General features: G+C 43.9%; 2 protein-coding genes across 6 annotated transcripts in view; both read right to left on the bottom strand.

Annotated features, from left to right (window-relative positions):
• The window catches only part of LOC124016307 (E3 ubiquitin-protein ligase TRIM21-like), a 5,207-nt gene extending 3,575 nt beyond the window's left edge, over nt 1-1,632 (bottom strand). The window contains exon 1 of the mRNA XM_046331854.1: nt 1,505-1,632. The gene's annotated coding sequence lies outside the window, so the exon portion shown is untranslated. The remainder of the gene's footprint in view (nt 1-1,504) is intronic.
• Nucleotides 1,633-42,331: 40,699 nt separating this feature from the next.
• On the bottom strand, nt 42,332-69,795 carry LOC124016303. 5 transcript variants are annotated; one of them, XM_046331851.1, is made up of 6 exons: nt 48,129-48,388; nt 45,718-45,885; nt 44,835-44,876; nt 44,613-44,705; nt 43,889-44,224; nt 42,332-43,476 (listed from the first exon to the last, which is right to left on the bottom strand). In XM_046331851.1, the coding sequence occupies exons 4-6, from the start codon at nt 44,692-44,694 to the stop codon at nt 43,097-43,099; spliced, it is 798 nt and encodes a 265-aa protein (XP_046187807.1). In that variant the 5' UTR covers nt 44,695-44,705; nt 44,835-44,876; nt 45,718-45,885; nt 48,129-48,388; the 3' UTR covers nt 42,332-43,096. The 5 variants fall into 5 exon arrangements, with proteins under 5 accessions (XP_046187807.1, XP_046187806.1, XP_046187805.1 ...); XM_046331850.1 differs by lacking the exons at nt 44,835-44,876; nt 48,129-48,388 and adding an exon at nt 69,775-69,795; XM_046331849.1 differs by lacking the exon at nt 44,835-44,876 and having other exon boundaries at nt 48,129-48,386.
• Nucleotides 69,796-72,089: the final 2,294 nt, after the last annotated feature.

Here is a 72,089-nt window from a genome sequence, read left to right as displayed (position 1 = left end):
ACACTGGGGCCCCACAAGGATGCGTTCTGTGCCCTCTCGTGTACTCCCTGTGTACGCACAACTGCGTGGCCACGCACGCCTCCAACTCAATCATCAAGTTTGCGGACGACACAACAGTGGTAGGCTTGATTACAAACAACGACTAGACGGCCTACAGGGAGGAGGTGAGGGCCCTCGGAGTGTGGTGTCAGGAAAATAATCTCACACTCAACGTCAACAAAACTAAGGAGATGATTATGGACTTCAGGAAACCGCAGAGGGAACACCCCCCTATCCACATCGACGGGACATTAGTGGAGAGGGTAGTAAGTTTTAAGTTCCTTGGCGTACACATCACAGACAAACTGAATTGGTACACCCACACAGACAGCATCGTGAAGAAGGCGCAGCAGCGCCTCTTCAACCTCAGGAGGCTGAAGGAATTCGGCTTGTCACCAAAAGCACTCACAAACTTCTACAGATGCACAATCGAGAGCATCCTGTTGGGCTGTATCACCACCTGGTACGGCAACTGCTCTGCCCAAATCTGTAAGGCTCTCCAGAGGGTAGTGAGGTCTGCACAACGCATCACCGGGGGCAAACTACCTGCCCTCCAGGACAACTACACCACGCGATGTCACAGGAAGGCCATAAAGATCCTCAAGGACAACAACCACCCGAGCCACTGCCTGTTCACCCCGCTGTCATCCAGAAGGCAAGGTCAGTACAGGTGCATCAAAGCTGGGACCGAGAGACTGAAAAACATCTTCTATCTCAAGGCCATCAGACTGTTTAACAGCCACCACTAACATTGAGTGGCTGCTGCCAACACATTGACTCAACTCCAGCCACTTTAATAATGGGAATTGAAGTAAAATATATCACCAGCCACTTTAAACAATGCTACTTAATATAATGTTTACATACCCTACATTATTCATCTCATATGTATACATATATACTGTACTCTATATCATCTACTGCATCTTTATGTAATACATGTATCACTAGCCACTTTAAACTATGCCACTTTGTTTACATACCCTACATTACTCATCTCATATGTAAATACTGTACTCGATACCATCTACTGCATCTTGCCTATGCCGCTCTGTACCATCACTCATTCATATATCTTTATGTACATATTCTTTATCCCTTTACACTTGTGTGTATAAGGTAGTAGTTTTGGAATTGTTAGTTAGATTATTCGTTGGTTATTACTGCATTGTCGGAACTAGAAGCACAAGCATTTCGCTACACTCACATTAACATCTGCTAACCATGTGTATGTGACAAATAAATTTGATTTGATTTAACTAGCGACGCAAACAGCTGTGGAGTAGTAATAACTGTACATTCATTCCCATTTAGAGTAGTTAGTCACATTGAGCTGATGTGGAACATATTGAAACGGTAGGGTATGTTTTAGGATTTTATATAGAAATTAGTTTTTTTGCTAAAGACAAACAAGTAAACACAGGTTTGGAAACAGAAAGGGATGTGAGATTATCTCTTTACTCACCTTCGCTTGTGTGTATGAATGTGTCTGTGTGGACACTGCTCTCTCCGCCACTCTGGTCCTAGAAGTGCAGCTGTGTAAAAAAGCCTCTGAAGATAAGACAAGATGTGTTACATTCCACTTCTATCAACTCTCTGTCCTTACCATCAGTCGAGTGACAGAATACCTGTATTGCAATGCTTTACTGTAAGTCTGTATTTCCTGCTAGTGAAGGTAACCATTCATAGATCACACCCTTATGTAATTTCAATCAATTCAAACTTTATTAGTCACATGCGCCGAATACAACAGGTGTAGACCTCACAGTGAAATGCTTACTTACAATGCAGTTTCAAAAAATATGGACAAGAATAAGAGATAAACGTAACAAGTAAATAAAGAGCAGCAGTAAAATAACAATAGTGAGACTATATACAGAGGGGTACCAGTACAGAGTCAATGTGCGCGGGCACCGGCTAGCTGAGGTAGTATGTACATGTAGGTAGAGTTATTGAAGTGACTGTGCATAGATGACAATACTATGCAAATAGTATTGGTAGCCATTTGATTAGATGTTAAGGAGTCTTATGTAGAAGCTGTTTAGAAGTATCTTGGTTTTGTTGTGCCCTCTTCACGACTGTCTTGGTGTGCTTTATGGGTAAGACAACAGGAAATAATATTTTTGACACGTAATCGATGTGACAACGCTGTTTGAGGAGATGAGGTGGGGGAGGCTCATTGTTATGGCAAGGTGTGTCATCAACAGCTCTCTGGATTAACGAGACATTGGCATCACTCCAGACTTGAACATGTAACCCATGTGGTTGGGGGTGAATTTGGAGGTGAAGCATGGTTGAAGGTGAAGGAGTGAAGATCCTGATCAATAAGGGGAAAGAAAGTTGAGTGCTGAGGGAGGAAGTATTCCGTTTTTTTGTGTTTTTTTTCTCGCAGCTTAGTGGAAAACACTTCCTCTTTGCATTTGTAGCTGTAATGCAAAAATGTGTTTTCAGTCAGTTGAGTTTTGCAACACTGTACAGGATCCACATAGCTATAATTGTCAGTTCGAATTTTCTGGCTAAGCCTGTTTTGATTACCTCATGAAAGGTGCAAGAACAATGTTTTTTTTCTGCAGTAGGCCTCCCCCGTTGTGGGAATGCTTGAACACTGTCCTCCTAACCTGATTGTAAGGAAGAATTACAATCCTCCGGCCGGTCTCGGAAGACTCAGAAATTTCTCCTTTGTTTGCTGCTCATGCACAGTTTGACATCACCTCAGATAATAAAACCTCCAGTCTCCTTCCCCTTTATACTCTACCATCACCATACAGTCTGATGTATTTCAGCACGGCGTTGTCAGGTGCTTGACCCACAAACGCTTGATGCATTTTGGTGAGGCTGTCAGGAGTCCTTTATGCAGTCAGAACCACCAAGTTAAAGTGGATTTCCATACAATAGATGGCCGTTTACTGATAACGAATTTAAGTAATTGAATAGTCGGTCAAAGGAGACATTTGAATAGAGTTACTCTTGCAGTCCATTGTCATTGTAGTGTATTAATATATGTTTTTCTCAGTGAACAGATGTCATGATTATATGTTGTCCTTCACACTGTAATGTATTAATCATACCAGTCAGATTGTTGTACTTATGGGGGAAAGTGATCACAATTGGCATGCACATAAAAATTAATTAAAGAAGTTTTGTCAAAAAATGCGAATGTGTGTGTTTGCGTGCGTGCGTGTATGGTTGTTGGCCCCACTTCTGAAATTCTCTGTAAAAATCCACTAAAAGCAGACATGACAACTAATCCTAATAAATAAAATAAAATAAATCAATAACTGCTCCAACTTGTTCTCTGTATCTCTGATTCCTGACTTCCAAACCTCAATACTGGTCTGAAAAAGCCACAACAATAAGAACGTGATGTACAAGGGCAGAGAACGTTGAACCCACTCTCAATACCGCCACAACACAGGCCCTCCAACCCTCCCCACCTCATTTAACCAGGAATTAACACTACGGCTGCACTGAATAGAAGGCAGCCCCCTGTGTTAATGCTGTGAAAAGAGCAGTGGTCAGTGGATCAGCAGAACAGAGGGTCAATACAACACTGTGCTGTTGTGAACCAGGCTCCCTAATGGCTGGTGTGCCCAGGTGAGAAAGGGGTAAATATTATTTACCCAAAGACACCCTGTATCAGTCGAAATGGTGACCATGTCTCACTCACCTACCCATCTGGAGACATTGCTGATCTGAAAAAAAATCTAGAAAAATTGACTTACTACGACTGGTAATGTGGTTGTCTCCCTTAGCTATCGAATGCACTAATTGTCAGTCGCTCTACTAAATGTCTAAAACCTAAATGTATGTGTGGGGTACAGAGATGAGGTAGTCGTTCAAAAATCATGTTACCCACTATTATTGCACACGGAGTGAGTCCATGTAACTTATTATGTGACTTGTTAAGCACATTTCTACTCGTGAACTTATTCAGGCTTGCCATAACAAAGGGGCTGAATGCTTATTGACTCAAGACATTTCAGCTTTTCAGTTTTTATTCATTTGTAAAACATTCTATAAACATTATTCCACTTTGACATCCATTTAAAATTCTGTCTAACACAACAACATTTGGAAAAAGTCAAGGGGTGTGAATTATTTCTGAAGTCACTGTATAGAAGTCACATTGAGCTGATATGGAACATATTGAAACTGTAGGGTATGTTTCCGCATTTTGTATACAAATTTGTTTTTTTTCTACACCGAAACTGTAATATGGAGGGAAAATCTGGTTAAACAACAGCATTTTAAATGTAAAAAGAGAACCTGGAAAACAGCAAAGGACCTAAAGAACAAGGTTTAATGACATAGTCCTGTTGGACAGAGACAACACGATGAAGAGTTCAGGTAGAGGAGGTAGAAGAGGCAAATAATTAGCTGACAAGGATGGAGCAGTCTAGGCAATGACTGGAACATGCCTGTGAACTGGTGTTCTTGACCAAGAACCCCATGCAGGTCTATGGAAACATCTACCTTCTACATGCACATGCCCAGTGTAAATGTTATGCTCAGTGCTTGACTTGGGCAGGAGCTCACCGGAGCTGAGTACTGGCACCTCAAATGTTCTACTGTTTGAGCTCCTGTTCCTCATAGAATATTACCTTGAGCGGTTTGTGGAGCTCCTGCACCTAAATATAAACAGTACCGGCACCCAAAATGAGTACCGGAACCTAATCATAGGATAGTAATCCATTTTTTCAAATGTACTGGTATGGAACATGCAGACTGTAGTTCATATTTTATTACATGAGTGGTGCCTAATGGCCAAGGTATCTCACACACACAACCCTCTGTTGCTTCGGAACTAACGTCAGTTCTTGTGACTCAGGCACAGCAAATGGAAAATATGGGTTATGTGTGTATGCTAATCTATGCTGCTGTGTCTCTTTCGCTCTGGTCGTACTGTGCTGGTCTTAGTCTGGACTTAGTCTGGTCCACTGGACCACGAGTAGAACCACTGTTAGGTCAGCAGGTCACCGACGAAGTTGGATTTGTGACTCATCCAATAGCTGTTAAGACGTCTACAGTTGCGTTTCTCTGAACACTGCGCTATTCTATTACCTTCTTCCTCCTTCATTGTTCTTCTCCAATAGCCCAGAGCTTTATCCAATCCCACTGAAAGTTTTGGAGTTGAACGAAAAGACACAGCCAGATGCCTTGTCTCACCATCATTACTGTCAACTGGCCACATGCCATAGTAAAATCCACATGGTCAAAATGACTGCTTTTTATTTTAGGCCAATAATCTGTAAATATCCTATTGTTGATATGTTAGGATGAGAAATGGGACCTGCCAGGTTGAAAAGTTATTAGTGACTCCCACCTCCTTCTTCAGGGCCACTTTATTAACCCTGTGGTATCAGAAAATGGCAAAAAGAAAGTCAGGTGAATGGTCTCAATCACATAAAGGACATGGTGTCCAACCACAGTTTGTGCACCTTGAACATAGAGGTGTGCCAAGGTTGTGTGTGTGTGTGTGTGTGTGTGTGTGTGTGTGTGTGTGTGTGTGTGTGTGTGTGTGTGTGTGTGTGTGTGTGTGTGTGTGTGTGTGTGTGTGTGTGTGTGTGTGTGTGTGTGTGTGTGTGTGTGTGTGTGTGTGTGTGTGTGTGTGTGTGTGTGCACACGCACGCGCGTGTGTGTAGGTGGCACACTGACTGAAGAGACTTGGTAAGAGGATGCCAAGTGGAGCAGAGGTGTCCTCTTACCCAGAAAGCAGCTTGACTAGTCAACCCATTCCCAGAGTAATGCATGCTAATGAAAGCCTGCTGCTGACTAAATGCGCCCCCACACTCAGTACTCAACACTCAGCTGGCTTTCACATGGGGCAGACTTTGTGCCATTGAATAATTTGTCAGGAAGGAATATAAAATCAGAATGATTTGTATGAAGTACAATTTAATTCCTTCTTGACCCATTTTTAATGTTCCCATAGTTTACACTACAGCTGTATGGAATTGCACTGTAAATATGTGCATTGGCTTCACAAATTAGATGAAAGAAAATACATAGGTAAATGCATTCTAAATGATGCAACTGGCAACCAATGATCTAACCCAAAAGAGGTGAGATAGATTGCAAAATACTGACGAATTTGGACCACCATTGAGAATAACACTCAAGTTACACAGCATTTTCTCTTATGAAACATATCGTCTTTGACAACAAGGTTCACCAACAGCACGCCTTAAACCAAGCTTAAAAAGAGATTAAACATCTAGAACGATTTTCTGCACTCCCCACAGCGTTGGCCGACCAGCGGCTGTGTTTCCTCACAGCGGGGGAAGAGGGTTAACAGGCACCATGCTGGGTACAAGATCAAACAGAGACGCATGTATAGAGGACACAGGGCGGGGTGCCTCGTAAGGATCCGTCGACCGGCGAGTGGGAAGTCTGCAAGTCTGCCCTTGCCATCAATCTTACTTGCCAATGTACAATCATTGGACAATAAATTAGACGAGGTACGATCACAAATATCCTACCAACAGGACATCAAAAACTGTAATATTTTATGTTTTACTGAATCGTGGCTGAATGACGACATGAATAACACTCAGCTGGCGGGATATACACTTCACCGGCTAGATAGAACAGCACACTCTGGTAAGATAAGGGGGGGTTGGGGGTCTGTGTATAAACAACAGCTGGTGCACAAAATCTAAGGAAGTCTCTAGATTTTGTTCTCCTGAAGTAGAGTATCTCATGATAAGCTGTAGACCACACTATTTGTCAAGAGGGTTCTCAGCTATACTTTTCATGGCTGTTTATTTACCGCCACAGACGGATTCTGGTACTAAGACGGCACTCAGTCAGCTGTATAAGGAAATAAGCAAACAGGAAACCGCTCACCCGGAGGCGATACTCCTAGCGGCCAGGGACTTTAATGTAGGGAAACTTAAATAATTTCTACCAGCATCTTAAATACGCAACCAGAGGGGGAAAAAATTCTAGATCACTTTTACTCCACACACATAAATGCGTACAAAGCTCTCCCTCGCCCTCCATTTGGCAAATCTGACCATAATTCTCTCCTCCTGATTCCTACTTACAAGCAAAAATTTAAGCACAAAGCACCAGTGACTCGGTCTATAAAAAAAAAGTGGTCAGGTGAAGCAGATGCTAAACTACAGTACTGTTTTGCTAGCACAGACAGGAATATGTTCTGGGATTCTTCCAATGGCATTGAGGAGTACACCACATCAGTCTCTGGCTTCATCAATAAGTGCTTTGAGTCCCCACAGTGACTGTACGTATGTACCCCAACCAGAAGCCATGGATTACAGGCAGCATTCGCACTGAGCTAAAGGGTAGAGCTGCTGCTTTCAAAGTCTCTAACCCGGAAGCTTATAAGACATCCTGCTATGCCCTCCGATGAACCATCAAACAAAGCGCCAATACAGGACTAAGATTGAATCATACTACACCGGCTCTGACGCTCAGCGAATGTGTCAGGGCCTGCAAACTATTACAGACTACAAAGGGAAGCACAGCCGTGAGCTGCCCAGTGACACAAGCCTACCAGACAAGCTAAATCACTTCTATGCTCGCTTCGAGGCAAGCAACACTGAGGCATGCATGAGAGCATCAGCTGTTCCGGTTGACTGTGTGATCACTCTCTCCGTAGCCGACGTGAGTAAGACCTTTGAACAGATCAACATTCATAAGGCTGCTGGGCCAGACGGATTACCAGGACTTGTGCTCCGGGCATGTGCTGACCAACTGGCAGGTGTCTTCACTGACATTTTCAACATGTCCCTGATTGATTCTGCAATACCAATGTTTCAAGCAGATCAACATAGTCCCTGTGCCCAAAAACACGAAGGCAACCTGCCTAAATGATTACAGATCCACTCATATCCGTAGCCATAAAGTTCTTTGAAAGGCTGGTAATGGCTCACATTAACACCATTATCTCAGAAACCCTAGACCCACTCCAATTTGAATATGCCTCAACAGATCCACAGATGACGCAATCTTTATTGCACTCCACAGTGCCCTTTCCCACCTGTACAAAAGGAACACCTACGTGAGAATGTTATTCATTGACTACAGCTCAGCGTTTAACACCATAGTGCCCTCAAAGCTCATCAATAAGCTAAGGATCGTGGGACTAAACACCTCGCTCTGCAACTGGATCCTGGACTTCCTGACGGGCTACCCCCAGGTGGTGAGGGTAGGTAGCAACACATCTGCCACACTGATCCTCAACCCTGGAGCCCCTCAGGGGCATTTGTTCAGTCCCCTCCTATCCTCCCTGTTCACCCACGACTGCATAGCCAGGCATGACTCCAACACCACCATTAAGTTTGCAGACGATCAACGACAACGACGAGACGGTATATGGAAGAGGTCAGAGATCTGGCCGGGTGGTGCCAGAACAACAACCTGTCCCTCAATGGTATCAAGACAAAGGAGATGATTGTGGTGGAGCAGGTTGAGAGCTTCAAGTTCCTTGATGTCCACATCACCAACAAACTAGAGTGTTCCAAACACACCAAGACAGTCGTGAAGAGGGCACGACAAAACCTATTCCCTCTCAGGAGACGGAAAAGATTTGGCATGGGTCTTCAGATCCTCAAAAGGTTCTACAGCTGCAACATCGAGAGCATCCTGACTGGCACTACAGAGGGTGGTGGGTAGTGAGTACGGCCCAGAACATCACTGGGGCTAAGCTGCTTGCCATCCAGGACCTCTACACCAGTCGGTGTCAGAGGAAGGCCATAAAATTGTCAAAGACCCCAGCCACCCCAATTATAGACTGTTCTCTCTGCTACCGCATGGCAAGTGGTACCAGAGCGCCAAGTCTAGGACCAAAAGGCTTCTCAACAGCTTTTACCCCCAAGCCCCCGGCCTATCTGCATTGTGTACCTGACTTAAAAATTGCACTGTTGGTTAAGGCTTGTAAGTAAACATTTCACTGTAAGGTCTACATCTGTCGTGTTCAGCACACATGACAAATAATATTTGATTTGAGTTGAACACACTGTCCTCGTCTATCTATCTATCTATCTATCTATCTATCTATCTATCTATCTATCTATCTATCTATCTATCTATCTATCTATCTATCTATCTATCTATCTATCTATCTATCTATCTATCTATCTATCTATCTATCTATCTATCTATCTATCTATCTATCTCACAGTCCCAGTAAATCACTCTCATCCATCTACCTACTTCCCCTCACCTACATACAGTATCTGTCTCCCTCTGTCTTATCTATGAGTGCTGCTGTTGCTCCCCCATCCCTCCTCCCTCTCACCAACATTGCTCCCCACTGTGGCTCTGATCAGGGCTTTGTGAGACTTCTCTCCATCATGTGGTTAAGGCCTAAGAGGGAAAAATGCCTGGCGGAGGATTGAATTAGTCAACTGTTTGCTCTATTGCGGTCCAACCCACCTCCATCTCAAAGTTCTTACAGCCCTTTTACTTATTCATCAATCCCACCTGTCTCTGTGAGCACCTCAGACAAAATAAAGTTGAGAATTAGCCAACTGTATGCTGTATCTTACTGTATCTCTCCCTCCATCCCTCTCAATGTTACCATATAAATATAATCATTCTAATTCTGTGTTTATTACAATCCTCTTCATCAGCCATTCACTCATTCTCCAATCACACCTGTCCCTCCACCTGTCACAACGTGATGAAGAGCTTCACTATGGCATTTCAATGATTGGCAAAAAGCCACAGCGGATCTGTGCGACAATGAAGGCCCCATCCCTCATGTCCCTCCATTTGTCCCTATGCAAATAGAAGCAATCAGGCCCCATGTGCCAATACACAGAACATAATACACAGATAGAAATCAATCTGAGAGATAACAGTAATAGCTGTACATCCACTTGTGAGCCGGCTCTGGAATGACCTTTCTTACCTTTGCGCTAGGAAGGCATCCTTTGGAGAGGAAGTAGGGGTGTCTGTGGAAAATGTAGATCTAATTTGTAAAGAGACAGAGTAGGCTGCTAAGACCTGTGAGTGGATTGCTTTTCAATTGGTTCAGGGGAACGTGATCTGGGTGTGAACATGGTGGGGTAAAGACTTCAGAAGGAGCCAGGGGAAGTGATAGCTCAGCTGCCTGCTGTGACACAGGGCTATCTTCATGTATGGGTTTGAGTCACGGGTTACGTCCCAAATGGCACAGTATTCTCTTTAACATAGGGCCCTGGTCAAAAGTAGTGCACTACATAGGGAAAAGGTAACCCCTGCGGATATAATCAATGCAATATAGTTCTCGGTTAACCAATTACCAATTACCATATTATCTCCCTTCTCTAGTGGACTTGATTTCTGCATGCTCCGTCATGGAATAATTAGACAAACCAGTCAGGTATTCTACAAGATTAAATTCATTAATAAATCACCCTTTTCTTTATTGAAGGAATGCATCCTCCTTTCGATCACGTATTCCTTTAAAAGCACCTCTTGATCCCTTACTACCATCAAAAGGCCAGGGGTGTTTCCGAAGTGGCAATAGGAAGCCATTTCAGTCGCGGCCCTAGCTCTGATCAACAGGAGAGCATCCATGTGCATGTCACTCACATATGAATACATCTCCCTCCTAAACCTCATTCCCCCCCCCCCCCGTGGCTTTGATAACCCTGGAATGTCTTATCTCAGAAAGACATTAGTGAGAAACCCATGGCAGCTCAAATTCATCATCACATTCCCTTCACTCCTCCTCTCCTAGGTGTAATTTTTGTCAACTTTTTTGCAATAAGTTATAATTATTTGTGTACTGGACTGACATTTTACTGCATTGTTAGGAGCAAGTAACATAAGCATTTCACAGCACCCGCTATAACATCTGCTAAACTGTGTACGTAAACCAATTAACTTTGATTTGATTTGTATATCCCCCTCTTTCTCTCTCTCCTTCTCCCCAATCTCTGACACGGATATTGAGCTCTACTGTGCAGTGACTGGTTTCCATGGCTTTTCAAGGGTATTACAACACAAACTAATTGCCACATCGATTCACTGTTCTACACAGGTCCACCGAGAGCCTCCACATTTGCATGTCAAACAGAGAACCACAGAACTGTCCTTCACTCAATACAGGTTAGCATTAAGACTGGATATGAATGATAACAGAGCTTCTAACTCAAAATAATAATGCATGACGTGTCAAATCAAATCAAATTGTATTGGTCACATAGACATATTTAGCATATGTTATTGCGGGTGTTCCTAGACCATGTAGTGACTATATGACTATATGACAAACAAAGCAGGGACACCCACTATATTTGAAGGGTGTCTTATGATGCCTTCATATAGACGTCATAAGCACAACAATAATCCGCAACCGTATATCACGCTCTATAAAGATTCACAATGCGGCTCAACTGTGTGACAACCATCCATTTATTTGTTCAAATGTATTCATCTTTTATAGAGCGACCAATTTATAGAGAGACCAAAGAATATGGCTGCCTAAATATGGTTCCCAATCAGAGACAACGATAAACACCTGCCTCTGATTGAGAACCATTTCAGACAGCCATAGACTTACCTAGAACACCCCACTATGCTACAATCCCGCTACATACACACCACATACAAAAACCTGTGTCACACCCTGGCCTGACCAAATAAATGAAGATAAACACAAAATACTTCGACCAGGGCGTGACAATCACTATGTAATTACCATTCTACCATATAATTTCTAATTAAATCTGTTCGATAAAATATATCTAATTGCTACCCAAGCATTACGTTTTATTGCATGAGCACAGGAGTAAAAGAGAGAGGGAGAGAGAAATAAAGGGAGGGAATGATAGCAGTATATCCAAGGTTAAAAGGTGGATGTCTTTGGCCCGTTTCTGTCTTTCCCTCTGTAGTGGGCCCTTGTGTGCCCTACCTTCCTCGTAGTGCCTTACTTTCTCTCTTTCCCTCTGTAGTGGGCCCTCGTGTGCCCTACCTTCCTCGTAGTGCCTTACTTTCTGTCTTTCCCTCTGTAGTGGGCCCTCGTGTGCCTTACCTTCCTCGTAGTGTCTTACTTTCTGTCTTTCACTCTGTAGTGGGCCCTCGTGTGCCCTACCTTCCTCGTAGTGCCTTACTTTCTGTCTTCCCTCTGTAGTGGGCCCTCGTGTGCCCTACCTTCCTCGTAGTGTCTTACTTTCTGTCTTTCCCTCTGTAGTGGGCCCTCGTGTGCCCTACCTTCCTCGTAGTGTCTTACTTTCTGTCTTTCCCTCTGTAGTGGGCCCTCGTGTGCCCTACCTTCCTCGTAGTGTCTTACTTTCTGTCTTTCCCTCTGTAGTGGGCCCTCGTGTGCCCTACCTTCCTCGTAGTGTCTTACTTTCTGTCTTTCCCTCTGTAGTGGGCCCTCGTGTGCCCTACCTTCCTCGTAGTGCCTTACTTTCTGTCTTTCCCTCTGTAGTGGGCCCTCGTGTGCCCTACCTTCCTCGTAGTGCCTTACTTTCTGTCTTTCCCTCTGTAGTGGGCCCTCGTGTGCCCTACCTTCCTCGTAGTGCCTTACTTTCTGTCTTTCCCTCTGTAGTGGGCCCTCGTGTGCCCTACCTTCCTCGTAGTGTCTTACTTTCTGTCTTTCCCTCTGTAGTGGGCCCTCGTGTGCCCTATCTTCCTCGTAGTGCCTTACTTTCTGTCTTTCCCTCTGTAGTGAGCACTCGTGTGCTCTACCTTCCTCGTAGTGCCTTACTTTCTGTTTATCTCTCTGGAGAGGGCCCTTGTGCCCTACTTGAGGTTCTCACGACTTTGGTCCACTCCAAGTTCAACAGGCTTTGATCCAAGGAGCAGAGGAGTGGGAGGGATATCCTCCGTCTTCCACACACACACACCAAGCGGTGTAGTACTACTTAAGTAGTTTTCGTTGGTCTCTGTCCTTTACTTTTCTATTTCAAGTTTTTGACAACTTCTACTTTTACTTCACTACATTCCTAAAGAATATGATGTACGTTTTACGTCACACATTTTCCCTGACACTCAAAAGTACTCGTTACATTTTGAATGGCTAGCAGGACAAGAAAATTGTGAAATTCATGCACTTATCAAGAGAACATCCCTGGTCATCCCTAGTGCCTCTGATCTGGCAGACTCACTAAACACAAATGCTTATTTTGTCAATTATGTCTGTGTTGGAGTGTGCCCCTGGTTATCAATAAATAAGAAATACATCAAATGGGGCCATTTGGTTTGCTTAATATAGGGAATTTTACATTTAATACTTAAGTATATTTTAGCAATTACATTTACTTTTGATACTAAAGTATATTTAAAGCCAAATACTTTTACAGTTTTACTAAAGTCGTATTTTACTGGGTGACTATCACTTTTACTTGAGCCATTTTCTATTAAGGTATTTTTACATTTACTTGAGTATGACAATTAGGTACTTTTTCCACCACTGTCAAAGTCCACAGCTGAGTGTATAACAAGACTCTCTATAATTAGACTGGTGAGTGGTGAATTACCATAAGACTGCCACATCGCTCATGCAGTAACGACAGAGATGAGCGTGAGATTCATATGTCCAATTATAGAGAGGTTGTTTCATAAGACAGAGCTTTTGTGCTCAGAAGTAGAATATCATTTCCCTTAGTATTTGTGTGTGTGTTTGTGTGTCTGTAATTTCCCCCCCAACCTTCTTCGATAGCAATTCAAATATATCATACTGCTCCACATGCTTACAGTAGTGAAGATGGTCAGCTTTGTCCTTGCAGCTGCTGCCAATACAGACAAACGGTGGCTGCCTTGCATTGTCCTGCCCTGCAAGGACAGCCCCTTATCAATACAACACACACACACAGAAGGCGCACACTTTACGTAACACATTAACGTGAGCGTGCGCGGGCACACACACCAACCCTCTGCATGAGAGAGAATATAAAACAAGTCACTATGACAAAAGCAGGTGTCACTGGGCGACAACAATTGATTTGATAAATTATAATTCTCAGCCGCATATCCAAGACACATTTAAATGCATATAATGCATTATATGTACAAAGGTATGTGGACACCCATTCAAATGAGTGGATTCGGCTATTTCAGCCACAACCATTGCTGAAAGGTGTATAAAACCGAGCACACAATGGCTCAGCCGTCTTGCGATCTCCATAGACATACATTGGCAGTAGAATGACTTTACGGAAGAGCTCAGTGACTTTCAACATGGCACCGTCTTTCCAACAAGTCAGTTCGTCAAATGTTTGCCCTGCTAGAGCTGCCCCGGTCAACTGTAAGTGCTGTTATTGTGAAGTGGAAACATCTTGGAGAAAAATGGCTCAGCCCCGAAGTGGTAGGTCACAGAATGAGACCGGCGAGTCCTGAAGCGCGTAAAAATCATCTGTCCTCTGTTGCAACACTCACTACCTGTCACGCCCTGATCTGTTTCACTTGTCCATGTGATTGTCTCCACAGTGTATTTATCCCTGTGTTTCCTGTCTCTCTGTGCCAGTTCGTCTCGTATGTTTTTCCAAGTCAACCAGCGTTTTTCCCGTTCTTGTGTTTTTTGTTATTCTCCTTTTTCTAGTCCTCCCGGTTTTGACCCTTGCCTGTTTCTGGACTCCGTACCCGCCTGCCTGACCATTCTGGCTGCCTTGACCACGAGCCTGTCTGCCACTCTGTACCTGCTGGACTCTGATCTGGTTTTGACCTTTTGCCTGTCCACGACCATTCTCTTGCATACTCCTTTTGGGTTAATAAACACTGTAAGACTCCAACCATCTGCCTCCTGTGTCTGCGTCTTGGACTCGCCTTGTGTCATGATACTACCGAGTTCCAAACTGCCTCTGGAAGAAATGTCAACACAAGCGATTCATTAAATGGGTTTCTATGTCCGAGCAGCTGCACACAAACCTAAGATCACTATACGCAATGCCAAGTGTCGGCTGGAGTGATGTAAAGCTCGCCGCCATTGGACTCTAGAGCAGTGGAAATGTGTTCCCTGGAGTGATGAATCACGCTCTACCATCTGACAGTCCGACGCCCCAAATCTGGGTTTGGCGGATTCCAGGAGAACGCTACCTACCCCAATGTATAATGTGAACTGTAAAGTTTGGTGGAGAAGGAATAATGGTCAGAGGTTTTTCATGGTTCAGGCCCCTTAGTTCCAGTGAAGGGAAATCTTAATGCTACAGCACACAATGACATTCGAGAGGATTCTGTGCTTCCAACTTTGTGGCAACAGTTTGGGGGTGGCCCTTTCCTGTTTCAACATGACAATGCCCCTGTGCACAAAGCAAGGTCCATACAGAAATGGTTTGTCGAGATCAGTGTGGAAGAACTTGACTGGCCTGGAGAGGGCCCTGACCTCAACCACATCGAACACCTTTGGGATGAATTGGAACGCTAACTTCGAGCCAGGCCTAATCGCACAACATCAGTGCCCAACTTCACTAATGCTCTTGTGGCTGAATGGAAGCAAGTTCCTGCAGAAATGTTCCAGTGGAAAGCTTTTCCAGAAGAGTGGAGACTGTTATAGCAGCAAATGGGGGACCAATTCCATATTAATGCCCATGATTTTGGAATCAGATGTTTGACAAGCAGGTGTCCACGTACTTTTGGTAATGATAGTTTATATTTAAGCAATAAGGCACGAGGGGGTGTGGTATTTGACCAACATACCACGGCTAAGGGCTGTTTTTATTCACGACGCAAAGCGTTTGCTTGGATACAGCCCTTAGCCGTGGTATATTGGCCATATACCACAAATCTCCGAGGTGCCTTATTGATATTATAAACTGGTTACCAATTCAATTAGAGCTATAAATATACATGTTTTGTCATACCCGTGGTATACGGTCTGATATACCACGGCTGTCAGCCAATCAGCATTCAGGGCTCACCCAGTTTATAATCTCATATAACTCATACCTGACAGGTCAGGGATGATTTGAGACAAATAGTAGACACCTTCAAAACGAAATCCCATTTAAACCCTCCGCTATAGACTCAAAACTGTCTTTTGAGTTACAGTGGCTTTTGAACTGAAGGTTATGAGTGCAGGTGGTGGATGCTCAAGGATACTAGTGAAATTTCAAACTGAATGTCGGTTGACTTTGAATAGCTCTCTGTCTGTCCTTGACCAAAGGATATTTTAACTGTGGCCTCAGAAATAGCTGATTTCAGCTATATTGTAGCTACACAGTCATTGGAAAGCACACCACGGCATACATCCAATAAATTGTTCATGGGATTGAAGTTGTGTGTCAAACCTGAAAGTGCAGGATTGTTATTCCCAACTGTATGCTAGAGTATATATTATTACTTTTTCCCCCTTTTTCGTGGTATCCAATGCATCCTCTGAAACACGACCCTGACAAGCATCACTGCTTCTTGACACACTGCTCGCTTAACCCGGAAACCAGCCGCACCAATGTGTCGGAGGAAACACTGTACAATTGACGACCGTGTCAGCATGCTTGCTCCTGGACCTCCACAGGAGTCGCTAGTGCCAGATGGGACAAGGATATCCCGTCAGTCCAAACCCTCCCCTAACCTGGACGACGCTGGGCCAATTGTGCGCCACCTCATGGGTTTCCCAGTCGCGGCTGGCTGCAACAAAGCCCGGGATCTGTAGTGACGGCTCAAGCTCTGCGAAGCAGTGCCTTAGACCTCTGTGCCACTCAGGAGATCCTTGAATAATGTTTTGTTTAGAAATACAGCCAATTAGACAGTTGTCTTGGGGTAAAACTAAAACATTGCACAGTTATTCAAACATAATTGTAGTGCAAGAACAATGCCATTTTTGACCTGGAAATCTGGTTACTCCTTTCTTCGAGAGAATCTTGACTGGTTGCATCCCCGCCTGGTATGGCAACTGCTCGGCCTCCAGCCACAAGGCACAACAGAGGGTAGTGTGTACGGCCCAGTACATCACTGGGGCCAAGCTTCCTGCCATCTAGGACCTCGATACCAGGTGGTGTCAGAGGAAGGCACCAAAAATTTCCAAAGACTCCAGCCACCCTAGTCATAGACTCTCTCCTCTCTGCTACCACACGGCAAGCAGTGCCGGAGCGCCAAGTCTAGATCCAAAAGGCTTCTTAACATCTTCTACCCCCAAGCCATAAGACTCCTGAACAGCTAATCAAATGACTATTTGCATTGTCCCCCACCACACCCATTTTTACGCTGCTGCTACTCTCTGTTATTATCTATGCATAGTCACTTTACCTCTACCTACATGTACACATTACCTCAATGACCTCGACTAACCGGTGCCCCCGCACATTGACTCTGTACTGGTACTCCCTGTATATACCCTCACTAAATTGTTATTTTATAATTTTTTATTTATTTTTTACTTCAGTTTATTTTAGCAAATACTTTCTTATCACTTTTTTTCTTAACTGCATTGTTGGTTAAGGGCTTGTAAGTAAGCATTTCACTATTGTATTCGGCGCATGTAACAAATAACATTTGATTCAGTGTTCACTGTCTTGGTTGTGCTCATAGTGTCGAAGTCCGTGTGTGTTTTGATACAGGCTTTTACACAACATTTGGCACACTCTCCCTCCTTTATCCTTTCATCTCACCTCTCTCGCCAGTCTCCATGGCGATGCCAGAAGCACCAAGCCAGCTCCTTAACGGGCAAGTGAATTGGCAGAGTGAAACACAAACCCATCTGGCCAGAGAAAGAGAGAGAGAGGTTGTGTCAACCTGGAGTACATCCCCTTCATTAGCTCAAATGATGATTGAACAGAGAGCAGAGGCAGGGTAAACAACACTGTTTCTATGTACAGAGCAAAGCTGACCGGGGCACCACTCTGAAAATGGACTAGGGAATAACCCTTGTGCTTCACTTTCATATGTCCTCCTCCCTTACTTGACCTTTGAAAGCAGCCTGGGTTTGCAAATGATTATTATTTATTTGTTCTGTACATTTGCTGCTCGTGCTGTGCCATCACACCGTGTTATTACCAGAATTGCATGTAATTGCCTGGTTGTTGTGCTGCAGTGAGAGCAGTGATCTCTATTAGAGGGTTTTTTAGACATGTGGTTAGGGGCAACTTTTACCTCCAGCCAGTTGACAGTTCATTTACATTTGAGTCATTTAGCAGACGTTCTTATCCAGACCAACTTACTGTAGTGAGCAGATATATTTTCATTCGAACCCACAACCCTGGCATTGCAAGCACCATGCTCTACCAACTGAGCTTCATTGGGACTAACCTTCATTAAGAGAAGGTTACAAAGCCAAGGTTACAATGCCAAGTTTGGGCCGAGACACAGTACCTGAAGCTAATTGTGCATCTCCTTCCATCCACATTCATGCTATCGTTGCCTAATGGCGTCTTAATGGCATCTACACTTTTTAGCAGTTGTAATAGTGCTGGTTGTTTGTAATCCCTGTGGGACTAATCTGTGTTTAAGTCAGGGGTGAGTCTGGGTTGAGGTTCAGAGTGCGTCTGTCCTGCCCTTCCCTTGTGCAAAAACACTGCACATTTGTCATCGGCCCAGGAGACAGACAAAAGCCTCTGCCACCACTCTACCATGCCCATCTACAGTAGCTGCACCTGTTCCCCTTCTACCACCTGTCCCCAATGCCATGCAAGGGAGATTTAGTGTATGGCGTATTGAAGCAGGTCCATACCAATCATCCACCCCATACCATCCCTCCTCCAGGGTGAAAGGCCATCAGCATGTGTGGGTTGACCACAGTGGAGGCTGCTGAGGGGAGGACGGCTCATGAAATTGCTTGGAACAGAACAACCCGACTTCCGGGTTGGAGCGAGCGGTCGCATCGGCACTTCGCTCCGCAGGTAGTATAACTTTTTCATTACATTTCATTACATTTCATTATAGCACAACGGTTTGATTTGTCTAATCTTAGCAATTTCTTCTTAGCTAGCTACATAGCCGTCTTTGTATCAAAGATAATTGCGTAATTATCGTATTTCGCCGTCCTAACGTCGTCTTCACTAGCCAGCTAGCTAACGTCCACTGATTAGCTGCACTGGAGAAACTATTACACTCAACTGAACGACTTGATTACTGTAGTGTTAGCTAGCTACATAGCTGTCTTTGCTGTCTTCGTATCCAAGATAATTGTGTAGTTTAGAGTGTGTAGTCTTAGAGTGATTATCTTAATTTACCGAGGTTAGCTAGCCAGCTATTTGTCGTCCTTAACGTAGGAGACTCTGCTAGCTAGCCAACAGCTAGCCGACAGCTAGCCAACAACTAGCCAACAACTAGCCAACAGCTAGCCGACAGCTAGCCAACAGCTAGCCAACGTCTACCGAATAGGCTCAACAACCCGGTCGCATTCACAGGTAGTATCACATTTTCATTTCATTTCATTACAGTACAACGGTTTGATTTGTTTGATCATAGATAGCTACATAGCTAGCTACATAGCCGTCTTTGTATCAAAGATAATTGTGTAGTCTAGAGTGATTTTCTAGGTTAGCTAGCCAGCTATTGTCGTTCTTTTAACGCAACGTAACGTAAACAACACTGCTAGCTAGCCAGCTAGCCCCCGAATAGCAGCACTGTCGAAACTATTACACTCAACGGAACGACTTGATTAGTGTAGTGTCAACAACGCACCCACTGCCAGCTAGCCTACTTCAGCAGTACTGTATCATTTTAATCATTTTAGTCAATAAGATTCTTGCTACGTAAGCTTAACTTTCTGAACATTCGAGACGTGTAGTCCACTTGTCATTCCAATCTCCTTTGCATTAGCGTAGCCTCTTCTGTAGCCTGTCAACTATGTGTCTGTCTATCCCTGTTCTCTCCTCTCTGCACAGACCATACAAACGCTCCACACCGCGTGGCCGCGGCCACCCTAATCTGGTGGTCCCAGCGCGCACGACCCACGTGGAGTTCCAGGTCTCCGGTAGCCTCTGGAACTGCCGATCTGCGGCCAACAAGGCAGAGTTCATCTCAGCCTATGCCTCCCTCCAGTCCCTCGACTTCTTGGCACTGACGGAAACATGGATCACCACAGACAACACTGCTACTCCTACTGCTCTCTTCGTCCGCCCACGTGTTCTCGCACACCCCGAGAGCTTCTGGTCCGCGGGGTGGTGGCACCGGGATCCTCATCTCTCCCAAGTGGTCATTCTCTCTTTCTCCCCTTACCCATCTGTCTATCGCCTCCTTTGAATTCCATGCTGTCACAGTTACCAGCCCTTTCAAGCTTAACATCCTTATCATTTATTGCCCTCCAGGTTCCCTCGGAGAGTTCATCAATGAGCTTGATGCCTTGATAAGCTCCTTTCCTGAGGACGGCTCACCTCTCACAGTTCTGGGCGACTTTAACCTCCCCACGTCTACCTTTGACTCATTCCTCTCTGCCTCCTTCTTTCCACTCCTCCTCCTTTTGACCTCACCCTCTCACCTTCCCCCTACTCACAAGGCAGGCAATACGCTCGACCTCATCTTTATTAGATGCTGTTCTTCCACTAACCTCATTGCAACTCCCCTCCAAGTCTCCGACCACTACCTTGTATCCTTTTCCCTCTCGCTCTCATCCAACACCTCCCACACTGCCCCTACTCGGATGGTATCGCGCCGTCCCAACCTTCGCTCTCTCTCCCCCGCTACTCTCTCCTCTTCCATCCTATCATCTCTTCCCTCTGCTCAAACCTTCTCCAACCTATCTCCTGATTCTGCCTCCTCAACCCTCCTCTCCTCCCTCTCTGCATCCTTTGACTCTCTATGTCCCCTATCCTCCAGGCCGGCTCGGTCCTCCCCTCCCGCTCCGTGACTCGATGACTCATTGCGAGCTCACAGAACAGGGCTCCGGGCAGCCGAGCGGAAATGGAGGAAAACTCGCCTCCCTGCGGACCTGGCATCCTTTCACTCCCTCCTCTCTACATTTTCCTCCTCTGTCTCTGCTGCTAAAGCCACTTTCTACCACTCTAAATTCCAAGCATCTGCCTCTAACCCTAGGAAGCTCTTTGCCACCTTCTCCTCCCTCCTGAATCCCCCCTCCTCCCTCTCTGCAGATGACTTCGTCAACCATTTTGAAAAGAAGGTCGACGACATCCGATCCTCGTTTGCTAAGTCAAACGACACCGCTGGTTCTGCTCACACTGCCCTACCCTGTGCTCTGACCTCTTTCTCCCCTCTCTCTCCAGATGAAATCTCGCATCTTGTGACGGACGGCCACCCAACAACCTGCCCGCTTGACCCTATCCCCTCCTCTCTTCTCCAGACCATTTCCGGAGACCTTCTCCCTTACCTCACCTCGCTCATCAACTCATCCCTGACCGCTGGCTACGTCCCTTCCGTCTTCAAGAGAGCGAGAGTTGCACCCCTTCTGAAAAAACCTACACTCGATCCCTCCGATGTCAACAATTACAGACCAGTATCCCTTCTTTCTTTTCTCTCCAAAACTCTTGAACGTGCCGTCCTTGGCCAGCTCTCCCGCTATCTCTCTCTGAATGACCTTCTTGATCCAAATCAGTCAGGTTTCAAGACTAGTCATTCAACTGAGACTGCTCTCCTCTGTATCACAGAGGCGCTCCGCACTGCTAAAGCTAACTCTCTCTCCTCTGCTCTCATCCTTCTAGATCTATCGGCTGCCTTCGATACTGTGAACCATCAGATCCTCCTCTCCACCCTCTCCGAGTTGGGCATCTCCGGCGCGGCCCACGCTTGGATTGCGTCCTACCTGACAGGTCGCTCCTACCAGGTGGCGTGGCGAGAATCTGTCTCCTCACCACGCGCTCTCACCACTGGTGTCCCCCAGGGCTCTGTTCTAGGCCCTCTCCTATTCTCGCTATACACCAAGTCACTTGGCTCTGTCATAACCTCACATGGTCTCTCCTATCATTGCTATGCAGACGACACACAATTAATCTTCTCCTTTCCCCTTCTGATGACCAGGTGGCGAATCGCATCTCTGCATGTCTGGCAGACATATCAGTGTGGATGACGGATCACCACCTCAAGCTGAACCTCGGCAAGACGGAGCTGCTCTTCCTCCCGGGAAGGACTGCCCGTTCCATGATCTCGCCATCACGGTTGACAACTCCATTGTGTCCTCCTCCCAGAGCGCTAAGAACCTTGGCGTGATCCTGGACAACACCCTGTCGTTCTCAACCAACATCAAGGCGGTGGCCCGTTCCTGTAGGTTCATGCTCTACAACATCCGCAGAGTACGACCCTGCCTCACACAGGAAGCGGCGCAGGTCCTAATCCAGGCACTTGTCATCTCCCGTCTGGATTACTGCAACTCGCTGTTGGCTGGGCTCCCTGCCTGTGCCATTAAACCCCTTCAACTCATCCAGAACGCCGCAGCCCGTCTGGTGTTCAACCTTCCCAAGTTCTCTCACGTCACCCCGCTCCTCCGTTCTCTCCACTGGCTTCCAGTTGAAGCTCGCATCCGCTACAAGACCATGGTGCTTGTCTACGGAGCTGTGAGGGGAACGGCACCTCAGTACCTCCAGGCTCTGATCAGGCCCTACACCCAAACAAGGGCACTGCGTTCATCCACCTCTGGCCTGCTCGCCTCCCTACCACTGAGGAAGTACAGCTCCCGCTCAGCCCAGTCAAAACTGTTCGCTGCTCTGGCCGCCCAATGGTGGAACAAACTCCCTCACGACGCCAGGACAGCGGAGTCAATCACCACCTTCCGGGGACACCTGAAACCCCACCTCTTTAAGGAATACCTAGGATAGGATAAGTAATCCCTCTCACCCCCCCCTTTAAGATTTAGATGCACTATTGTAAAGTGACTGTTCCACTGGATGTCATAAGGTGAATGCACCAATTTGTAAGTCGCTCTGGATAAGAGCGTCTGCTAAATGACTTAAATGTAAATGTAAATGATGAGATAAATAAAAAATCAGAATCACATTGTAGGATTTTTAATCAGTCAGGAAGTTAAAGCTTGGTCGCAAATGGGTCTTCCAAATGGACAATGACCCCAAAGTTGTGGCAAAATGGCTTAAGGACAACAAAGTCAAGGTATTGGAGTGGCCATCACAAAGCCCTGACCTCAACCCTATAGAAAATGTGTCTGCTAAATGACTTAAATGTTAAATGTTAACATTAACAAATGGCATCAAATGGCATTAAATGTTAACAAATGGCATCAAACACATGGAAACCATGTATTTTTTAAAACCCTTTTTCTCCCTAATTTCATGGTATCCAATTGGTAGTTACAGTATTGTCTCATTGCTGCAACTCACGTACGGACTTGGGAGAAGCGAAGGACAAGAGCCATGATAACCAACAAGTAATCTAACTAACAATTCCAAAACTACTGTCTTATACACAGTGTAAGGGGATAAGGAACATGTACATAAGGATATATGAATGAGTGATGGTACAGAGCAGCATACAGTAGATGGTATCGAGTACAGTATATACATATGAGATGAGTGTGTAGACAAAGTAAACAAAGTGGCATAGTTAAAGTGGCTAGTGATACATGTGTTACATAAGGATGCAGTCGATGATGTAGAGTACAGTATATACATATGCATATGAGATGAATAATGTAGGGTAAGTAACATTATATAAGGTAGCATAGTTTAAAGTGGCTAGTGATATATTTACATCATTTCCCATCAATTCCCATTATTAAAATGGCTGGAGTTGGGTCAGTGTCAATGACAGTGTGTTGGCAGCAGCCACTCAGTGTTAGTGGTGGCTGTTTAACAGTCTGATGGCCTTGAGATAGAAGCTGTTTTTCAGTCTCTCGGTCCCAGCTTTGATGCACCTGTACTGACCTCGCCTTCTGGATGATAGCGGGGTGAACAGGCAGTGGTTCGGGTGGTTGATGTCCTTGATGATCTTTATGGCCTTCCTGTAACAACAGGTGGTGTAGGTGTCCTGGAGGGCAGGTAGTTTGCCCCCGGTGATGCGTTGTGCAGTCCTCACTACCCTCTGGAGAGCCTTACGGTTGAGGGCGGAGCAGTTGCCGTACCAGGCGGTGATACAGCCCGCCAGGATGCTCTCGATTGTGCATCTGTAGAAGTTTGTGAGTGCTTTTGGTGACAAGCCGAATTTCTTCAGCCTCCTGAGGTTGAATAGGCGCTGCTGCGCCTTCTTCACCTGGCCACCGTGTCAGTGTGCACTGCGCCCGGCCTGCCACAGGAGTCACTAGTAAGCGATGGGACAAAGACATCCGTGCCGGCCAAACCCTCCCCTGACCGGGATGACGCTGGGCTAATTGTGTGCCGCCCCATAGGTCTCCCAGTTCACGGCCAGGAGACCGAGCATGGACTCGAACCCAGAATCTCTAGTGGCACAACTAGCTCTGCGATGCAGTGCCTTAGATCACTGCGCCACTCAGGAGGCTGAAACCATGTGTTTTTATTTATTTAATTTTTGTTTGATGTATTTGATACCATTCCACTAATTCCGCTCCAGCCATTACCACAAGCCCATCCTCCCCAATTAAAGTGCCACCAACCTCCTGTAGTTGAACACTGTTGACCTCTGAGTTAGTAAACATACGTCATAAATTATGTTCATGACTGTCACGTAGAAAGAACGAGTCAAGAGTGGTGTGGTAGGTAAGTAAGAGCTGGTAGTGCATATGTTCACGTGATCTAAAGCCACCTTCCCTGTGCTCTAAAGCCAACTGTCACTCACAAAGTAATGGACAAGTATCTTGCTCTCCTGGCTAAGCAATTGGCTTTGAGTTGTTTGTAGAAGGTTGCGTGTTCGATTCCTGCTCGGGCAGAACGGAATGCACCCTGTTACATGTACACAACCACCCCCACTTCTCCTTCACCCAAATCCAGAAAGCTGATGTTCTGAAAGAGCTGCAAAATCTGGACCCCTACAAATCAGCCGGGCTAGACAATCTGGACCCTCTCTTTCTAAAATGATCTGCCGAAATTGTTGCAACCCCTATTACTAGCCTGTTCAACCTCTCTTTCGTATCGTCTGAGATTCCGATAGATTGGAAAGCTGCCGCAGTCATTCCCCTCTTCATAGGGGGAGACACTCTCTATTCTACCCTGCCTTTCTAAGGTCTTCGAAAGCCAAGTTAACAAACAGATTACCGACCATTTCGAATCCAACCGTACCTTCTCCGCTATGCAATCTGGTTTCAGAGCTGGTCATGGGTGCACCTCAGCCACGCTCAAGGTCCTAAACGATATATTAACCGCCATTGATAAGATACATTATGGTTCAGCCGTATTCATCGACCTGGCTAAGGCTTTCGACTCTGTCAATCACAACAATCTTATTGACAGACTCAACTGCCTTGGTTTCTCAAATGATTGCCCTCGTCTGGTTCACCAAATACTTCTCAGATAGAGTTCAGTATGTCAAATCGTAGGGCCTGTTGTCCAGACCTCCGGCAGTGTCTATGGGGGTGCCACAGGGTTAAATTCTCGGGCCGACTCTCTTCTCTGTATACATCAATGATGTCGCTCTTGCTGCTGGTGATTCTTTGATCAACCTCCACGCAGACAACACCATTCTGTATACATGTACCTCTGGCCCTTCTTTGGACACTGTGTTAACCTGTTGAAGCTATGGGGGCGCTATTTAATTATTGGACAAAAAAACGTGCCCGTTTTAAGCGCAATATTTTGTCACAAAAAGATGCTCGACTATGCATTTTTTATTTTTTTTAACCTTTATTTAACCAGGCAAGTCAACGACACACTGAGCGTAAATATATATATATTGATTGCAATTATTACCGAATGAGTGAAGGAGTGCAAAGGATTAGCATTTCAATTAATATAATAATCAAGTGTGTAGTGACTCATTTGCGTAATTCCTGCCTTTCTCAGTCTACACCCACTTCCCTTTTGTTCACCAAGCCATATTATCGGTTTATCCCACTAGGGTACCTCCCCTATCATTTCCTTGTAACCATGTGTAGTACTGTTTGCTTAAGAATTTCTGGGATTTTTTAGGTAGTTAATAAATAAATGATTTAGACAATTGATGTATGGATGATTCATAGTGAAGACTGGGTTTGTGCCAACAATGAATGAGATTAACGTGAGGTAAAGAATAATTCATTAATTAGAGGACTAATTAATCAGATATTAAAATATCTGCAAGTTATATTAGGAAAAATATAACTTTAATCTGAATATTTTCCTTGGTGACCCAACTTCCTAGTTAATTACATTTACGTGATTAAGTTAATCATGTAATAATAATTACAGAGAATTGATTTGATAAAATAACCGTCTTCACAACTGCGACCTGTATGCTCTCGTTGGCTGGCCCTCGCTTCATACTCGTCGCCAAACCCACTGGCTCCAGGTCATCTACAAGTCTCTGCTAGGTAAAGCCCCGCATTATCTCAGGTCACTGATCACCATAGCAGCACCCACCCGTAGCACGCGCTCCAGCAGGTATACCTCCGTTAATCATGAATGAAGCTCATCAATAAGCTAAGGACTGAACGAGCTGAATAGCGAATAATTTAGCTGAACAGTTTGTTTGTGTGCTTAACTCTGTAAACACACTGGATGATTTAGAATCCATTGAAGAGCTTGAACGATTCATTGACGAGAGATACTTACGAACTCAAAGAAACATTTTGCTGGTTTCGGAGGATTCAAGAATTGTCAAGGACAACCAACCAAATCTACAAAACAAAACAAAACCAGGTTGGCCAATAGGTATCAACGATGGAAGCAAACCATCCCCTAGTAAGAGGGCGTGTGTGGCGAGTGGGGAGAGGTTTACTGATATGGATGTTGACTTGTTAAAATCCATTAATGAAAGGCTTGCCAAACTTGATATCTTGGATATATTACGAGAGGACATCAATGCATTATGTGCCAGTCTCGAATTCAGCCAATGTCAGATTGATGATCTAAGGAAAGAGAACACTGCGCTGAAAGGTACTGTAGACTCTATTCATAGCAAGGTGGAGGTGGTGCAAAGGGAGAACAAACAACCTAAAGAAACATTGCTTGATGTACAGTGTCGATCAATGCGGAACAATCTAATATTCTCAGGGATACCGGAGAATGACAACAACAGAGGCTGTGAGGACACAGTCCAATCTAATATTCTCAGGGATACTGGAGAATGACAACAGCAGAGGCTGTGAGGACACAGTCCGAGACTTTATGTCAACTCAACTAAAACTGCCCACCGATGTTGTGCGCAATGCCACTTTCTCCATAGAATTAGGCAAGGCCTCTGGAAATAGGCCACGGGCTATTATTGCATCTTTTGATCAATTTAAGCAAAAGGAAATGACGAAGAACATGGGGAGAGAACACTGATTTTGAAATGAATGATCACTTCCCCACTGAGATCAATGAAAGGGAAAAAAACTATATCCCATCATGAAGGAAAAGCGTTGCCTGAATCAACGAGTCTCCATGGTGATGGATAAACTTTATATCAACGGGCAACTGTATCAGGACTCTAGAGTAACTCCCTGGTTATTTTAATTTAATGTTTAAAATTGAGTTTGTGTGTTGTAGTGTATCATGACAACTTCAACTATAAGAAATACATGCTATATTGATCTCCACTTGATAAGGAAAGGGCTGCATATAGCTCAGGTTAATGTATGTGGCCTTCCTAACAAAATACATGAGGTTTTTAACTTGGTCAACGTAAATAATATTCATATTTTGGCTTTGACCGAAACGCATTTAGATGCATCTGTAAATGATGGGCAAATGAACATTCAAGGATATAGTCTACTGAGAAGGGACAGGAACAGGAGTGGTGGGGGTGTTGCACTGTATATTCAGAATCATATACCTTTTAAGAGGAGGGATGACCTTAATGTAGGTCAAATAGAGGAACTAAGGACTCAAGTACATCTACCTCACCAGGCACCCATATTGGTAGGATGTGTGTATAGACCTCCTAGCTCTAAGGTGTCCTATCTGGATGACTTATTTACTGGGTTTGACCAGGCCACAGATAGCAACAGAGATGTATTTATCTTGGGGGATTTTAATATAAATTGGAAGGATCGCAATAATTTGAATAGAACTAAATTGATGAGATATGCTAAGAACTGTGGTTTGAAACAAATGGTTAATGATGCTACTAGATCTTCAATTAAGTTGGGTCATCGTTCAGACACATGCATTGATCTGATTTTCTGTAATATATCATTGCAATGCTTAAAAGCCAGATCAATGCCAGTGGGCTGGACAGACCATAATATTGTGACCATAACCATGAACACCAAGGTTCCCTAGGATTGTGGTCAAAATACATTTTAAAACATTTAATCATGAGTTATTTCTAAATGATTTAGCTGCTGTACCCTGGGAGCTGATTTATCTAGAGGATGATTTAAATCACACTACAGAATGTTTTATTGATTTGCTCACTGAGGTAAGGGACCATCATGCCCCTATAAGAAAGAGAACAGTTGGTGCCCGTCCATCTCCATGGATTGATGATGAACTGGGTGAGGCTTTTTCTCAAAGAAATATGGCAAAAGTCTTAGCCAAGTCAAAATTAGAAATTGATGAACAGAATTATAGAACATTACGTAATTATGCAGTAAAATTGAATCGAAGGGAAAAAAAGTTATTTTACAACAATGCTTTTACTGATTGTAAAAATGATTCTAAAAAGGTATGGAACACAAAGGGCTTACTTGGTACATCTATCTCATCATGCCCATCTAGTGTGGAGGTTGACGGGAGAATAATAACAAAACCAGTTGATATTGGCAATCATTTAGCAGATTTTTTTACACAGAAAATTAAATTACTAAGCAACAATGTAAACATAAATTCTTCCAAACAAGCTATTGTCCAATGGATTGATGATCATATTATGAGCAATAAGATCTGCTCTTTTATTCTACAAACGGAGTCAGTGGAGGAGGTGTTAAACCTATTGAAGTCATTACCTGATGGTAAATCTACAGGTTATGGTCTTATGGACAATTTCTTGCTTCGCTGTGCTGCTCCCCAGATTGCAGTTCCACTGAGATACATTGGTCACTGGAAAAGGGGTTGTTTGCAAATGTATGGAAGCATGCGAAACTGTGTCCTATTCCGAAAGACTGCAAAGAACCCATTACTCCTGCCAATAGTCGACCAATTAGTCTACTCCCTACACTCAGTAAGATATTGGAGGGTATTGTGAGTAGACAAATGTGGGAGTATATGGAAAAGAATGATCTGATTACAGCCAAGCAGCATGCTTATCGCAAAAACCATTCCACTACCACTGCATTGGTTGACATGACTGTCCAGAGGCTCAATGCTATGGATAATGGCAGGTTTGTAGGTGTACTATTTTTAGATTTCAGTGCAGCATTTGATTTAGTGGATCATGAAATTATTTTGACAAAATTAATGCATCATGGTTTTAAGGAGGTAGCATTGAATTGGTTACAGTCATATCTAACTGACAGGAAACAGTCCACCTATATCAATGGCTCATTTTCTTCCCCTAATGTGTTAAACTGTGGAATACCGCAGGGCAGCTGCCTTGGGCCACTTCTCTACTTAATATACACCAACAACCTTCCCTATGCCTTGGTTGAAACTCAAGCTACTATATTTGCAGATGATACTACAATTTATGCAGCAAGACAATCGGTTCAACAGGTACAGCAAGCTTTGCAAGGAGATTTGGAGATTATCAGGAAATGGGTTTGCCAAAACAAACTTGCTTTAAACACCAAGAAAACCAAAGTTATGTTGGTCTGGTCAACTAGGAAAAGGCCAAAACAGCATGGGATACAATAAAGTATGGGAGGAGTACAAATTGAAGAAGTGGCAGAAACCAAATTACTGGGAGTGCAGCTAAACAACTGCTTATCATGGTCGTCACAAATAACTAATATATGTAAAAAAATATTAAAACAGCATGCATAATCAGATGGATAGCTAAATATTTACCAGGGAAAACTCTTCAGCAAATAACACAGGCATTGGTTGAGCGTCAAGTGAACTATTGTTCGGTGGTCTGGGGAAATGCATCATCTAGTGAAGTTAGGAGGCTGCTGAATGCACAGAATAAAGCAGCAAGGATTGTTTTAAGGCGGAGATATGGTTCTTCTGTTGCAGTCATGCGCAGTGTTCTTGGTTGGTCATCAATCGACAAGATAATTGAAAAAAACATGCTTATCTTATTTTATAATATACATAATTTAAACGGCCAAGTTCTATTCACAATGGTATTCAGTTGGTAAGAGACAGACATTCCGTAAATACTAGGAATAGATTGTCCACCATCTATGCATTATCCAGACAGAAAAAAGAAATGGGCAAAAGAACATTTCGATTTAGAGCAATAAAGAAATTGAATAAATTAACTGAGCAAACTAGAAACCTTTCAATTTATAAGTTTAAACATTATTTACATTTTTAAAATATAGTTTATAGAAATGCTGTGGGACTATAGTAGATGAAGAATCAATATATATATATATATATATATATTTTTTTTTTTATATATATTTTTATTTTTTAGATTGAGTCTTTATTGGGTCATTATGCTAGTGTATTATGTATGTTTGTAATGGTGTGTTATATGTGAAAGTGTGTTTGTATTATAAATTGTATTTTAATGTTAAGGACTCTTGGAAGATTAGTCCAAATGGGGACTAAAAGAGATCCTAATAAAATCAAAATCAAATCAAACCTCACTGGTCACCCCCAAAGCCAATTCTTCCTTTGGCCGCCTCTCCTTCCAGTTTTCTGCTGGAACGAACTGCAAAAATCACACAAATCTGGAGACTCTTACCTCCCTCACGAGCTTTAAGCACCAGCTGTCAGAGCAGCTCACAGATAACTGCACCTGTACATAGATAATCTGTAATTAGCCCATCCAATCTACCTCATCCCCATACTGTATTTATTTATTTATCTTGTGCCTTTGCACCCCAGACGCCTTGGTCTTAGTATTTTGTGTTTTCTTTATTTATTTGGTCAGGCCAGGGTGTGACATGGGTTATTGTGGTGTGTTTTTTGTCTTGGGGTTTTGTGGGGTGTCTAATTAGTCTATGGCTGCCTGAGGCGATTCTCAATCAGAGTCAGGTGATTATCGTTGTCTCTGATTGTGAGCCATATTTAGGCAGCCATATTCTGTGAGTGTTTTCGTGGGTGATTGTTCCTGTCTCTGTGTAGTGTTCACCAGATAGGCTGTGATAGGTTTTCTCATTCCGTTTGTTGTGTTGTATATTTATGGTTATTTCATGTATCGCTATTCGTCATTAAAGAACATGAGTAACCACCACGCTGCATTTTGGTCCGACTCTCCTTCAACAGACGAACGCCGTTACAGAATCACCCACCACACCCGGACCGAGCGGCGTGGTAACAGGCAGCGATAGCAGGAGCAGCGAAAGGAGGATGAATTGTTCGGAGAAGGACCCTGGGATCAGCCGGGAGAATATCGCCGCCCCAAAGAAGAACTGGAGGCGAAGAGAGCTGAGAGACGCTGGTATGAGGAGAAACAACAGCGGCAGCAGGAGCTACAATATCGGGACTACACTACTTGGGAGGAAATGGACAGGTGGGCGGTCGACCCAGGGAGAGTACCGGAGCCCGCCTGGGATTCGCTGGAGCAGTGCGAAGAGGGTTATAGGAGAATGGAGTTGGAGAGACAATCACGACGGCGCAGAAGAAAGCCCGTGAGTCAGCCCCAAACATTTTTGGGGGGGAGGCTCAGGGAGAGAGTGGCACAGTCAGGAGATAGACCTGAGCCAACTCTCCTTGTAAATCGTGAGGAGCCAAGGGGGAGACCAGAGCCGGTGTTAGAGGTGAGCGAAGCAGAGACTGTGAAGGAGTTAATGGGGAAAGTGGAGGAGAGAGTAATGAGGGAGTTGCTAGCTTGGTGCTTTAGGTACAAGATTCGTCCGACGGAGCGTGTCAGGGATTTGATGGCACCTGGGTCAGCGCCCCATACTCGTCCTGAGGTGCGTGTTAGTCGGCTGGTGAAAATTGTGCCAGCCTCACGCACTAGGCCTCCTGTTTACCTACCTAGCCTTGCACGTCCTGTGCCAGCCCTGCTCTCAGGCCATCCAGTACACCTTCACGGTCCAGTCCATCCTGTGCCACCTTCACACACCAGTCCTCCGGTGGCAGCTCCCCGCACCAGGCTTCCTGTGCGTGTCCTCGATCCAGTACCACCAGTTCCAGCACCACGCACCAGGCCTCCAGTGCACCTCGCCTGTTCAGCACAGCCAGAGCCTTCCTACCCTCTAGCGCTGTCGGAACCTCCCGCCTGTTCAGCGCAGCCAGCGCTTTCCTCCTCTACAGCGCTGCTGGAGTCTCCCGCCTGTTTAGCGCAGCCAGAGCCTTTCTCCTCTCCTGCGCTGCCGGAGCCTCGCGCCTGTTCAGCGCAGCCAGAGCCTTCCTCCTCTACAGCGCTGCCGCAGCCTCCTGCCTGTTTAGCGCAGCCAGAGCTGCCAGTCTGCATAGTGCAGCCAGAGCTGTCAGTCTGCATAGAGCTGCCAGTCTGCACAGAGCTGCCAGTCTGCATGGAGCAGCCAGAGCTGTCAGTCTGCATGGAGCAGCCAGAGCTGCCAGGTTGCATGGAGCAGCCAGAGCTGCCAGTCTGCATGGAGCTGCCAGTCTGCATGGAGCTGCCAGTCTGCATAGAGCAGCCAGAGCTGTCAGTCTGCATGGAGCAGCCAGAGCTGCCAGGTTGCATGGAGCAGCCAGAGCTGCCAGTCTGCATAGAGCTGCCAGTCTGTATAGAGCAACCAGAGCTGCCAGTCTGCATGGAGCTGTCGGTCTGCATAGAGCAGCCAGAGCTGTCAGTCTGCATAGTGCAGCCAGAGCTGCCAGTCTGCATGGAGCAGCCAGAGCTGCCAGTCTGGATGGAGCAGCCAGAGCTGGCAGTCTGCATGGAGCAGCTAGATCCGCCAGTCAGCCAGACTCTTCCAGATCTGCCAGTCAGCCAGACTCTTCCAGATCTGCCAGTCAACCAGACTCTTCCAGATCTGCCAGTCAACCAGACTCTTCCAGATCCGCCAGCCAGCCAGGATCTGCAAGAGCCAACTACCTGCCTGAGCTTCCTCTCAGTGCTGAGCTTCCTCTCAGTGCTGGGCTTCCTCTCAGTGCTGGGCTTCCTCTCAGTGCTGGGCTTTCTCTCAGTGCTGGGCTTTCCCTCAGTGCTGGGCTTCCCCTCAGTGCTGAGCTGCCCCTCAGTCCCGAGCTGCCTCAGTCCCGAGCTGCCCCTCAGTCCCGAGCCGCGCCTCAGTCCCGAGCTGCCCCTCAGTCACAAGCTGCCCCTCAGTCCAGTGGGGTTCTGGGTGAGGACTATTAGGCCATGGTCGGCGGCGAGGGTGGATTATCCCAGGACGCGAGGGGGAGGAACATTAATGGAGTGGGGTCCACGTCCCGAGCCGGAGCCGCCACCATGGACAGACGCCCACCCAGACCCTCCCTATGGTTTTGAGGTGCGTACGGGAGTCCGCACCTTAGGGGGGGTTCTGTCACGCCTTGGTCTTAGTATTTTGTGTTTTCTTTATTTATTTGGTCAGGCCAGGGTGTGACATGGGTTATTGTGGTGTGTTTTTTGTCTTGGGGTTTTGTGGGGTGTCTAATTAGTCTATGGCTGCCTGAGGCGGTTCTCAATCAGAGTCAGGTGATTATCGTTGTCTCTGATTGGGAGCCATATTTAGGCAGCCATATTCTGTGAGTGTTTTCGTGGGTGATTGTTCCTGTCTCTGTGTAGTGTTCACCAGATAGGCTGTAATAGGTTTTCTCATTCCGTTTGTTGTGTTGTATATTTATAGTTATTTCATGTATCGCTATTCGTCATTAAAGAACATGGGTAACCACCACGCTGCATTTTGGTCCGACTCTCCTTCAACAGACGAACGCCGTTACAGTATCTCCACTTGCATATTCATCTTCTGCACATTCTACCATTCCAGTGTTTAATTACTATATTGTAATTACTGTCACGACTTACTGTCTCCTTGTTCGGGCAGCATACGGCGGTCGACGTCACCGGCCTTCTAGCCATCGCCGATCCACTTTTCATTTTCCATTTGTTCTGTCTTTGTCTTACACACCTGGTTTAAATCCCCCAATTACCTGTTCATTATTTAACCCTCTGTTCCCCCATGTTTGTTTGTGAGTGATTGTTTCCTCTATTCCGTTTTTGTGGACTCTGTTTTTGTATTGCATTTATTATATGTTGAGTAAATACATTTATTTACTCATATCTGCTGTCCTGCGCCAGACTCCTATACACCAGCTACACATAGACCTCCTGACAATTACTTCACCACCATGGCCTATTTATTGCCTTAACTCTCTTATCCTACCTCATTTGCACATTCTGTATATAGATTTCTCTACTGTATTATTGATTGTATATTTATTTATTCCATGTGCAACTCTGTGTTGTTGTGTGTGTCAAACTGCTTTGCTTTATCTTGGGCAGGTCGCAGTTGCAAATGAGAACTTGTTCTCAACTAACCTACCTGGTTAAATAAAGGTGAAATATATATATTTTTTGAAACTCACACACCCCTATCCACCCACCACCACTGTGCATTTTCTAAAACATCAGTCACATTTGACTGCTGAGCTGAACGTCAACTGTCAATAAAATTCAATAGTGAGCACTGCTGAGATCTCGCTTAAAAAATGCTGAAAGAACAGCTTGTTATTTCTAAGATCTTTTGAGTGTGCTCTCCTATCCGATGCCTTTCTCTAATTCAATCTGATTGCTTCAAACTATTTTGAGGAAGAGGAGCGGGGTGCTGATTGATTGATTGTGCCTAAAACGTTTTTGAAGACGGTCATTGCAACCCAATGACCAGAAACCCCCTCAGTTCTCCTTTAGCTGTCCTTAGCTGTCGCCCAACCTGCAGGCTGAATGTTCCCAATGGCACCGTATGTCCTTATTTGTTCAAAACAATTGGGGCTTGTTGCTTTGAGTCCTTTTAGGACATTGATGGTCCTAAATGGCCTCCTATTCCCTATGGGCCCTGGTCAAAAGTAGTGCACTATACAGGGAATAGGGTGCCACTTGAAAAACACCCAATGTGTCTAATGCAGGATAAAGCAGTCTTTCATTTTCCTGACTGTGTGCTTGCGTTTTAACTTCCAGTGCAATGCCCGTTACTGTAGTTCAGATGATTAATTAACAAGCTAAGCTATAGCTACTCAACCCTTGGTACTAATATTATCAACATCCACTATCTATGATATCTGTTTTAATCCAGTTTATGCTCAGCCATCAATTATATATTTTCACACCTTTTGGACTAACATTTATTGATTTATAAATGTGACTTTTGCTGTACAATGCTTATGCATACTTATTCTCAGTCAGCACATGAGAGAACAAAATAACACTGGAACTGAACAACAGTTGAGACAAAGGCTTGAGATACAGACCGTCAGCTGTTCTCTCAGCTGTTCACTCTTTCCATGGATCAAACGAGGACTCATGACTGATGTTTCTTCACCGTCTCCCATGTATTATCTCATACCCGGACCAATATTACCTCATGTCAACGTTTGATATTTGATCATGAGGAAGTCGATTTGCATTGACACTGTGCCCGGTCCTGTACATATTTGGAACAGGAGACAACAACCGAAATGATGAATCAATATTTAGATTGGTTCTCAATGGTCCGGTGGGAATATTGATTTAACCAGATTTGGGTTCCTGGCGCCTTGCTGGCTCGTGTTGTCTCTCTTTCCAAACGCATTGTGCGTTTCTAGTCTGTGTTTGCAGACAGGAAGGCTTAATGTGCCTGTGTTTCCACAAATCCAGTGTCAAAAGGAACAGACGGTGTGTCCCTGTTCTGGGTACATAACAGGCAGTTGCTTCCAATGGGAGCGCAGTAGACTGAGACTGCCAAGCAGCTCTGCACAGAGCACAGAAGAACTATCAGACCACTGAGAGCTGGACTGGATCAAAATTACGCAACCATTGGAGCACTCAGAGATTGAGAAACTCTAAGTGACTGTTACTGCCTCTCTGTTACTGCTTCTTGCTAAACTGGCTGAAGTCTATCTATCTAGGCCTGTCCCACGTACTCTTTATAATAGTGACTGGCACAGTCCTCTCTCTCTCTCTCTCTCTCTCTCTCTCTCTCTCTCTCTCTCTCTCTCTCTCTCTCTCTCTCTCTCTCTCTCTCTCTCTCTCTCTCTCTCTCTCTCTCTCTCTCTCTCTCTCTCTCTCTCTCTCTCTCTCTCTCTCTCTCTCTCTCTCTCTCTCTCTCTCTCTCTCTCTCTCTCTCTCTCTCTCTCTCTCTCTCTCTCTCTCTCATTCAATTCAGGGCTTTATTGTCATGGGATACATATGTTTTACATTTCCAAAGCAAGTGAAATAGATAATTTACCAAAGTGAAGTAAAGAATCAAAAATGAACAGTAAACTCTTCATCTTTCTCTCTCTCTCTCGAATACCCTATCTCCCTTCAAAGTCCTATGTTGTGCTGCTGAGCACTCAGGCCTAATGGAGGAGAGTCTGGAGTATAAATACAACAATACCAGAGGCATATGCGCTCAATGCTCGCAAGACAACCTAGAATGTGAGGAGGGGGAGGAGGGTTGGGTTGCCAGGTGTTACATAAACACAGCAACATAGGTTACTTAACCGCCTCCCCCTTCGACGAGGAGGAAATGGCCGAAGCAGTGGTGCATTGGAAAGGTGTGGGGGTCTCCCCTAACGAGATCCATCTGCAGCCCTATTCTCTGTGTACTCTGTGTATACATTGACCACATGTCCCCATTCAAGCCAGCACCGGCACGACTATTGACTCATCTGCCCACATGAAGAGGACTTTGATTAGAAGGAGCAGAAAGCCACAGACATACATGACTGTAGATTCGTCATAGTTTGGTCAATTATTCTTGGAACGGGGAGTTGTTGAGGCAAGATGAATCTAGAAGTTTGCTCTTCAATGGAGCGGTAGAAAGATGCTGTTTGATATGAACTCATTAATTGTCTATCTTGCTGTGAAGAGCGTGTGCGCCCGTGTTCTCAAGGGTCTGTGTGTTAGTGTGCAGCAACAGTTAGTGTGCAGAGCAGGTGTATCGATTCATACGGGATCAATGCAGCCCAAGTATTGGATTTGAATGGCACTTGGTTCAGCCTCGGTTAATGCATGCGTAGAGATTGTAACCATGAGGCTTGCTGTTTACTGGACTCAGTCATTGCCATGCTCGTTCTGCACAATTACGCAATAAGCTTCTTCGTTATTCATATTAAATCGTATATCTGCACCAGTGGAGGAGAAGATGGACAATCTCAGACAGCTTGGTGTGAATGGGGGGTTTGAGGTACATCCACTTATTCTGGGAGTTGAGTTGAGGTGACATTCAGGATTTTGAACAGCTTGTGCCAAATGTTGTAGACAGTCACTCTGGGTGGTATTCATTAGGCAGGCCTCCTGTTTCTGGCCCTATGGTACAGCTCCATGGTGCTCTGACATTGTCGTGCCTGACGGGTCATCTGTAAAATGAACCACTGTCCCATCGGAAATGAGGATTTGAAAGAGAATTGCATTCGTGTGCTGCTCATGGGGATTCGAGGACAGAGCACACCTCTCATCTGTCCTCACTCTGGAAGCTGGGAGATGTAGCCATCTGTGTCTGTTATACAAGTCTTACGCAATTGTGTTGCTCTTGTTTCTGTATCTTCAAATGACTTTTGCCTTTACGATCTTGCTCGTCCTGAATTATGTCAAACGATACGAAGGAGGATGGTGTCAACAGAGCACGGAGGGTTCAGTACAATGAAGCTTTTTGGTTCGATGGAAGATTTTCTTCCCTATTCTTACACTGCAACCTCCGGTGTCAAGCAGAGCTAGAGTCTCAACGCCTTGCTGTTCACATCAAAGTAGCTCCAGCACGACTCCGTTCTGCGATGTTATTCACACTATTGATTTCCAGAGCTATAGCGTTATACAAGCACAGAATATATGAATTCTCCTTCTGTCTGCATAGAGTACACATAATAAAGTCTAGCTATCCCTATGAGGTTCACCACATAAAACCTTCCCCATTTCCATTATGCCCTTTCATTGAACTTTGACTTATTTTTTTTTCTTTGAAGGCCATAATAATCTGGAGAGAAACTGTGTCATGATAATTGTAGGCCCATTTACAATAACAAATCAATGTCACTTCTCTCTTTTATTTATTCCCAAAGCAATTAGTCCCAAAGCCAACTGCCATTTTAGCGTTAGGTAACCCACTTACCTGTTCTTTACATAAATCCCAAGCCTGTGTTGACAGAATGGCCGTCCTCACCATGTTGATATGGCCAGCTGTGGATAGGACAGCTCACCTGACCATCGGCCAGCAGGCTGTCAAGGCTGTAATGTAAACCACTCTGAGGGGAGATAACAGTGGCTAGACTAATTGGCCAGGGAGAGGAACACACGGCCCCTCTCTGTGTGTGTGTGTGTGCTTGTGGCAGAGAGCCATCAGAGGGCTTCTGGTCCCCATGGCAACGGGGCTGCATTCCCCACTGTGTTCCCTGGGCTGTGTGTGTGTGGGATGGATATAAAGCACGTGTGTGTTTTGAGACAGAGTTCCTATGGCTAACCACTTCACTTCTGAACTCTCTCACTCCACCTTTTTTTCTGCTGGCTTGGGTTTGTAGCGTTTTCAAGAGAGGGATCCGGAACATCTTCAAACAAACGCTAGTGTGGTGATGTAAGAAGACGAGCAAGACATTTCAGATAGTGAGGACGGGTGTAATCCAGTGTCAAATCACACAGTGAGTGGTTTGTCATGGTAACGTACTGTAGGATGACAGGCATCCACAGGAGCTCTTTTCAGTCAAACACGTCATTCTTCTTACAGCATGCTGCAAAGGTGTTTTCACACACTCAGGAAAAACGTTCTCTTTAAACCTGGGAACCAGGTTTTGACTGAATAGGCCCCCCATGGTACTGTGGGGGATCAGTGGAGGCTGGTGGGAGGACCTATAGGAGGACAGGCTTATTGTAATGGCTGGAATGGAACAGAGTCAAATGTGGTTTCCATACGTTTGATGTGTTTGACACCGTTCCAATAATTCCATTCCAGCCATTTCAATGAGCCTGTCCTCCTATAGCTCCTCCCACCAGCCACCACTGGTGGGGGGCCCATTATGTGGGTGTGTGACACGCTGCTTGAAAGGATTCCTCTGAGGTATGTTCGTTTCCAACTCTCCTTGCACTCCTGATGCATTTTCTAATCACGGCTAAGAGATGATATGGTGAATATTCACTATTGCACTACATAGGGAATAGGTGCCATTTGGTATGCACCCTATTATGTAAGAGGATTTGCAGTCCTGTGGTTGAATTTTCTCGGGCAAACCGATACTCACGTTCTCTCATAGTTGGTGTGTCACTCTCCCCCTCTTGTGGTGGAAAGGGGAAGTGGTTGAAATGCTGCTCTTACTCTGAACAGAAGTGAACCACAAAGAAACATTTCAGTAATAGTGGACTGAACTTCACTCCATGGTGAAGGAAGTTTATGAACAGTGTGAACGGTGTGGAGCGGAGACCAGGCTTTGTGGACTCTATCTCCGACTATCGATTCGCACAAGGTCAGTACTTAAATGACGCAACGCACATCAAATACAGCCACTGACTGTTTGCACGTTGCTTTTGCTCTGAGATGGCAACTCAGGGCAAATGCATGTGCCAATTGAATCTCAACAAGGAAACAGTTGGTGGGATTTGATTAACGTTTATCGAAAAAGTATAGATTTCAGCGACCAAAGACGACAAAACATAGGTACGGAGGTGGGCGTTTCCTAATTGAAAGGTTTTGAAGTATTGACGGAGCTGGTATCCACAAAGCCTGGTCTCAGCTCCACGCCAGAGTTTATTCAGCAGTGTAAATCATAATTTATCACGATGATGATTGTGATGTTGATAGTGTCTTGATTTGAATAGCATAGGTTTTTTTTTTTGCATGTGGAACATTGAATTCGATAGCACCAAGTCTTTCCGACAGTTGAGAATGAAAACACACAGACATTAAATGTACATTGATAACATCGCTTACTAATGGAATTGGATGATGATTGTTATTTATGGGGCTCCCGTGTGACGCAGGCTAAGGCACTTCCTCTCAGTGCTAGAGGCGTCACGACTGAAACCCTGGTTTGAATCCACAATTGGCCCAGTGTCGCCCGTCATTGTAAATAATCATTTGTTCTTAATAACTGACTTGCCTAGTTAAAAGGTTCAATACATTTAAAAATAAAAATGACTGTACATTTTAAAAATCAGGTGGACTTTCAAATATTAACCACATACAGGAACCACTTAAGCCTTTAGCATGCAGAGTGTTAATGTCTATATGAGAATTACACTGACAGCTGACCTGTACTTCAGACTGAGTCAGACTGGGCCAAGTCTGCGTTGCCCTACGGGACTCCCAATCACGGCCACTCAGGAGCCCCAATTATAACCACGTACACCTGTCATGAGGAACTATTAGGTTCCTCAGTGACTATAAGGTGTGTGTGTGTGTGTGTGTGTGTGTGTGTGTGTGTGTGTGTGTGTGTGTGTGTGTGTGTGTGTGTGTGTGTGTGTGTGTGTGTGTGTGTGTGTGTGTAAAATATTCCAGTCTTGACAGAGGACATTTTTAACCTGTCTCACTAAAAGCACAGACCCCATCTAGCGCTGACTTTAACTAGACCATTTGAGCAAAGTGGGCAGGCTGGAAAAGCCTCAAAAAAATACCTTGTGTAAAATGTTTGGCTCCAAAGGTTAGGAGAAGCAATGCAATTAGCCCAAGAGAGTGAGATGGGTCACTGTGTGTCGATAACTTTTGGACCCCATACTAATGGCACATTCACAGACATTTTCAACATGCTAACTGGATGATCGAGGCACTTGTATAAATCCAACCCGTTAGCAATTTTACTTTTTTTGTTTGTTTCCTAGTTCCAACTAGCACGTGAACGTGGCATAAGGGCCAGATGAGATATGGAGAGAGGTTCTTATTTAGGGGTATATCCCAGATCATCTATTTCCCTTCTTACAGTAAACTCTTATTTGGTCAGCGTATTTTGATCACTCATACTGAGAGCGAGGTTGGCCACAATTGCAGCAGCAGACAAACTCCAGCAGAGGGCAGCATTTGGCAACAAGAGACAGATCAACATTCAACACAGTTGTCTGGTTTGCCTAGGGGTATTCCCTGTATTTCTTTGATTATAAAATATTTTACATTCTGTATCTCCTAAACATTATTGTGTTTTAGATCTAAGATGCAAACAAGGTAATTTATCATATGCATGCACAGCCAGCCTTGCTCAGTTATTAGCCGTGCAGTATACTGTGTACAAAACATTAGGAACAGCTTCCTAATATTGAGTAGCACTCCCTTTTTGCCCTCAGAGCAGACTCAATTCATCAGGGCATGGACTCGACAAGGTGTCAGAAACATTCCACAGTTGTGTCAAGTTGGCTGGATGTCCTGGTGGGTGGTGGACCATTCTTGATACACACGGGAAACTGCTAAGCATGAAAAAACCCTGCAGTGTTGCACTTCTTGACACAAAACCGGCGCGACAGGCACATACTACCATACCCTATTCAAAGACGCTTAAATATTTTGTCTTGCCCATTCACCCTCTGAATGGCACACATTCCCAATCCATGGGTCAAGGCTTCAACACCCTTTAACCCGTCTCCTTCCCCTACACTGATTGAAGTGGATGTAACAAGTGACATCGATACATGTGTACAGCTTTCACCTGTTCAGTCCATGTCATGGAAAGAGCAGGTGTTCCTAATGTTTAGTACACCCAGTGTATATTGAACACATGCTGACTAGGGATACCTAAAATGACACAACTACCAGACTAAAGTTCCTGTTAATGAGGGGGAATTGTTCAATAGGTGGCCTGTCACAAATGTAATGGACCGTTTGAAGATACATTTTTAAAAACTACAGTTTTTGTTTACCAGTATAAATAGCAATAAATACCCGGATGATGACTTGTGCACTACAAGACTATTATAATACCTAGGACTACAATCACATTACGGTCTCTTTAAGAGCAATAGGTTACTAACGGTTACAATTAGGTTGACTAACGTTTTAAAAGCAGTAATACCCAAACATTCTAAAATGTCTACTTAACGTGCGATGGTCGGAACCATCTTGGGCTCTTGCACTCCAGCAACGGCTGAGAACCTGGGACCTCCTTGCCAACAGAACACAGGGGATACACAAAAGAGAAACGGCACATTGTAACAGCGCAACCGCTGAACAGGTAGAGCCATGTCCATCGCTGCAGACTATCCGCCGAGATGTAACACCTCCCAACCAGGGATACCGGACAACGCCACATGTAGTGCGGGAGAGTTTACACAAATGTTCAATTCCTGTAGCAGTCCTACATCACTTTTTTTGTTATTGGCGAGAGGAGGTCCTCAGGACTAAATCTAAAATACACCGGTTCTTTGTATCAAGGAGTGGAGCATGGGACTCAGACAATAATCAGGACACAGCCATTTATTTACATCCATCCTAAGCAGGAATATCACCTCACAGACATCATTACTAACAATAAGTTTCTCGCACAACTCACATTCAATCAAACGTAGAAAATCAACCCAATTAAACCACCACTCCTGTCCCCCCCAAAACACGAACAGTAAGGGGATCTCTCTGATTAACGCAAATAGGAATGCTTTTCTACAAAAGGTCACGCCCTTAAAGGGACAATCAGTAGTTGTTACATCATTTTACATTTTTTATACATGTACACATTCATTCTTGAAGAATATAACTTATAAATGCCTCATGAGCTTAGTGCAACTGTCTTACCCCATCAGAAGCTTGTTTAACTCCAATTTAATAAAACACTATATAGCCTCAAAACATTGTTAAAACTAATTATTTTGATATCATCGATGGTCAGGCCATGCATCCAAAGCACTGTCTATGAATTTGAGAGTGGTTACATTTCTCCGGCCCCATCCCTCAGCGTTTCACCGAAACAGGAAGGAAGTAAGCTTTGTTATTGTTTCTACTGCCGTTTGCTGTTTTTAATTAACAATCTAATTAACATCTGGCACTGGCAGACCAACAAGGGTGCGTTCACAATAGGTTGATTTGCACCAGGTTACCAGCCTCAGGTTATCATTTCCTTGTTCTACGCAGCCAAGGAAACCTTTGGACCATGAAACGAACCTCACACAATGGCTCTTCCATATTCTTATTAAATGATCCACTTGCTTGTCAATGTTTGTTTTCAAGACATCACACCAGGAAGAGAGTACTCAGGAGGAATAGAAAAGGTTTCCACAAAGGACCAATGGACCCTGCCCCACTGGCATTGGGCTGCACAACCTTGGCTTTACTATGCTCTGGTACCACTAAGCTGCTGGTCAGGTAGGCTCCAGTACTAGGGATCCACAGGGAGCAGTTGTAGGCCCCTTCCCCAGAGACAGTCTTTCTTTTCAGGGAACTAGTTATAGTCAATGACGCTCCATCTTCCACTTGTTTAGTGTTGATTGTAGAGTCCCCAGTCACGTTGTTGGGTCCCTGGAACCAGTGCACCTCTCCATCAGGGTAGACCCCAGTGAAGGTGCAGGTTGGGCCCTCATCACTGACACTGGGCTGGGCCTTCCTGTAGCACTCTGAATGGAAACAGATTTTTAAAAAATGGAAACACAAAGAATATGGATGAGGTTGGAGAGTTCTTGAAATGGTGCAATACAGTTCCGTAAGCCCCCTGACACCATTAGTCATACATATTGCTCAGTTGAGGCACAGTAAACTCCCTTGTACTTCCTGGTGGTCAGGCAATGTCCATTAGCTATGTCCACTATAGGAGGACTGGCTCATTGTAACGCAATGGCTGGAATGGAATTAATGGAACAGAATCAAACAATGACTACCGTTCCATTTATCCCATTCCAGCCATTACAATGAGCCAGTCTTCCTATAGCTCCTCCCACCATCCTCTGGTCAATGGCATTGGACTACATGCATGACAGATGTCTAGGTTATGACAGTATTACACGAGTGAGAATGGGCTAGGACACTCGCCTTGCAGCTCCACCGTTGTAGTGGCCTCCTTTACTCCGTGATTGGAGCGTAGCTTGCACAAGTACTTTCCCCGCTCCAGTGGCTGTACCTGCAGCAGCGTCAGGGTCAGCTGTGTCTGTGGGGTATAACTACACTCCATGGTACTAGGTGTGCTCCCTGAGTGGGACCCGGTCACTCCAGTGCCGTTAACGTCACACAGGTGCTTGCCGTCCTGACGGACCCAGGCCAGATGTTTGATCGACAGCCCCTCCTGGAAGGTGGTGATGTCACATCGGAGGGTTACACGCTGGTGACATGGCACAACGACAGAGTCAACAGTGCTTAGCTTCACCAGCTCTGTGGATTAAGGAGATATTGGAGTTAGTTTCTTCACTTAGCTCTCTTGGAATGACTGTGCTCAACTAACGCTCGTTCCGGACTCGAGCCATTCCATTTTGTGTTATGAGCCCACTAGTGTGGGGGCCCAAGCTACATTGTTGTATTGGTAAGTACCAAAGACCCATCCACATGAAATACAAATCATCTACAGTATATAATTTCAGAAACTGTGTAGTTATGGTCAGCTGTGTATTAGTACCGCAAGTCACAAACTTCAGCTTGTAAAGATAACTTGTTGATTGACTGGTTGTGCTGGTCCAGGGCTACAATGAGAATGTGTACTGTTGGGGGTACTCGAGGACCAGGGTGCCTATGAAATAGTCAGGTTTCAACTTGATTTGCTTACCTGCTGTTGTGAGTGTGCGAGCAACAGAGAGCCAAAGCATCACCGTTTGCTGGGTGAGCAGGTTCATCTTCATCTTTCTCATGACTTGATCTCCTATAGAGGCACACAAGTTACACATTGGTCATGTTACACTAGTATGTCACTCTCACCCAGTCTACCTGATATTCACCTTCACCTGTTGCAAACACAGTGCACTTATTCATTTAACTGATTGATCCTTACAAGAGACGTACAGATGTAGGATCCTGTTGCAGGAGAACTTTCCTGCATTGCAAGAAATGAAAAACATAGTGTATTTGATCATTTTCCTGCTGTAGCAAACTGGTTCAAATTAAGATCCAATACCTGTACATTGTATCAGAACGTTTCTGTCCTACGGAGTCTTAAATCGTTGGAGTCTTAAATCGTTCTTATAAGCGGAGTGCACTGTGTAATATTTTGCTTCACAGACCGATAGTTTTTCCTTAAAGGTCCAATGCAGCCCATGTTTATCTCAGTATCGCTCGGGTCTGTGGGACCCATTTTCAATGTCTACTAAGCTGTCGTCACGGCAAAGGGTGGCTACTTTGAAGAATCTCAAATATAAAATCTGTTTTGATTTGTTTAACACTTTTTTTTGACTACTACATGATTCCATGTGTGTTATTTCATCGTTTTAATGTCTTCACTATTATTACAATGTAGAAAATAGCAACAACAAAAAAAGAAACCCTGGAATGAGTAGGGTGTGTCCAAACTTTTGACTGGCAGTGTATATTACATATGTGGTGTTTGGGACCACTGGACCCGAGGGTTAATAAAAGTGCGTGTAGGTGAAAACATGTAAGAAAAAAATAATGTGTGCCTTCACTCGGTCTTCCTCCTCCCTGGGCCTGCTGTTTCAACATAGGCAGGGAGACAGATAGGTTATTGGTGCTGTCTCCCACTTGTCTCACACCCTTTGTATAGCGTGTGCAACTACAATGTCTTGTGGGAACATGCACAGTGCTATTACAATACATTTCATTACATTGTAAAAATGCAGTATTTTCCCACAATCTACCCCAGCCAGGTGCAAATTGGGGAAGGGACACAAATGAATAGCTTTGCATGTGGGGCTCCTTACCACAATCAATCAGTATGGCAGAGAGAGAAGCTAGTGTGGAAGGACCGTCTTCCACTTTGGAAGATGAAGAATTCACTTCGGAATCTGACAGTGAGTTGGAAGAGGAGGATGAGATTGACCCTCAGCCAGCCCCAGGACCAGCCCGTCAGCAACCAGCTCATCAGCAGCCTGCAGGAGGAGAAATATGGATGAAATTGGATGCTCTTCTTGCCCAAGGAATGAGCCACCCCGCACGGCTGCAAATGGATGCGACCAGGGCCGACACAGATGGCGGTTACTCATGTACAGGACATAGTCTTCTTTTGAACTGTTCATCCCAGACACCATCCAGGAAATCATTCTGGACTGCACTCATTTGAAGGGAAGGCGTGTTTTTGGAGAGAGATGGAGGATGAACCAAACTAATTTACATGCATACTCTGAGTTTCTTAACGTTGCTGGTGTTTTCAGATCCAGTGGGGAATCCACAGAATCCCTGCGGGATGCAGAAACTGCCGGAGAACTTTTCCGTGCAACAACGTCTCCGGAGAACTTCCACATTAATTCCAGGATTATCTGCTTTGATAACTGAGACACCAGACCAGCTCTGGCGGCAGAGAGAAAAGCTAGCTGTAATCAGGTCAGTGTGGGACAAGTGGGTGGACCGCCTTCCCCTGTTTTACAACCCTGGGCCCAACGTTACTGCCCTTCAGGCAGTACACACCGCCTAAACCCCCAAAATATGGAATCAAGATCTGGGCTGCCTGTGATGCTGCTTCATCATATGCGTGGAACTTGCAAGTCTATACAGGGAAGCCAGATGGAGGAGCCCCTGAGAAGAACCAAGGGATGCGGGCCACAACATCACATGCGATAACTTTTTTACTTTGCACAAGCTGGGACAGGAGCTTCAAGAGGTAGCGTGCGATGGTAGGAACAATACGAAAAAAACAAGCCAGAGCTCCCACCTCAGCTGTTTAATACATGGAGCAGTCCTATCAATTCCTCTAAGTTTGTGTTCACGGCCGACACGTCCCTAGTGTCCTATGTGACAAAGAAAGGCAAAAATCTGGTACTCATGAGTACGCTGCATAGGGATGGGAGAATCTGTGGCCACAGCTGAAAAAGAAGAACCCTATGCTGGACACTTGTAATATTCTTCAACATCTCGGCATACAAAGCCTTTGTCATCTGGATCGCGTTAATCCCAGATTGGAACAGAGGGAATCTGCAGAGACGGCTCTTTCTCGAAGAGTAAGGGAAAGGCATTGGTAAGACCGCAAATCCAGAGGAGGCAACATATCCCAAGGACCCCAGCTTATGCAGCCATCGTGAGGAAGATTCAGGAGGAGGATGCTGATGCCCGATCCACCCGACCCACAGAACCAACAACTCCAATACCCGAGGTTACGGTGAGTGATGTTGTTGCATGTGTGTGTGTGTCTGACTCGGTTTGTCTGACTTGGCCTGCTGCAACTATATGTGAGTGAGATGTTTGCAAAATTCCTGAACTAAGTGTTTATCATTCTAGATTGCAGCATGTAGCAACAAGAAGAAGTGCTATAATGTGTATGGACCCAAGAAGGACAGGAAGACACAGTACATATGCATCAAGTGCAAGAAATACATTTGCAACACACACACAGTAAAACTCTGTTCCTCATGTGGTGTGTAGACTGGCCTTAATTTGTGCTCAATGGGGCTCATTTATCATTTCCATGAAATACTTTATGTAAAATGTATCCGTCCAATTTGTTCAGTTCAAAGCAATAAACAAAAATAGCTTCTTAGCAAAGAACAATTTCTCAAGCAAGAATTTTGCCTGTGACTGTCTGGGAGTGTTCTGAGTGGGAAACTGAAAACTAGCTGTTATTGACAGAGGTTTGGAACAGTCTTTCTTATTGGTCTATTAACTAATTTACCACATATTGATGTCACCATGGAAAGGCCAAAACTCCATCCCACTCCATAGTTTTGACAAGTTGGCTGGATGTCCTTTGGGTGGTAGACCGTGAAACTGTTGAGCGGGAAAATCCCAGCGGCGTTGCAGTTCTTGACACAAAGCGGTGTGCTTGCCACCTACCCTGTTCAAAGGCACTTAAATCTTTTGTCTTGGCCATTTACTCTCTGAATGGTACATATACACAATCCATGTCTCAATTGTCTCAAGGCTTAAAAATCCTTATTTAACCTGTCTCCTCCCCTTCATCTACACTGATTTGAAGTGGATTTAATTAACAAGTGACATCAGGAAGGGATCATAGCTTTCACCTGGTCAGTTTGTCATGGAAAGAGCAGGTGTTTCGTACACTCAGTCTATATAAAACACAGGACAATCAAGTTTTTGACTGCACTGGGCCATTAAAAGTACAGCTAGATACGTTATTGCTGGTGACATAGGTCTGACAGACACAGTAGCAAACTTGACTCACCCCAATATGAAGACGTGCTTGTCCCTTGCTTCTTTGAGTAACTCTGTCTGATACCGTCTGAGCCCCTGCTAAAATTAGTCCTCTCATTTCCTTGTAGGGTTCTTTACATACCAAGGTCGTTAATGATTAAGTAAGGAGGCTTTGTGCGGCTGCTGTACTTATCTCTGAGAAGGGTGTGTCTCATAACGACCTCTTGCTGCTCTTCTGAAAGAGTGAGAGAACGTGTGTGTAACAGAGAGTTCGATAAGTTAATGCTAAATCAAGAGAAAGTAGCATATGGAATTGAAGTTGTAATGGGAGCTGTTGCTCTGATTGGGTGCCAACAGGAAGGGGTGAGAGTGTTGTTGCAGATATCACTCCCACTCACGTGACAGGCTCATTCATGGGAAGGAAGTGATTTCACTTGATAGGTTTCAGTATTCACTTTTTTTAATGTCATCGCTTAGACGTGGTCAAATGGATAGAATGTTTCTGTATACTTGGTAATAAGTGTCAGGACCCGGTTACGAACTCGGGGTCTCCGGTGTGAGAAACAGTCACTTATTAGTCGGCAGGACCCAGAAGATGAGGCAGACACAGCAGTACTTGAGACGGTGTTTTAATAAAGTAAAAAGGAAAGTTCTTCAGGCAAAGATAAATCCACACCATCAAAAGTAATTCCAAGAGAACAAAGGTAATCCTCCAAGTCAAAAAAGGTAAATCCACAAGGTGGTAGGTACAGCAGAAGAAAAGCCTCAAAAGATAATCAAAAATAAATAAACAAGAACAAAAACAGAGTACCACAACTGGAGCAACAAATGTTCACAGCATCACCGGGGCTGGGTGCTAACATTCAAACACAGCGCAAAGAACTGAGGAAAACTAAGGGTTTAAATACAATCAAGGGAAACGAGGCACAGGTGCAAATAATAACTGGGAACAAGGGAAAACAAAAGGGTCAAAAAGCACAATGGGGTCATCTAGTGACCAAAACCGGAACAACCCTAGCCAAATCCTGGCAAAAAGTTTATGACGGTGTTTTGACTGAATCTTTACAGCCACAATATTCAAGTAACTCATACATGTATTAATGTTGTAGAACAAGGGTGAAAACACAGATGTTCTGCAAATGATCCTGCAGTAACAGGACCTTTTGAGATTGTGTGTTCTAAAAGTTTTTCGAGAGTTTGCAAAAACACATTTGAACCCTTTTAGCTTGAATCATCTTTTATCACACAGCTAGGCAGATGAGATTTCATTAGCGAGTGTTCATGCCACTTTGTTTCCTGAGTTAAAAAAAAAACGATCACCCTCTCCTCCAAAGTGCCTGTCAGACTGTCCATGGGCGTTTTGCACTCTGTAAACTGAGTAAATCACTAACCACTGTACCTGACAAGCCTTTCTCCTGCTCCGAGTTTGTATTTAAGCTGTAACCGTTCTACTCTGAGGAAACAGGTTCCTTGAGTGTTGTGGGTGTGAGGCAACTCAATATGCAGGTTGAATTCTGACTATACCTTGACCCCTCAGTGGTGGGTGACCTCTAGTGGAACACCCCCCCAGGATGGGAGACAACGGCAAAGAGAGAGGAGCCTGGCAGAGCTCACTGATGTCTGACCCACAGGGCTGACCTCTCTGTTGGACTTGTGTGTGTGTGTGTGGTAGTTCTTCTGTCTGTGTATGTACTGCGTATGGTGTACTCTTGCGCGCGTGTGTGTGTGTTTGGATGTAAGTCTACTTTGTATATGTGTGTGTGTGTGTGGCAGTTCTTCTGTCTGTGTATGTACTGCGTATGGTGTACTCTTGCGCGTGTGTGTGTTTGGATGTATGTCTACTTTGTATATATATGTGTGTGTGTGTGTGTGTGTGGCAGTTCTTCTGTCTGTGTATGTACTACGTATGGTGTACTCTCGTGCGCATGTGTTTGGATGTGTCTACTGTGTGTGGGTGTTCAGGCTTACTGTCTCCGCTCTAGGGGCATCAGTTCTCCTCCCACATCAGCACTGCAGTAGCTGCCAACAATGAAGATATAGAACACGCTGCAGGCTTTAATAACATGGAGGCTACATCTCCACCAAAACAATACAATACACCGCTGCAGAACAGAGAGCCTCTTCTCTGCTTCATCACCAGCCCACTACCACGCTTACATTTGAGATTGAACACGGTGGTAGCGTGAGACGAAGATATTTTCTGCCGTGCTCTGACCTTTTGTGCTGTACCCCACACTAGGCCTTTTTGATATAGCAACGTGCTGCTTGGATGCCTCTCCTCTGATAAGTGTGTATATTCCTCAGTGCATCTTCATTTTAATGCTCCATTGTTTGGTCTGCCACCAGCATGGCAACCTTATGTGATAGGAAACAAGCAATGTGCTAAGAGCAACTTTGAATAAAACAGGAAGTCTAATAATAAGTGTTGTTGCCACCGTCAACGGGAAACCTTTGCCAACGACGCCACACTGCATTTCACACATTCAGACAATCGTTTCCCTGCAAATGACAGAACGTGGTGACTCTCTATCTCTGTCTCTCGCCCTGGCACGACACACTGAGTTACAGTTTATTTTCACAGCTTGTCGACACTCATCCGATACTTAATTTCTGTTGGGCCAGATTACCCCCAAAACGCAGAGTTTTTGTCCCCATAATGGTGTCTAAAATGATCCAGCTCTAATGTGGGTGACATATGCGACTTTGCCGAGGTAGTTCATAAAGTCGTTAAGTTAACTTTTTCGAAAGTTGACACTAATTCCACACTGGGAGAGAGGCTGTGGATTGAGTTCCTGCACTCTGGGTCGTCGTCATGGTGATTAGTCAGGTGGATTTACGATCGCATTTCCGTGGTAATCCTAGACCAGAGGCGACAGCGGCCTATCGGTACCAAGCGCATACTTTATGCCCTTCCGCCTCATCCTTCTCCCCTTTTGGCATTTTGGACATATCCCTGTCTGGCTGTTTTAAGCTTGTACTAGGTCAGCTTACTGTATGAATCACACTTCTCCCATATATCATGAGCCAGAGTGCTGAGGGACAAAGTCAAAAGTACACTCCAAAGTACCAATCGTCATTCAACTCCTTAGGCCCTGACTATTACGACTAAAGCCAAAGCTATACAAATCTTCTGCAAAGTTCAGCTAACTTGGTTTGAGATGTACAATTCTGATGGGCACCAAGTTGTCACCAATAGTTTGGAGGACAGTTTTCCAAACTCTGTGTAACTACAGTTTTGTTCTTAAACCAGACCAACTCGGCTCCTCTGAGCAGTGACAGGTCAATGAATGAGCTTTTGGTCATTTTTTTCTGGCTGAATTTTTTAAGTGGTCTTCTAATGTCTGTCCCTCTCTCTCTCTCTCTCTCTCTCTCTCTCTCTCTCTCTCTCTCTCTCTCTCAGGACTGGACAAAGCAATAATACAGTAGGATGGTTAGCTTACACAGCCAGAGAGCTGTTACATGGGACCTGCATGGCTGCCTGACCTCTGTACTCTGGCTGCCTCTGAGCGGCTGAATGGAGAAGGAGCTTTTAGGCCTGGTCCATTAACTAAAGGGCAAGCGAGTAACTGTTCTCCCTCTCCATTCCATCTGCCCATGGAGCTTTTCTCGGCGCTTTGTCCACTTCGGGGGCACAAGGGCATCTTTGAAATGAGATGGAACGTTGACCAACACCCACCACATTTCCTACCCCCTCAAGCCTGGAAAACTTCAAGAAAGGAAAGTGGACTTTTTGTTGTTGGTTCATGGAGAAGCGACGGAGTGAGTGGTAGGTCAATAAAGAGTTGGTTGTGCCTCTCACCATTTGTCCTTGATATGCATTTTGTCCTGTATGCCCCTTTACAAAGTAGTTCCTCAGCAGGTTACTGTACTCAGGATTGTTTTTAGACCTTTTTTTATCACGAAAGAGTTGATTTCAAACATCAAACAACTCAAACAAAAGTGTGAAAACAACCCTTCAAAGAAGAAAGCTAATTTAAAGGAAATGAGTTGTACTGTATTCAAATGAAAGAATGAGGGGACATTTGGGGGGACGCCCCCACCTACCGTCAACCAATCATGTCAATGCGGAGCTATACAGAGCCCTCTGCATTGTTACAAAAGTTGAGTGGTTCACGGTGATGCTGTATGGAGCTTGATTTGCCCTCTGCCACTTCTCATTGACGCCACGGAAATTCTAGGCCGACTGTGGTACTGCAGGCATTGTTTGCAGAAAACAGGATCCCCCATTATAGTGAATGGAAAAATGCCAATCTTCATGATAAATCTTTGTGTAAATAAAATACAAAATCAAAGACAATCGTGGCACCAAAAACTGCTTCTAATATACCAGATGTATGTCATTGAACTGATTATTTTAAAATCACACACAAAAGAAGTTATAAGAATAATTGAGTAACTAATGGCAGCCTGCAGTGCCCCTGTCGGCCTTCAACTTCAGTTACGCAATGAGGGGGCAGCACTGAGCTAGCCTGAAACGTCACTTCCTGGACTAGCTCAAATTGCGCATGTTATATCTCCATGAGACGCCATCTTAATAAAGGGGAACTGCCTCCTATAACAAACTTCACTGTTTATAAATGGCCTGTGCAGCATCGATATGAGTCAGAAATATTAATTATAGTGTCAAAATTGACTACAAAATGTAATTATAGTGTCAAAATTGACTACAAAATGTAAATAAGATAATTCTTGTCATAAAGTCAGCCTCATCCAAAACGAGATTTGGAAGTGAGGGCGTCATGAGTAGTATGGGTTGGGTATGGATTATTTACATATACATGCCCACTTTTGCTAATGATGTCCAATTTGCAAAGAGACAACAAGGTGTGGTCCGCCCCCAGCTGCCATGTGTTGTGAACATGTTGTCAAGCCTGCCACTCATGGACACTTGCTCAGCATAGTGAAAATTGGCTTCCATAAAGTTGGTGCAAACTTCTAACATGTTCAACAATGTTTCGCAAGATGGCAAGGAATGTATTACATACAACAAACGTACGACACTATGGCTGTGTCTGGTGAGTAGCTAGCTAGATAGCTATGATACTGTGATCTAGCTAAATACATAGTCCCTCCCTAATGTGTAATGTGATGTAATGTCATAGAGAGGAAGATTTGCATAGATAACGTTGTGCCTGACAATAAGGTTTGATAGGATGTAACATTAGCCAGCTTGCTATCGATAATGTTTCAACTCAAACGGGCTAGCTAAGAAGATCCCTGCTAGGTATCTAGCTAGCCAATTAATTTAAACTCGGACAAAGATATTGATAACTAACCTGGATTTGCAAGTTAGGTAGCTTTTTATGAGAACAGGCATGTTGTTTGAGTTAGCACTTGTTCTCGATAACTCAGACTCTGTCAGCATTCTGCCTTTACTGTAATACAACTGGGAGTCATGATCAAGGGCTAGGTTAGAACCAGCTAGCCAGTATTCAGGGGTTTCGTTTACTACTAGTGCTAAAACAACATGCCTGTTCTCAGGAAATTCTATTGTGTATTTTCTAGCGCAAAGATAAATGAAGGATGGTACCTGCCACAGCTGGTTGCATAGTAACGGCATCAGCGTCACTGGCCTGAATCTATTCTGTGCTTACAGTCACTCTTAATATTATTACTTCCAAACTAGAGAAAATGTGTTTTTCTCGCTCTATGTCTATTGACTGTTGATATTTAATTTAATTCAAAGTCTACTTACAAAACCTGGTGAATTTGTTGTTCAGCAGTGTCGTGGGAACCCCCTTACCATATCAGGAGCAGAAGGCTGAGGCAGTACGTGGCCAGGCACCAGTCCCACTTCAGGTTGATCACATTTGATCTGGCTATACGTCACAATAAAATCACTTGTCTTGCCTTGGAATTCGCCTAACAGCCATTGATAACGTAGTGCTGTGTGTATCAACCTTACCTTGCTTTGCTACCGATGAAGACCGACAAGAGAGACGGTTTGTCATGGAGTCCCCCGACTTAAAGACAGATTGATACAGATGTCTGAACTGGGAGAGACCTTGCACTCAGCATTACAATTATACAAGACACATCTATTACTTGTCATCGCATTTAGTTATTATTGAATATAATGGGGTGGAACTGTCTTATATGGGACACTATACAAAGGGATGATGACTAACATGTACCACCAGACAAAATGCTGAGAAGTACAGTATCTATATCGGCTGGGAATGACAATAGAAGATGAAAGACAAGTGTCAAATTTGCACATCGTTATATTAGCAGGACACTGCTTCTACAGTATTAGGCGGTTTATTCTACACTTGAACTTGAAAGTTATCAGGACACTTTGCTTAGAATATCGACAGAAGTTCAGCAATTGGACTCTTCTCATGTTACTCTGTATCCACTGACCGATTCAAAGCTTCCTCCTGGAGGAAGCTAGGTCAGTAGATACAGGGGGGTTATTGAACTCTGCCTGCTGAACCCATGCGTTGTGGCAAACTATGCCATATCAAGAATGTAGTCTCGGGCACTGCACCCCTCCTGCCACCTGGCTGCACCTGTCCGTAACCTGTAATACATCACATAGATGAAGGGGACTTCCTCACCCGCTGGAGACTTCAAGACAGAACCTCACCCAGAGAGCAGTGCATGTACGTGTGTGGTTAGACAGACAAATCCTTCGAATAGACCATAGACATAGTATAGAATGCCATGCTAGTTCTGGAACAGCTGAAGCTCTACCAAATGTTTTTATGCTCCTTGTTCTATCTGTGGTTGTACTCTACACACAACTCATTTTCCTTTGTGAGGTAAAGTGTAGGCGTACTGTCTTTATAAGCAAATCAATATGATGAAACATTTTCTGCTGTAAATAGGCTGTCTTTGTAACACAAACACGCCCATCAATTGTTGTTGTTGTTGATAAATGTAGTTACATTCAAGCTAGCCATGTTTGTGCAATGTCCACATAAAGTCTAGACCTTTAGGGATATAATATAATATATGCCATTTAGCAGACGCTTTTATCCAAAGCGACTTACAGTCATGTGTGCATACATTCTACGTATGGGTGGTCCCGGGGATCAAACCCACTACCCTGGCGTTACAAGCGCCATGCTCTACCAACTGAGCTACAGAAGGACCTTGAGTTCAAGACGAGACAAAACTAGCCAGTTATGTTGAAAGCTGTGCTGACTGAAGACTGGGCATTCAACTCGCAGCTGTTGATATAATTTCCACGGTAACATGTCTTTACATTACATAATATAACTTCAAGTTGCAAGTTACTTTCGTAGTAAGGTGTTGTATAACGAGGGTCTCATGAAATACATTCCAGACACTTGTACTTCTTGCCACCTTGGCATAACTGTGATTTGACAGAAATATCAGCTAGCTAGATAGGCTAGCCAGCTTCAGCTATCCCAAGCTATGCTAGCTAGCTAGCTGCTGTCAGGTTGGTTAAGCACAAGGTCTGCGAAGGCTTTAGTCTACATACTGTATATAACTGAATTAGCAGATCATCTTGAGATGGTGAGTCAGTCAGGGGGGAACACGTCCTCAACTTCAAAACTTCTCTCCATAGCAAAGCTAGCTTTGCTTACCTCGCTGTCACTACGTTTCTCACTACTGCCTTTGTTTGTTTGTTGTGATTGAATGGACAATAAATAAAGACAATAACCACCCACATTAAACTACACCCTAAAGACAACTCTCATTTGGGCTTCAGTAATGGCCACTGCATTTCTTAATGAGGAAGAAACACATTCATAATAGGTACGTGCAGTTCACCTTTAAGCGACTTAATTTGTCTTCAATGCACTATTGAATCTTCACATAGGAATGAATGGTATCACGGCTTTGTCCATTCATATACAGTGCCTTCAAAAGGATTCATACCCCTTGACTTATTCCACATTTTGTTGTTTTACAGCCTGAATTCAAAATTGTTTTTAAAAAATCGTACACATCTACACACAATGCCCCACAATGCCCCATCCTTCTGTAGCTCAGTTGGTAGAGCATGGCGCTTGTAACGCCAGGGTAGTGGGTTCAGTTCCCGGGACCACCCATACGTAGAATGTATGCACACATGACTGTAAGTCGCTTTGGATAAAAGCGTCTGCTAAATGGCATATATTAATGACACACTGAAAACATGTTTTTATAAATGTTCGCAATTTTATTGGCAATGAAATATCTCATTTCCATAAGTATTCACACCCCTGAGTCAACAAATGTTGACAAAAAATGTAGAATCAACTTTGACAGTGACTACAGCTGTGAGTCTTTCTGGGCTATTGTAAAAAAATAAATAATAATATAATAAGCTCTGTCAGGTTGGTTGGTGATCATTGCTAGATAGCCATTTTCAAGTCGATTCACCCCAATTTAAATCAAAACAGGTTATTGTCCTGCTGAAAGTGAATTTGTCTCTCAGTGTCTGTTGTAAAACAGACTGAGCCAGGGATTCCTCTAAGATTCCTTTATTTTTCCCTTAAAATACTCCCTAGCAGTTTCCTTCCTCTCCGGTAACTAAGTTAGGAAGGACGCCTGTGTCTTTGTTGTGACCAGGTGTATTGAGACACCATCCAAAGTGTAATTAGTAACTTCACCATGCTTCCATCTACCAATAGGCGCTCTTCTTTGCAAGGCATTGGAAAACATCCCCGGTCTTTGTGGTTGAATCTGTTTGAAATTCACAGCTCGACTGAGGGACATTACAGATAATTGCATGTGTGGGGTACAAAGATTAGGTAGTCCTTCAAAAATCATGTTAAACACCATTATTGCACACAGAGTGAGTCAATGTAGTGTATAATGTGACTTGTTAAGCACATTTTTACAACAGAACTTATTTATGCTTGCAATAACAAAGGGGTAGAATACATTTTTTAATTATAATTTTTTTTTAATAACTCCGCTTTGACATTATGTGGTGTTGTGTGTAGGGCAGTGACACAACTTCTCAATTGAATACATCTTCAATTCAGGCTGTAACACAACAAAATGTGAAATAAGTCAGTGTGTGAATACTTTCTGCAAGCACTGTATACCTTCATTGAGAGGATAATAATCTCTTTGAAGTAAACCTGATTAATAATATAAATCTCCTGACGCCCATATCTTATTCCCTAGAGAGTAGGGACCGAGGTTGTGGAGACAAGTGTGTGTGTGTGTGTGTGTGTGTGTGTGTGTGTGTGTGTGTGTGCGTACATGCAGGCAAACACAGAGACACACACTGTACGTAGAAGCACATACTGTACATTCTGTGCATGCACGCACACACCCTTCACTGAGAAATGACAGATTTGGCATTTGTTAACTCCAGCTAGGGACACAAATACATTAGCGACACAGGTCTAATGGACTCGGCCTCTAGGGCTTGTATGGATCACTAATGCGTTTGCCGACCACATAAGACCCCAAGGGACAATCGGCCCTAACTTTAGGCCCCTCCGTCTCTAAGCCCCTAAACTTTGAGGACACGCTAACCTCTGATTGCGACGGTCATGAATCCGCTTTACGAGCCATCCTGCCGCTCCTTATCGTAATGGCAGCCCAGCGCCTGTAACACAGTGCATAAAGACAGAGATCACACGGAGACTGCGGACAGGCACCTGCAATCAGATCAGACATAGAGGGGGGTTGAGTAGAAGAGGGAATAGTGTGATTTTTGCCTGAGCTCCCTCTCATTTGACTGTCACTTGATGGCCATGCTTGAATGGACATAATCTCATTAAACGTATAGGACTTGTGTTATTTCTGTCATGTCAGATAGAAATGCCACAATCATTCTGTACTGTATAACAGCAGGACTATCTTTCCCTTGTTATTAAAGTGGAGTGGTAAAATGGTAGTATGGGTCAATGTACTTCTGCATTATGCAATCTTTGTCAGAAGTTGTAAAGGCTTTGTGAGGTTGTTTGGACCATAAACCCTCTCGGTGTTGTTTCTCTTTTGATGCCAAATGTCCATAGGTTAAGATTGGGCTCTTTGTTTTGATCTGTTTTCAAGACCTAGTGAAGTTCTTATTTAATCTAAAATGCCATCTACTCAACATTCCATCAAGGAGGGAAGGGGGGGGGCTGAATCCCTGAATGGGTGTAAAAGAGATATTTATGATATCGGTCTCTCCTGACAGAGGAGAAGGGGACACTAAGAGTTGGTGTTAACCTGAACAGTGAAAGCCCAGTGAAGACAATTAGACAGGAGAGGCCAACTGGAAAACGGGGCAGCCTTAATGTTCTATCCATGTCACTTGCTATTGAACTTACACTTACATCCGTCTTTCGATTATATGAATTAGTATCATAATCATGTCTATCCCTGTCATTTACAGTTGACCTGAGACTTCATTAAATATTATACTGAACAAAAATATCAAAGCAACTTGAGAAATGTTGGTCTCGTGTTTCATAAGCTGAAATAAAAGATCACAGAAATGTCCCATACACACACAAAGCATATTTCTCTAAAAATGTTGTGCACAAATTTGTTTACGTCCCTGTAAGTGAACATTTCTCCTTTGCCAAGATAATCCTTCCACCTGACAAGCGTGGCATATCAAATAAAATGTTTATTAGTCACATGCATTAACATCTGCTAACCATATGTGAGTGTAGCGAAATGCGTGTGCTTCTAGTTCTAACAGTGCAGTAATATCTAACAAGTAATCTCACAATTTCCCAACAACTACCTAATATACACATTTAACGGGGTGAATGAGAATATGTACATATAAGTATATGGATGAGCGATGGCCGAGCGGCAGAGGCAAGGTGCAGTAGATGGTATAAAATACAGTATATATATATATATATGATAGGAGTAATGTAAGATATGTAGACATTATTAAAGTGGCATTGTTTAGAGTGGCATTGTTTTTAAAGTGACTAGTGATCCATTTATTAAAGTGTCCAGTGATTGGGTCTCAATGTAGGTAGCAAACGTTTGTCGGGGTTTTAGGTGACAAGCCAAATTTCTTCAGCCTTCTGAGGTAGAAGAGGCGCTGTTGCACCTTCTTCACCACACTGTCTGTGTGGGTGGACCATTTCAGTTTGTCTGTGATGTGTAGGCACAGGAACTTAACGTTCTCACCTTCTCCACTGCTGCCCCTTCGATGTGGATAGACGGCTGCTGCCTCTGCTGTTTCCTGAAGTCAATGATCATCTCCTTAGTTCTTTTATGTTGAGTGAGAGGTTGTTTTCCTGACACCACACTCCGGGTGCCCTCACCTCCTCCCTGTAGGCTGTCTCGTCATCGTTGGTGATCAAGCTCACTACTGTTGTGTCGTCTGCAAACTTGATGATTGAGTTGAAGGCGTGCATGGCCACACAGTCGTGGGTGAACAGGGAGTACAGGTGAGGGCTTAGCACACACCCGTGTGGGGCCTCAGTGTTGAAGGTCAGCGAAGTGGACGTCCTCCGATACACAACCCAACCAAGCCGCACTGCTTCTTAACACAGCGAGCATCCAACCCGGAAGCCAGCCGCACCAATGTGTCGGAGGAAACACCGTGCACCTGGCAACCTTGGTTAGCGCGCACTGCAGGAATGTCCACCAGAGCTGTTGCCAGTGAATTGAATGTTAATTTCTCTACCATAAGCTGCCTCCAACATCGTTTTAAAGAATTTGGCAGTACGTCCAACCAGCCTCACAACCGCAGACCACGTGTAACCACACCAGCCCAGGACCTCTATATCCTGCTTCTTCACCTGCGGGATCATCTTAAACCAGCCACCTGGACAGAGGATGAAATTTAGGAGCATTTCTGTCTGTAATAAAGCTCTTTTGGGGGGGGGGAAACTCTTTTTGATTGGCTGGGCCTGACTCCCAAGGCCCACCAATGGCTGTGTCCCTGCCCAGTCCATAGATCAGGGCCTAAGGAATTTATTTCAATTGACGGATTTCATTATATGAACTGTAACTCAGTAAAATCATTGCATTTCTATTTTTGTTCAGTATACATTTGATTCTTCTGTGGATATATAATGCATAGAGATTCATAATCATTGTCAAATTCCCATTGTTATCTGTCCATGGGACCATTGATCCATTCACAGTCTCTAGCTGTCATTGAAGGTTATATCGCTCCACTTAATACATTTTTGATTGGAATTAACACCGCTGTCATAAACTGGATGGCGATATATAGATTGATATAAAAGCCGCATTGTCACAGTAGTTAGCCTAGGGCCGTTAGCGACGCTACAGACACTGTACGACCATAAAGAGACTGAATGGCGCTCGATTAAGTTAACCCCGCCATCTGTGGCCTCATCGTTATGGTTTCATCAAACCATTTACAACTGACCATCACTGGAATAACAAAGCCCTAAGTCGCACACAATGATGATTAGCTGGACCATAGCCAACACAGCAGCCAAGAGACGTATCTGCCTATACGGATTGCCTATATAGCTTTGAAATGATTGATGCCAATAAAAATGGCCTAATAAATGTTGCTAGGACCAGGTGACCGGCTCCAATTGCTGTCTCTCTTTCATCAGCTGACTAATTGCTAAGGGTATCAGGCCTCATATTTGAAATGCCACTATTGATTTTCTAATCATGAACAGTTCATGGAAATCTAGGTGGCTCTCACCTAGAGGTGGCTGGCATTTTGTGCCTTTGATGCACTGATGTGTCGTTCCGCACAATTTTGTCCACATGGAGATCAAAGTTTGCGAGATTCTTTCAGACCTCAGAAGCAGTCCAATATTGATATTGGTGCACATCCCCTGGCGTCTGGTGTGTAGAACGAGCTACATGCCTCAACCTTCATGTGATTTAAGGCGAATCCGATCTTTCACCACTCATTTGGAATTGAAAAACATAGCTGGAACCAACACAACAGACGGTCCGGGATGTGGGCTCAACTCGACATTTGACCACGTTTTGAGGGCTTACGTTGGAGTAAACTGTCACTTCAACGTTTTGCCACTAGATTTGAGAAATCCAAGTGCGATATTATTAGCGTCATCGTGACCACTTCACTTCGGCTCTCCAGCCTTGAAGTGATATGAGGAGGACTCATCGATTCTAACCAGGCTGTAATCGTCCCACTGAAGTCATCCCGCTTTCTCTCTAATCAGAGTTAGCTCTGTCGTTGTAATCCCCTCTAATCTATGGAGGAGAGGCCATCTCAGAGACGCTCGTTTTCCTTTGTCTCCTCTCTAGATTGTAAACGGCTTCTATGTTTGCGCACATATTATCCCAGACACACACACACACACACACACACACACACACACACACACACACACACACACACACACACACACACACACACACACACACACACACACACACACACAGTGAAGCTTTGATGTAGGATCCCAGTGTTAAACTCGTGTTTGAAGGAGGGTTATCCCTCGGAAAATTAGCCATCCGGAGATCAGGGACACGTTCCGTTGGAATCAGGGACGCTAATCTGGCTCAAAAACAACATTAGCTACCTGCTACGATGCACAGCCATGCCCAAACCCAGGGACAGTGTTTGCTGAGGTAGAGGATTATAGCCCATAGTGTTTGCCTGCACTTTGTTTAATCTACCTGCTGGCTTGATATGTTGGTCCCTCTGGTCTGCGTCAAACATAGGTGTGTTGGAAATAGCACCCAATTCCCTATTTGACTATAGGGCTCTCAAAAGTAGTGCACTATTTTAGATTTTAGTAATTTAGCAGACGCTCTTCTCCAGAGCGACTTAAAGTAGTGAGTTCATAAATGTTCATAATCTTTTCATACTGGTCCCCTGTGGGAATCAAACCGACAACCCTGATGTTGCAAGCTCCATGCTCTACCAACTGAGCCACACAGGACAAACCTATACATATTGGTCACAGCCATAGCCCTAGTTCGGGCTTCGTTCCTGGATATAAATGCTGTTCAGATGACGCTGGACGTGGTTTTATGATATTATGATTTATTGCAGCGCAAATTCCCACGGCTAAAATACTGACCCGGGGGCGATGAGCAACACTCAATGTCCACTTCACGTAATCATAGCTAATAGAAGAAAGTGGTATTTTTATTGCCCAAGCTCTAAAGTGGATATTTCTCCTCAATTATAAGATTATGATAATTATAACAACTCGGCAAGAGAATCCTTGGCCATGAAATGTATTTTCCTCTAAAATGCTTTAGTTCACATCCCCTCATCAGCTGTTAGCACTACACAAAACTTTAGTCACAGCTAGGAGACATGTCCATAGTCAAAACAGCCAATTTCAAACGGATGTTTTCTAATTGATCATTTTATTACTTTACATACAGTATGTTGTGAAGGATCATGGACTCCAATTGCTTCCAATTACCCCAGGCCACGCACCTTCCCTCCACACCTGTTCCCACTCCCATAATCACCTCTCCTCTCCCTTTTTCACTCCTCTGTTCCCTCATATTAGCAGCATGCCTCTACCTGAGCACGACTAATGGGTCATTTTAAGTAAGTGCCTAGTTATTGTTGTTGGAAATTCTATGCACATATGCTGCCTTAACTTTGCCCTATGTTATCTCTTTTATATAGCCATGTGCTCAGTTTGATAATGGTAATGCCCTTTTTATGTTTAGTCCTGGAAGCCTCCTTAGTTTGTCCCGTTTCCTGTAATCGTCACCTGGCACTACTTTGTCATGCCTGCACCTTTTATGTTGTGTTCCTAATGTTTCCCTTTTGTGTCCTTCTTCCAGACCACCACATCCTTGTTACCCACCTCCAATGCCTACTTACAAGTCCCCCCCCCCCCCCGTGTGTGTGACCCCTAAACCTTCTCCACACTTCATTTGCATTCTGACCGATGTGCCATGGTAGCAGCAACAGTCCTGTTCCTATCTTACAGTCCGTCCGAGTCCATTTCTTCAATATACATACTACACGTTATGTATCCTCTCGGGTTCATAAGCCATCTTCTTATGGTTTAGTAAACATTTGGCAGGAAGGAGAGCTTTTGACATAAACGTTACTCCCAATTACAAATGTCATTTGAATCCGTGCCCGCACTCTTTTTCGACACTTGCTGGCATCGCACACAATCTACAAATTACTAACCTGGGAAGATGACTGCCATTTCACCCATAAATCTCACCCATAAAATATGGCCTAATGGTGCAGTAAAGAGAACACTCTTCCATGATACTCCTCAGGGCATTCTGTTCGCTACACTCTGATTTCACCCCTACAGATGTTGTTAGGGAGGAGAAAGGGTGACTGGGAGGGAACGGGAACGTGTTCAGAGCTGGAGGAGTCTACACTACAGAGGGAGGAGTGAGTGCAGAAGAAGTTCATTTTTTTCAAATAAGAAAGAAACGTCTGGACTTAACCGTTCATTCAGCTTTAGTATTCTGATTAGAGTTCTGATCATTACATTCCGAATGCATCTACATCTAAATGTGTCTACTGTGTCCGGATTCCCTTTTCCCGCACTATATTCAAATGTCAGTATGCATTCTACAAACTGGAATAGGCTAAATAGGCTGTAGCTAACTAGCCAGCTAACTACTGTTGCTAACTAGCCAGCTAACTACTGTATCAAGCTAGCAAGCAACGCTAAAGGGATTACAAACGGGTTAGCATAACTCTAGTTTTTCTTAATATTAGCTTATCGGCTAGCATTTCAGGCCAGCAAACATGTTCCTCACAGGCTAAGAATGTATTTCCTTCAATGTTATGATGAAAGGGTGCCTCTCGGGCCCCAAAACACTTTTTCTGAGATTTGTGGGAGGAGTGCTGATGACGTTTGCCCACTGTATGCGCTTCTGGTAGCCTTATTGCATCCAGACGGAGGAGAAATCCGTACACAATGCATCCCAGATTACAATCAGACAACAAAACGACTTTTGTGCGTTTAGACCAGTCTTTTCAATGCGAACTTCGTATTCTGAGAGCAGAAGTCACATGTAAGTGTCAAGTGTAGACATGACCAAGGACTAGTGAGACAGACGGTTCCTCTTTTGATGACAGCAGACAGGAGCAGAAATGCCTCTCTTCTCTGTATCAAAGTACTGTGTTACCACAGGAAACACCGCTTTTTTGTAAACAGTCCAATTAGGTGTTGGTGTTTGGTCAATGTGTGTGTCTGTAGTGGGTCTACACTTTCTTATTTCTTTGATATACAGTCGAGTCTAATTTTGCTAAAAAAAAACAATGGTTTCAACTTTTTCTGGAAACCTGGATACCAACTTTGAATAGTGACCACGTGTCGCCTCCCTCAAAGACTCCCCAAGCCAGCCACCCGCAAATGACTTTCACCACTACTCACTCCACCAACACGCCGCTCTGATCATCTCCACCAGTCACCACTGCAAAGTAGCTCGTTACGGCGGCGAGACACACAAGATTCCTTTTAACAAAGCGTCGGTCAGATCGTTAGCCCCTTTCATTGCACCTAATACAAGTATTACCCTTCAGGATTGATGAGCATCCTATTATGATGAGCTGTTTCCACCCAGGGATGCTGCTGATGAGAAAATGGCCGCCCTGCTCCATCAATGTTCCCACACCATTGGTGGGCCTGAGACTGAAGCCATCTCCCAGGAGAGCGGCTGGCTGCTCGCATCAGCAGTGTCATTTATTATCTACGAATATCTCCCTGACGTAGGCAAACAAAACAGAAAACGCCAGGACAAACATCAAGTATGCCCTAATCGAAGACAACGGCACTCCACTGGGGTTTAAACGTCTTTTTTTGAGCTTAGATTGGTTTCTGAAGGAGGCAAGTAAAATGCGCGACAGGTTGATAAGTGGTTGAAACTTGTTGGCTGCGGTCTGATTCACTACCCTTCTCAACAAAGTATGTCCTCGTTCACTCTAATGGATTGGACTGTTCAGTCAAACTGTTGAAAAGCCATCACTTGCCCGGTAGTCAGCCCTGCACCTTTAGACTAATGTCCCAAGTATATATTCATTGAACGCGGGTCACCTCACGTTCTGTTTATGTACTGTTGTTTACGGAGCTGTGTATGCACATGTACTATATTCTTAACATAGCTCATCCTAATATACCTAGTACTGTACATAGGGGAAAGTTTTTTTAAAGTTTTTACATACACCATTTTTACATTCAGCATCATTCCATCAAGGAAAACAAAGATTTCTACATATATTTCAAGGTGTTGTGTATCCATGGAAATAATCCGAATTCATATAAACATTAGTTTTGAAAACAGCTTGGCCCAAACGAATGTTTTTTTTAAACAAAAAATGTATGTACTAAATTAAATACTTCCTTTTTAAAACCATGTCTATCTTTATTTCCCAAACACAATTCAACACAATTACAATTGATATTTGTTGTATTTTAAGCATCTTTTAACAGAGGCTTAACAGCTACAATAACACAAACGTTACACAGGCCAGGCCCTGTTGTTACCTCCTATCCCAGTGATAATGTCTTGCATTACACCTGGGAAGAAAACACTTTTAACTCATCTTGCCGTTGGCTCGACCATTGGCTCAACTTACCCCAAGGAAAACATTTTGCTTCTTTAACCACACAGTTACAAGGATGCACTTTCGTGCTAGGTTAGAACCTCATATTGAAGCTTATCTATAAAATGATCTACTTTGGTTTAGATACAAGAATTATGAAATATCTTACACAAATTAATCTGTTAAAAAAAAACTAATTTGCTTACCACGTTTTCCATGTGATTTCTTACTTCACACACACTGGGGCACCATGCCCAGCCAATCAGAATTCGTTTTTTCTTCTCTACAAAAGGCTTTATTACAGACAGAAATACTCCTCATCCCTGAGGACGTACTGCCAAATTCTCTAAAATGACGTTGGTGTCGGCTTATGGTAGAGAAATTAGCACTAAATTCTCTGGCACAACTCTGGTGGACATTCCTGCAGTCAGCATGTCAATTGCACGCTCCCTCAACTTGAGACATCTGTGGCATTGTGTTATGAATAAACTGCACATTTTAGAGTGGCCTTTTATTGTCCCCAGCACAAGGTGCACCTGTGTAATTATCATGCTGTTTAATCAACTCCTTGACATGCCACACCTGTCAGATGGATGGATTATCTTGGCAAAGGAGAAATGCTCACTAAAAGGGACGTAAACAAATTTGTGCACAACTTTTTAGGGAAGCTTTTTGTGCATATGAAACATTTCTGGGATCTTTTCTTCCAGCTCATGAAACATGGGACCAACATTTCACACATTGTTTATATTTTTGTTCCGTGTACTCTGGATTATCTCTCTATTGCTTGTTTAGATTTGTTTGATTATTTGTGTATTTATATTGTATTTGCAAGAAACTCTACTGCATTATTGGAGTTGGCAACATAAGCATTTTACTGCACCTGCTAAAACATCTGCAAATCTGAGTATGTGATCAATAAACTTAGATTTGAACACACAAACATCTACCAAAAAGGGACCAGTAGGACCATAAGCACCGTGTCAGTTGACCTGGCAATGACCCTTAGTCAAAGTCCATTACATTGGTGTAAGTAAACGGCAAAGAGGAAGTTTTCACACCATTCCTACCCAAAGCAAACACTCTTTATCCGACAACTGTTCCACTATTGTCTTAGCTGTAGTTCTTAGGAAGTAGGTGGAGTTCACTAAACATCCCTTTCAATAGGCATCAAGAGTCATGCTGCTAAAATGAAACCTGAAACATTCTGTCACTCTGTCGTTCCATGCGGCACACGCGTCAGCTCAACTTATCTTTCTGGACGGCGCTGCTTTGAACAACTTCAAAGTGTGTGTATCTGAAAAGTAAACTAACATGCTGTTATTGACTTTCACAACCTGTCAGAAAATGGTTTCAACAAGCTCAACAGCAGCCAGCAGGGCTTGACTCCCTGTCAGAACGAGGTTTGTTGCTGAACAGAGCTCTAGGTAGGTAACAAGCTGAGATACACTCATCAACAGAGAGAGCTTTGTGTTGGGCGGCACAGCTGTTAATTCCAGGTGACTACCTCATGAAGCTGGTTGAGAGAATGCCAAGAATGTGCAAAGCTGTCATCAAGGTAAAGGTTGGCTACTTTGAAGAATCTAAATCAAAAATATATTTTGATTGGTTTAACACTGTTTCGGGGTTACTACATGATTCCATACGTGTTATTTCATAGTTTTGATGTCTTCATTATTATTCTACAATGTAGAAAATAGTAAAAAATAAAGACAAACCCGGGAATGAGTAGGTGTGGCCAAACTTTTGACCGGTACTGTATGTGGAATGTGCATAATTATATATATTTTTAGTTTGAAACCATTTTAAAATGTTGATCTCAATGTCACATATTGGCCCCATTATTTGTAAAGACACGTATGAAAAACGTAACTTTCTCTTGTAAAAAATACACGTATAATAGCAACAACTAAATTGTGTTTCTGATACAGACATTTAATTAAATTGTAAAAAAGAATTCAAATAAATTCCTATTAAATAGAAAAAGTGCATTAACCCAATGTTGGCAGCCTACGTGTGGCCAATATTTTAGCCCGCATTTAGCCATGTTTTCTGGGGTGCTGAGGCAGCCGTTTTGTAATGGCATTACTTACATGGCCCGAGGGCTCAATCACTGTTGGGCAACCAGGGAAAGTTATTATGGGGAAAGTTTACCTCAAAAGATGAAGGCAACAAAGTAACACCTCCATCTTTGACAGTTTTGCTCAGTATGATGGCCTGAAGCTACACAACATGTAAACATACACCACCAACACAGCAAAGGCAAAATCGCAGCAAAGACACAACTTGAACCTTGCAGGAGATGGAGTGGGGATTTTCAAATGGTGGTTAGCAGTGGAAATTTTAGCATGTAAATCTTTGTGGGATGCATGCCATCAAAGCAACAACACCACACTAAACAATAAATGAATTGCACTATAACGGTAACAAACTATGCCCACAAACTGTTAGGGCCTCCATAAAGCTGTCCCAACAGCAGTCCCAACACCTTACCACTGCTACACCTGCCTTTCAGCAGAGCCTTGTCTGGCAGAGAAACAGTTCATTCAGCCTCATTTAATGCCTTTAAAAAAACAGCTGATATGGCTGACTTGCTTAAACAAATGTGGTTTCTACTGACAATTGAAATGTTCTGTACAAACTATGGCATAAGAGGCAATCCGTAATTTTGATTGAGACATTAATGTGCGACCATGGACGTAACGTTAGTCAATATAAATATTTGTTCAGCACTTTTGAAATGTACAGCGACGGAATTCAGAACATGGGCCGTTCTTACAGTGTACTCTGTACAACAAGTCAGAACCGTAGGATAAGTAAACGGGGCGTATAGATCAATCAATCAAATGTATTTATAAAGCCTGTCTACATCAGCTGATGTCACAAGGTGTTGTACAGAAACCCAGCCTAAAACCCCAAACAGCAAGCAATGCAGGTGTAGAAACACGGTGGCTAGGAAAAACTCCATAGAAAGGCCGGAACCTAGGAAGAAACCTAGAGAGGAACCAGGTTATGAGGGGTGGCCAGTCCTCTTCTGGCTGGAGATTATAACAGAACATGGCCAAGATGTTCAAATGTTCATAGATGACCAGCAGGGTCAAATAATAATCACAGTGGTTGTCGAGGGTGCAACATTTCCAACTTGTTGTGAAATCTTTATGTCCAATGGCCGATGAGCACCGATATGTTTTATCTAGAATTTCTCTTCATTATTTCTCTTCATATGACAAGGATTAAAAAGGAGTTGCCAGTAGATTGTCAACTTGATTCACGATGATGACTGCTAACTAAGACTTTGAAAATAAGATGTTGAGTCCAATCAAAGCTACTGTAGATATAACGTGATTTGACATCATTTTATCTGTGGTCGATGACCAGGACCCAAAAGGCTGAAATTCTGGATGTCTACCCTTACTAAGGACATAAACTTGGCGATGACGTACTGTGCCCATGAGTGACAGAACACTGAGCCAATCACGGCGCCACGCTCCGATTTTCTGCTGGCTCGCCCCACCACCACAGAAAGCACTGAGCTTGGCTGAAACACCTGCATTTTAGAGCTGCCTTACTCAAGAAAACAAAAAAGAGACCATGTGTGTATGCAGCTTTATTAACTGAATGTTTTTTTGTTTTTTTACATTGTTTACAAACTGAAATGTGAAACGTATTAATACCAAAATAACATGCAAACAGGCAAGCCCCCTAAGAAAAAAACAAATAATATATATATATATATATATATATATATATATATATATATATATATATATATTTTTTTTGTTGCTAAAAATGTGGAGCTAAAAACACCTGCCCTGAATAACGGGTCACCACTGCTGGTTAGGGTTGCTTAGGGTTTGCCTATTTTTTTTAGCTTTCCAAAAGGATTTCTGGAAAACCTCTGAATTTTGGGAAAGTGGAGTTTTGCAACCATACTCTTGCTCTCACTTTGCTACAGTGCAGACATACATATGTATGCACACATGACTGTAAGTCGCTTTGGATAAAAGCGTCTGCTAAATGGCATATATTATTATTATTATTATTATACAAGTAACTATAACTGTAGTAAAACCGTATCATAACAATGCTTATTCCCCTCATCGCAACAGAGCACTCACCCAAGCACTCAGACATGAATCCACAGAGGATTATCGGTTCTTGCTAGCAATCAGACATCCAGCTATTAAGACCGTGCAGCAACTATAAATGTCATCTTACTGTTGTTAAACTTGACAGTTAGAACCGTTCAGAATTCATCATCACCATTAATATTGAAAGTAACCATCCACGTACATACCTTGTCTTGCCTGGATCCTGGAATATGAACGGATTGCTTCTCAGTTTCACTTTCGTTTTTTAAGACTGTCATGTCAATACGGTATTTCCTGTAAACCCGTTGTAACAATGTCTTAACATGAAGTCACTTCTCTATTGGAAAGTGGACTTTCCCTGTTGTTACGTCACCTCTCTTTATATATCCTGTATATACAGTTGACGTCAGAAATTCACATACACTTAGGTTGGAGTCATTAAAACTCGTTTTTCAACCACTCCACAAATTTCTTGTTAACAGCCTATAGTTTTGGAAAGTCGGTTTGGAAAGTCTACTTTGTGCATGACACGAATCATTTTTCCAGCAATTGTTTACAGACAGATTATTTCACTTATAATTCACTGTATCACAATTTCAGTGGGTCATTGTAACCACGTTCGTCTGTTGAAAAAGGAGCGGACCAAAATGCGGCGTGGTGGTTACTCATGTGCTTTAATGAAAAATGAAAAATAGTAGAAAATAGATGGCATCATGAGGTTGGAAAATTATGTGGATATATTGAAACAACATCTCAAGACATCAGTCAGGAAGTTAAAGCTTGGTCGCAAATGGGTCTTCCAAATGAACAATGACCCCAAGCAGACTTGGGGTCATCAAAATCAAAAGTAACAGTCAGTATCTGGTGTGGCCACCAGCTGCATTAAGTACTGCAGTGCATCTCCTCCTCATGGACTGCACCAGATTCGTTATTTCTGTGAGATGTTACCCTACTCTTCCACCAAGGCACCTGCAAGTTCACTGACATTCCTGTCTTGCAGGAAATTACGCACAAAACGAGCAGTATGGCTGGTGGCATTGTCATGCTGGAGGGTCAGGATGAGCTTGCAGGAAGGGTACCACATGAGGATGTCTTCCCTGTAATGCACAGTGTTGAGATTGCCTGCAACGACAACAAGCTCAGTCCGATGATGCTGTGACATACCGCCCCAGACCATGACGGACCCTCCACCTCCAAATTGATCCCGAGTACAGGCCTAGGTGTAACGCTCATTCCTTCAATGATAAACGCGAATCCGACCATCACCCCTGGTGAGACAAAACCATGACTCGTCAGAGGAGAGCACTTTTTGTCAGTCCTGTCTGGTCCAGCGATGGTGGGTTTGTGCCCATAGGCAACGTTGTTTCCGACAATGTCTGGTGAGGACCTGCCTTACAACAGGCCTACAAGCCCTCAGTCCAGTCTCTCTCAGTCTATTGCGGACAGTCTGAGCACTGATGGAGGGATTGTGCGTTCCTGGTGTAACTCGGGCAGTTGTTGTTGCCATCCTGTACCTGTCCCGTAGGTATGATGTTCGGATGTACCGATCCTGTGCAGGTGTTGTTACACGTGGTCTGCCACTGCGAGGATGATCAACTGTCCGTCCTGTCTCCCTGTAGCGCTGTCTTAGGCGTCTCACAGTACGAACATTGCAATTTATTGCCCTGGCCACATCTGCAGTCCTCATGCCTTCTTGCAGCATGCCTAAGGCACATTCATGCATCTTTCTTTTGGTGTTTTTCAGAGTCAGTAGAAAGGCCTCTTTAGTGTCCTAAGTTTTCATAACGGTGACCTTAATTGCCTACCGTCTGTAAGCTGTTAGTGTCTTAACGACCATTCCACAGGTGCATGTTCATTAATTGTTTATGGTTCAATGAACAAGCATGGGAAACAGTGTTTAAACCCTTTACAATGAAGATCTGTGAAGTTATTTGGATTTTTACGAATGATCTTTGAGAGACTGAAAAAAGGGAGGTTTCTTTTTTTGCTGAGTTTAGTAGGGATCTGGATCCATAGGGTTCTGGTTAAAAGTAGTGCACTACATAGTGAATAGGGTGCCATTTGGGGCACACCCATGCTTTAGTGGCGTAGTTGTTATAGAGTGCTGTGCAGCTGCTTGAAATATGAGAAACCTTGTGAGCCCTGTGTAAAGAATGCCGTAGTATGTCATGCTTCAACGAGGACAATTTGTTGATGCCACAACCCAGCTCAAATCAATCAGTCAGTCATACAGCATTTCTATAGAGCTGAATTTCTATACTGCTTTACAAAGCTATTAGTCACAGATGAACGCTTAGCATTCAACGCTGATGAATGGATATGATTAATTTTGCACTTAGATCTATAGCACATTAGATAGGAACCCTAGAATGAGCATATAGTGACAAACCAGCATTTCATCAGTGCTCTATGTGTGGAGGTGGAAGTGACAGAACCTCAGGGACACTGGTACCAGAGACTGTTCTCTCTGAAAACCTCTTCTCTAATCTGTATTCCTCTCTCCTCCTCTCTCCTCCTCCTC

Source organism: Oncorhynchus gorbuscha, linkage group LG26, assembly GCF_021184085.1.
Source record: "Oncorhynchus gorbuscha isolate QuinsamMale2020 ecotype Even-year linkage group LG26, OgorEven_v1.0, whole genome shotgun sequence".
NCBI classification, from domain to species: Eukaryota; Metazoa; Chordata; class Actinopteri; order Salmoniformes; family Salmonidae; genus Oncorhynchus; species Oncorhynchus gorbuscha.
The sequence above is the reverse complement of the archived record's forward strand: the minus strand, read 5'-3'. Positions and strand labels throughout refer to the sequence as shown.

Coding starts and splice junctions, on each gene's coding strand:
- LOC124016303 (XM_046331848.1), bottom strand. Junction 44,225..44,612: donor TCGCACACTCACAACAGCAG/GTAAGCAAATCA, acceptor CTTAATCCACAG/AGCTGGTGAAGCTAAGCACT. Junction 43,477..43,888: donor TACAACGGTGGAGCTGCAAG/GCGAGTGTCCTA, acceptor GTTTCCATTCAG/AGTGCTACAGGAAGGCCCAG.